The 72,089-nt window shown below is 43.0% G+C and overlaps 1 protein-coding gene and 1 pseudogene across 2 annotated transcripts; both read left to right on the forward strand.

Moving 5' to 3' along the window:
- Positions 1–10,607: 10,607 nt before the first annotated feature.
- On the forward strand, positions 10,608–46,292 carry PMP22 (peripheral myelin protein 22). Of its 2 annotated transcripts, none has more exons than XM_003805543.6 (5): positions 10,608–10,827; positions 15,245–15,356; positions 16,812–16,911; positions 36,405–36,545; positions 44,991–46,292. In XM_003805543.6, exons 2-5 carry the CDS (start codon positions 15,279–15,281, stop codon positions 45,152–45,154), a joined length of 483 nt encoding a protein of 160 aa, XP_003805591.1. In that variant the 5' UTR covers positions 10,608–10,827; positions 15,245–15,278; the 3' UTR covers positions 45,155–46,292. The 2 variants fall into 2 exon arrangements, with proteins under 2 accessions (XP_003805591.1, XP_003805590.1); XM_003805542.5 differs by lacking the exon at positions 10,608–10,827 and adding an exon at positions 12,352–13,574.
- Positions 38,128–38,224, forward strand: LOC112437686 (small nucleolar RNA U13; annotated as a pseudogene).
- Positions 46,293–72,089: the final 25,797 nt, after the last annotated feature.

Consider the following 72,089-nt stretch of genomic DNA (forward strand, 5'->3'; position numbering starts at 1 on the left):
TGGAACCAACCCAAATGTCCATTAATGATAGACTGGATTAAGAAAATGTGGCACACATACACCATGGAATACTATGCAGCCATAAAAAAGGATGAGTTCATGTCCTTTGTAGGGACATGGGTGAAGCTGGAAACCATCATTCTGAGCAAACTATCGCAAAGACAGAAAACCAAACACCACATGTTCTCACTCATAGGTGGGAATTGAACAATGAGAACACTTGGACACAGGGTGGGGAACATCACACACCGGGGCCTGTCGTGGGATAGGGGGAGGGGGTAAGGATAGCATTAGGAACTATACCTAATGTAAATGATGAGTTAATGGGTGCAGCACACCAACATGGCACATGTATACATATGTAACAAACTGGCGCATTGTGCGCATGTACCCTAGAACTTAAAGTATCATAATAATAATAATAAAAAGAAACTTGAACTAGATGTACACATAGCAACATGGTTAGATTTCAGAAGCAGTGTTGAATAAAAATGAAAAATGACGAGGTCTTAGAGCACAATATCATTTGTATGGATTACAAATATATCCACACTCAAAAGAATAGTATATATTAAAAATATTATTAAAAAAAAGACTGTGGCTCATGGATGGCTACGGAATAATGCTTCCTACCCCAACTACTTTTTCTAGCCAATGAGGTGCTAAATGATGGAGTTATTATTATTACTCAGTGCCCTTCTGAAGTAAATGTTCTGTTCTTTATAAATGTTTTCCTGTTGATATGGTTTGGCTCTGTGTCCCCACCCAAATCTCATTTTGTAGCTCCCATAATTCCCAAGTGTTATGGAAGGGACCCAGTGGGAGATGACTGAATCATGGGGGTGGGTCTTTCCCATGCCGTTCTCATGATAGTGAATGGATCTTCACAAGATCTGATGGTTTTAAAGACGGGAGTTTCCCTGCACAAGCTCTCTCTCTTTGCCTGCTGCCATCCATGAAAGATGTGACTTGCTCCTCCTTGCCTTCTGCCATGATTGTGAGGCCTCTCCAGACATGTGGAACTGTAAGTCCAATAAACTTCTCATTTTTGTAAATTTTCTAGTCTCAGTATGTCTTTAACAGCAGCATAAAAACAGACAAATACACCTGTTATCTGATTTTCCATAGGTCTTGCATTGGGCACTGAAGAAATGGCATATTGGTTCAGTGTTCAAAGAAAAATGTTAATGGTCAAGCTCATTTCACTTTTGGGAGTTCATGGTTCTAGGCCTGGGGCTGTATACTTAGAGGCCCCTCCTCAGCTCTTTCTACAGCAAAGCTACTCAAAGTGTTGTTCCCACATGGGACCAGTGCCAATTCACAAACTTTTAAAGGGCTGTGGTGAAATGAGTACAGACAGTGAGAATAAAACTTTAGAACATTTGATAGAAATTTGATGTTGTCGTGGCATCCAAGTGCATGATAGTGGGCATGTTCCATCTCCCATGGCCCGCCTGTAGGTCATGTCACTGACTGTGATGAATTAGAAATAAAGAACAAACAAACACGGTGCTTCACCCCAGTTGGTTTGAGAAGTCCTCCTCGACACTATACCTTGGAGCACTCCACAAATCTATGGGACTCTCTACAGATCCATAGCGTCCTCCAGAGAACCACAAGACTCTCAGAAAATGCCTGAGAGTCTCTATAGAGTCAAGCGACTCCCAAAGAACTCCAGGAATCTTCTCAATCTCTCTGGCCTTAACCACTCTCCTCCTTTAGAGATGAAACTGAGCCAACTATTACAGTCCATTTTCAGGTCCCAGACAACCAGTGGAACAAGTGGAAGTCAATTTGCTACTGCGAGGGATAATCACCTCTGCCCCTGCTGGCATAGAGACCTATTTGCAAATCTAATGCATTTGGTGTCTAACCCGAAGTCCAGGATTGTTAATATATCAGTTAGTGTTTGCTGGGTAACAAACCACCCCAAAACTTAGTGTGTCTTAACACAACAAATTACTCCTTTTCACAATATTGAGGGGTAGCTGGGCTTTATTTGGCATCCATTCTGGTCTAGATCAGGCACAGCTATTCTCTGCTGTGGTGGCCTATGTGTCTAGGACCTCAGCTGGGATGGCACAGGCAGTTCAGATCTCTCTCAGTGTTGCCTGTCAATATCCAGTGGCTTGTCCAGCCTTGCTCAGATGATGGTGGAAGGGTCCCCAGGAGCAACAGAGCAAATCCCAACGAGAATGTTCTTTTAACGCCTCTGCTTGTGTCACACTGTTAATGTCCCATTCGCTAAAGGAGGTCACATGGCCAGGTCCAGACTCAAAGAGTGGAGGAATCAGACTTCACCTCTTGATGAAGGGAGCAGAAATGCCACATCGCAAGGGGGCATCCTTACAGGGATGGGGAGCATTTGGGGCTAGTTTTGCATGCTAATAAAGACTGAAGAGGCTGTGTGATGTTTGCTTTTAGCCTGTAGCTGTTGCTCAATAAATATCTATTGAATGAATATTATTTTAAGAGGACTTCAGTTTTCCTTTCCTTCACATAGTTGAGGTCACGATATCCAAAATACACTTCTCCCAGACTCTGGTTCTGGCTGTGGGTGACTTTGGATGTCAAAAACACTTAGTCATCTTCTGTTTACTCTCTCATCGTGGAAGAGGCTGCAAAGGTCAGTGACCTTCGTAAAAGGAATTATATGACTTTTGTTTCCTTTATACAAGAAACCGCTGGCCTAGATGACGAACAGACATTTCAATGTGCAATTATTAAGAAGAGACCTGCCAGATTGGGTTCTATTGAGGTATTTGCACATAACATTGTGTGGAAAAGGTAAGGATTGATAATCAGACACTGAAATTGTTGGGTGAAAAGGGGTCTCTCAGTCCCCTGAGTGGGAGCATACCATGTGGACTGCCACTGGGCTTATGCATGCGCTGAGGCACCAGGTTATTTGATATAGCTCCAAGGCTGGGAAGTCCATGCATTCAGCCTCCTAACGAGTCTTCGCTCTCAGCTTGCGGGCTGAAGGTTTTTTCACAAGGCCTTCCAGTTGGGGGTGTATCCCTAGCAATCCACATGAACCACTTTCCCCTGGGTTCTTTGGAAGAAACTCTTCCCTGGGTGATGTGAGGAAGCTGGGAAGGCCTGTGTAATGAGGCCACCAGGATGCTTCCATTTCTCTGGAGGATTTCCTGCCCCTCCCTCATGCACAGATGGTGGCGGCATTGCTGGGCTTCTGTGCCCAGCTCCAGGGTCCTCTGCATCCCACCCCTCCCGGTCCATATGTGGGGATTTGTTCCAGGAAGGGATCTGATCAGAAAAGAAGACAACAAGAGGCAATAAATTACAACAAACTTTACTGGTGGGCCTTGGACAGGGTTTCAGGATGGGGAAAATCCTTCACAGCTGGGGATCTTCCAGGGGCCACTATCGAGAAAGCTAAAGAGAAAAGGGAACTCCTGGGGCAGGGGGACGTGGAGACAGGGCTTATTAGTTTAGGTGATACCAACGTCACTCAGCAGTGTGGTGAGGAGTCTCCAGGTCAGAAAGCTCTGAAGGGCCATAGCAGCTTGGATTCTTAGAGCCACAAGGCTCTATGGTATCCAGGGCAGCCGATGCGAGTAAGATTTCATGGGGCATGCAAAGCAGGCAGGTTCCAAGCGGCTAAAAAGGCTGCTTGTTTGAGCTACTTTAAGAATAACTGGATGTGTAAAAATTTGAATTTGAGGCCAGTGGGCTTTTGAGCTGATGGTTCCCAGCCTGCTGTGAAGAAATAAACCACCAAGTGGTCAATACCCAGAGGCCATCGTGGGCTCATTTATAGAACGCCTTACCTGGGTTCTGGGCAGTTCTTCCAAAGACTGTGACAAGGTCACTCCCTGAATTGAATCACTGTGTTCTTCCCCAAATGGGAAATAAACATATAATGAGGGAGAGCCTGAGCCCCACTGGGAATGATGTCTCTCCTGTGGAAAACCGCATGACCTCAGACCACATCCACCCAGCTCCTTACTCAGAATCACAGCAACACATTTCTTTGGCATTTCTCTTCAATGTTGGCTTCTATGGATGTTTTCTGTTCCCTCTTCGCTGGCCTGGAGTCCTTAAGCCTCTACCTCCTGCCTTCAAATCTGCCTTTTCATTTTCTGAAGTGACTGTCGTCAGCTCGCCTCCATGGTTAGAGACTAGAATTGTGGAACCCATTGTTTCCAACAGTGGGGTCCGTGGAACCTAAGTCTTGGAGGTAACCTGGGAATAAAAATTCCATGGTCCCATACATTTAGAAAATGCTTTGTAATCGTGTTTCCTCCTAGCGATTCCCAAGACACAGTTGCAGGTTAAATGATTCAAGATTAGACAGGAGTAAAGCAGGAGAGCATGGGGACTGTCCCCTGGGGAGGATGGGCAGAAACATTTTGCTGGGATGAGGAATTCGAAAATGACCTGGGGTCTCCCAATAATCAAGGAGCTCACAAAATCATAGAATTCAGATAGTCAAGTGATTATGGTTTCATTATGGTTTCACATTGTGAGGCTGGAACATGAGACAGAGAGAGAGAGGGGAAAAAAATGGAAGGGGATAGAGAGAGGTAAAGGGAGGGAGGGTAGGGAAAGCAAGAGGGAGAGGGATTCTGAGAAAGAAGGCAATGCAGTAGGTGATAGACCATTGGCAACCATGAGAGTTTTCTCCCTCGGTCAAATTGACCATAAATGTCAGTGCAGTTTTACTCATCTGAACCACATGTCTGACCATGCTTTTATTGTGGGTTGGAGGGATTCTCATATTTAAAGTCACATACCTAAACCAATGAACTGTTGGCTCATTCAGGCTCCCTCAAGATCAAGAAACTTCAAAACCACTTCTCTTTTTTCCTTTTATTTTTCTTAATCTCCCAATGTATTTAAATAAGTATAAGGTACAGTTATTAAACTCATGGTCTATATAAATGCCTGCATTTTACCATCAACATTGTAAGATGCACAGCTCATTCCAATACTGCCATACCACCTCTGTGCCTGGAGTGACTCCACTTGGGGTCAGTGCAAAAGATGAAGCAAGACCTGGCTCGTGGCCCTCCCAGTGCCTCCCTGGGGTTGACGCAGTGTGCGTTTCCTACACCGAAGTTACAGAGTCACAGACTCCTTATGACGGAGGCACGAGGCTGAGATGTGCGATCGCTCGTCACAATGAATCCTGTTATGTGTTCAGCTCCATGAGGTTATTTCTCCCATTTAATGTTAGAACTTGGAGACACAGTGTTGAACAAATTCTGTCATATTGCATTCTTCAGTCTTCGCATTCTTTCAGTTTTACTTTCATTTTTGTCACAGTGGTACTCAAAGACTGTACGTTTGGTGGAATTTAGTGGTCAAGAACCTGGGGTCTTGGCTTCAAGTAGTCAAAGTTTATATATTGGCTCCATCATTTTCTCACTGTGTGGGTGTCTTGGGGGTCACGGCAGTTCTCCCCTCGTGGGATTGTTGGAGGTATTTAATGAGAGGGTTAGCACAGTGCCTGGCACATAGCCAGTGCTCAACAAATTATAGGTGTGCTATTTTGTATCCAACACGAATGGCTCTTCATTTCATTAAACATTCTTCTTGGACATTATTTTTAATACTTACATAATATTTCACCTTATGACTGTACCAAAAGTTACTCAATCATTCCTCTAGTCTTTGAGATTTAGGATGTTCACACTTTTCTTTGTTATAAAACATATCACCTTTATTTGGCTATGAATACCATTATAGCCAAATTTTTGCATATCCATGACTTTCTAAAGATACATTTCTAGAATTTTAATTTCTGAGCCCAAAATTTAAAGTAAAACAATTATATGAGGCCCAGGCTTACCACTGAAATCCTCTAGATTAGATATTTCCTAGTCTAACAATGAAGAGTAAACATTCTTGAAGTTTTGCCCAGCTTTCCCTTGAACGTCTCGAAAGGATCTGACCTTTGTCTGTGAACTTCCCTGGTTTAGCTGAGGTTTCACACTTGATAAGTGGTTCAGGAACTCGGAGATGAAGAAAACATCTGGTCTCCAGTTCATTTTAAGTACAACTGGTGCTCCCTAGGCTCAGAAGTGCACACAGAATGGTGCATTGTGGGGACTATGATGCGTCGTGGGGCTTGTCCTCCCAGGGTCCCAGCCAGGACCGTTTGCGTTCACCTCGTTCTTGCTGGAGATTAATGCCCCATTTCTTGGTGTGGCTTCGACTGCCTGAAGCAGGCATTTCCTTGGGTTACATGGGCCTTCCTGTGCACCTCTCTCAATAAGGACAATCTCTCACATCAAGCCAAGGCTGCTTTTCTCGACATTGCTATGCCTGGTCTGCAGTGGCCTAGAAAATCCCTGCATTCCTCCCCATTCCGTCCATTCTCGTGTGGCAAGATTGCTCTGCTTCCCCATTTTATTTGAACCTATGCCCTACTGGAGCAGAAGCATTTTCACTTAGGAGTAAACAGTCTTAGAAAATTTTAGAGTTTGCAATCCCAAGTACACATCCATTTCTGACTCTTGCTTAAATTGCTCCCCAATCCTCTAGCTGCTAGCTCATGAGATGTCAGAGAAAAGACTGCTTTCCCCCCTCCACTTGCATCTGTGGAATCTGGCTTTCCTAAGCAACAATGCATTTGTGAACAGAGAATCCTTTGTACTTGGTCTGGTCCCACTGCCACAACATAATAATTCTGTGACTTCTCTCTCCCACAGGTGAAGGAGTTAATATACAATTTACTCCAAGATACCTTTCTATATTTTAAAGATGTCATTTAGGGAACAGTCCTGTGCCAATGTGAGTTTTTTTGTGTGTGTGTCTTTATGTTGCTTTCTGACTGCATCTGTGTTGTTCATAAAGAATATCTTCTAGGGATTGGGACCTGTCATAATTTCAAACTTGCTTATTTGTAGAAGATTCTGTCACAGAAGTCAAACTGGCTCCTTCTGTTCCTTTTCTTCTCCCTTCTCCTTCTCTTCCCTCCCCTCTTCCTATCTATATCTCCCTCCCTCCCTCTCTCCTTCCATCTTTCCTTCCTTCCTTCCTTCCTCCCTCCCTCCCTCTTTCCTTCCTTCCTCCTTTCCTTCCTTCCTTCCTCCCTCCCTCTTTCCTTCCTTCCTTCCTCCTTTCCTTCCTTCCTTCCTTCTTTCCTTCCTTCCTTCCCCTCTGCCTTCTTTCCCTGCCTTGCTTGTTCTTTCAACAAGCTGCTCTCACTCAACATCAAAACAGTCTAGCTGAGTCTAGATGAGGCAGGACTGACTTTTGAGGACCCTTCCAGGCCAGCTGTGTCCAGGGCTGGCCAAGAACTCCCACACAGGCTGCTGGCTATGAGGACACAGGAAAGACTTCATTCTTAGTGTAAACACTTTTCAGATATTGACTGAGCACCTGGTGGGATAGATGCTGCAACAACAACTTCATCACCTGGACAAACACCAAATTCAGACTTGCCTCTGGTTTTCTCTCTGGGGAGCCTGCACAGTGAAAAAATTACAGGTTTGGGAGTCAGAGGAACGGACTTTTTTAAGCCCCAGCCCTGGCATTCACTAGCTAGTCCCTGGAGGAAACACTGTAAATTTTCCAAGCCTCAGTTTCTTCACATAGAAAATGATTATAATGATTCCTCTTAAATAAGATACTGCTATATGTTAACAGCATTTTATTAGCTATAAAGTGCAGAAGGGCTTCCTCCCTCTTCAAGAGTCTGCTGGGATTCCACTGTCATGGACAACATTTCATTCTTATGAAATTAAAATTTCACCTACAGGCAGGATTCTGCCAGTGCTTATGCTATACAGACATATGGAATGCAAATGTCCTCGGAGGAGCACACAGCCTTGTTGGCAGGATGAGACAGGATTCTTGAAAGCTGTACTAATGTGACTGGTGCTGAAAAAAAAATGGATGTCTTAGGATATGTTCTTGCTTTTTAATGGAAAAAGAGACGTGAATGCATAAATATGTATAATGTGAGAATATCTTTCATACAAATAGGACATTAAATGATAGTGTCTATGGAAGCATGATGAGAAGATATGCTAGGAACGTGCTGGGCACAATTAGGGGCACGGTAGAATGTGAGATAGCCCAGGCTGTGAGTACGGGATCTGTAGCCAGAATGCCTGGTTGGAATCCAGCCTCTGTCATTTCTTTGCAGTGTGTCTTGAGAAAGTGACTGAACATCTCGCTGTGCCTCAGTTTCTCCCTCTTCTAAAAGAGGATGATGGGGTGCCTATTTCATATGGTTGTGAGGATTAAGTGATTTGATGCATATAAAATATTCAAGATGGTGCCTGGCATATGCTAAACACGAAGTAAATATAACCTATTATCATCATTATCAAGGACTTGCGGATAACTGATGCTACTGAGCCGATGGAGCGTGGTGTAGCAGAAGAGCTCAGGTGCTAGAAATAGCCAGTCTCATTGACTCAACTGTGTTTCCTCAGAGAATCCCGATTCTCATTTTTCCTATCTGTAAATGGAAGGGAGGATAGCAAATAATAATAAATGTTATTTGGTGACTATTCTATGTGTTTATTTTGCAAGAGGCTCAGTGGGATATAGCCTACAGCTTTGCAGAGACATTGCTCAACACAGATGCATGGGATAGGGGTCCCATTTGGCTGAGAACAGGGTTATTGGAAATGGGAGACCAGGAAGGAGTGTTCCTCACCTGACTCTGGGAAGGGAAGAGAGTCTGGCCCAGATGGGTAAAGACAAGTGTGTTGGCATCTGGTAGACAGGGCCAGTGGCACACAACAGTGAACAGCTCTACTGCTGACAGCCAACAGGGACTTCGGGGTTTGGCTGCTGGAGTTGGAGGACCTGGGCAAAAGAGACGTGAGGCCAAGAGAGCAGGTCTCAGAATGTGGAGCTCATGGAAGGAGAGAGGGAGGGCTAATCAGACTGGTCCTATCTGGTCGGAAGCCATGCCCCACACTCACCAGGCCCTACCCCTTTTCCTCTGAATCTTTAGCTCTTAGATCAGAAATAATCTTACGTGTCTTCAGGCTTGATCCCGGCCCGACGGACAGCAGCCTCTGTCATGTAGCCTTTGGAGCTGATCATGGCAGTACCCAGGAAAAGACTGTCTGGAGAGGCTGCAAAAACCATGCTCACTGTTCCCAGTCCCCGTACAGACCATGTCAGAGGAGGACTGAGGGAGGCTCCTCTCTCTCTCTCTCTGTCACACACACGCCCACGCGCACACACACACACAGATACATGCACACACACACACACACACACACACACACACCGTTTTGCCTGGCAGAACAGACTTATAACTTGCATAATACTGCAGCAGCCCACACTGTACCTCATCTCCATTTGGGTTCCACAACAGAAGGGAGCTGGAAGGAAATCAGCGACAATCTAACTCCACATGACAACCTGGCTGGACAATGAAACATCCAGCGGGGAGAAAGACACTGGAAATTACCCATACCTGAGCCCCATCCCAAAACACCTGAGTCAGCTTCTCTGACCATGGCCCAGGCTAGGTCATTTGCAAAGCTCTTGAGTAATTCTAAAGAACCACTGCTGTGAAAAATAAAAATGATTTCAGCAAAGAGAGAAAGGTGAAACTGTTTTATTGGCACTGGCTGTGATGCTGGCTGTGAGCAGATGCTGGCTGTGGGCAGATGCTGGCTGTGGGCAGAACAGGGGAGAGGGCCATTGAGAGGCCCTTGTGACTGGAGAGTCCAACCAAACGTAAAGTGTGTGAGAGGGAGGGACTTCTCCAAATTCTGCAGGTCTCTCCAGACTGGGGATCCCTAACACAAGAGAAAGTCTTATGCCCCAAGTGCCAGAATTCCAGGAAACTCATGCAATGAAACCAGTCCCCTTGTGTCAGAGTTTGCAGCTAGAAGCGGTTCAAGGGACGGAGGACTCTCTGGGAGCTGGAGTGGTACACTGCAAAGAACCTAAATATGCCATAACTTCCTTTACTTCCCTCTCCAAGAATTTCCAATTGCTCTTCCAGCCTATCCTGCCTGACAGGTTAGAAAGTTTTCAATAGTTTTCAATAGAGGTTTGTTTACTTGCATTGAATTATCTCATGAAGGTCAGCTTGATTCGGGCACATTAAAGACAGAGTCGGAAGAACACATTTCCCTAAGTTTTATTCTAATGTACAACACATGTGATCATTTGCGATGGGGTCTAGGCAGACAAGGCAGGTAACAGGGAGTCCTTCCAACCAGGGGTTGGAACAAAGGAGGCTTGATTTGGTGACTCTTGAGACATTTGGCTCACTGCTGTGATGCTGTGAGAGATTAGCTGTGCAATGTTTGGGGTCCTTAAAATGAAGTTTATTTAAAATAAAACTTACCTGCACGTATGTAACACTGTAGACACAGATCCTTCCCACAGTATATTTAATCTCTGCAGAATTCACTGGGAGGGGAGGGGAGCCAGTGGGACCTCTTGGCTATTACACAGGTTGGCACTTCCAGAGAGAACAGTCTTGGCATCACAGGCTTCAGGCATACTCAAAGCTCTTCTCCCTTCTGATTCCAGTTTCTCCATGCCCTGCAGGGCCTCTTGGGATTATTGTATTCTGGAAAGCAAACAAAGTTGGACACTGTCTCTTTAAATAATACAGGCTGAGAACCTCTCAGGCCACCATGACATATCCCAGCATTGGACCAGCCCCTGAATAAACTGGAAAGACGCCTGGTCTGGCTTCAGTTACAGGGAGCACCACCAGGGAACATCTCGGGGAGCCTGGTTGGAAGCTGCAGGCTTAGTTTGTCGGCTGCGGGTCTCTGACTGCCCTGTGGGGAGGGTCTTGCCTTAACATCCCTTGCATTTGACTGCAAAGAAATCTGCTTGGAAGAAGGGGTTACGCTGTTTGGCCGGGTGAGTTTTATTGGCAAACTGTGCCTCTGGGTGATGTGTGCCTATGCTTTACAAGAATTGCCTAATTTCCCACCCCCTGCAAGCCGCAAATGAAAAGGATTGCAGGAGAGATGGTGCATTTGTGTTGGAATTGACTGGAGATTCAGAGGGCTTTTTATATCCTTGGTTAAAAGGTGGATATATACTCTGGCTGGGGAGGTGGGGGGCCATCTGAGAGCATCTAGAAACCCTAATGCATCCAGATTGAAAGGAAGAAAGGAATCCAGATGCTTTTTCCCCCATGGAAAATAGCTGTGCACACACAGCTGGCAGGAGGCCTTGGTAAGCAGGTTAGGGAGAAGCTGCCACCTGTGGCAGAGCCTTGGCCAGCCAGGCTCTGGGTGTGGCAAGCCTGGTCAGCAGGCACTGAGTAGCATTTCCTCTGCCACCATTGAGAACCAGGCAGGAGGTCAGAGGCAGTGAGGGACAGATGGGTTGGGTTTACCTGTCTGGCAGCATATGGCATGGCTGTGACCTGGGTGGTTATTGATTAAACTATTGGGTTCAAAAGAAAGGAAGAAGCGAGCTGTAGCACCCAATATATGCACTTTTCTGTATGTGTATTAGACTTTATTAAAAAGTTTATTTGAAAATCACAAAGGAAGGGAAAGAAAACCCTGAGTTAGATATGCTCATATTTGTAAAGTGCTTACTTAGAACAGTCCTGAGTATGTTGTGATCACACAAGTTTTGGTTAAATAAATAAATGTCCAAATGGCATAAAACAAAGTAATAATTTCTAGAGCAAATCTAACCTATAAAATGACCTGTGGAGGAAAGAAAACACTTACATGTCTTTAGACTTTTTTTTCTACTTGCATATGCACTTTAATTTATAAATCTTTATCTATCTATCTATCTATCTATCTATCTATCTATCTATCTATCTACCTACCTACCTACCTACCTACCTACCTATCAGAGTTACAAGCTACTTTAGTGCAGAGGTGGTCAGGTCTTCCCTGAAGGGTTGATGTGAGAGTTAAATGTGATATAATAATAGTGGTGGCAATTTGGGCACTGGGCCCTTATTATGTTGCAGACACGATGTTAACTGCTTTGTACATATTGTTTCCTTCAATCACCACCATAAACCTTTAAAGCAGGCATTACTAGTTCCTTTTGCACCTGAGAAAACTGAAGCTCAGTGAACTTGAGAAATTCCCCAAATTCACAACAAAAGTAAGCAGGGTGATTAGGTTTGTTGGAGCCCAGAGCCAGAGTGCCTAACCACTGCACCATACTGCCTCTCACACACCATGCATATAAAGTCCAGGCAAAGTGACTGGCATACAACGGGCACTGTAAATGCAGTGTTTACAAGTACACTTCATTTTAATCTGATAACACGATAGTTTTAAAAAGATCATTGTTTGAAGATCTTTTTCAAATTTATTTTTATTTACCGTAAGAATATACAATTAGCTAAAATAGCAGCTCCTTTCAAATCGTAAAATAATATGGAATTATTTGAATCATTGAGAGTGATGAGCTTCTATGACACAGTACACTAGAGGTAGGGAAGTGTGTGTGTGTGTGTGTGTGTGTGTGTGTGCGCGCGTGCGTGAACTGCTGCATTTTCAGGCAAAAACCTTTAACATCCACATTCCTGCTCCCTGTCCCATGCCTCAAGGCTGGCCTGCGCACGGGAGTCTCAGTTGGGCGCGCCTCTGCCAAGCCGACACTGAAGGGGGCTAGCCTCTCTCCCTGTAACGCTGGGCGGGCCACGTTAGGAGGCTATGAATCAGCTGATTTCCTTGGCTGCTCCAACCCCACCTCAAATAGCCACCTCGCACCCGCCCCCCAAACCCCATGGCCAGGACTCCAGCCAAGGCTGACAGCCAAGCCCGACTGCTGCAGGAACACTTTGCCTGGAGCTTATTCGGTGGTAGTCTGGTTTTGCCTAGGCTAGGAGGAGCCCAATCCTAGACCATGCTATCCAGTAGTCGGCCGGACTTTTCTTCCCCTAATTCGCACCCAAGCGGAGCCCGCTAGATCAATCCCCGCCAATCCTAGGAAGCTGGCATGCTTCGTAGGTGCAGACAGTAATAGCGGGGACCGGCGCGGGGCAGGTGTGTCCTGCTAAGACGCCAGGACAGGGCAGGGTCTCCAGGACCCGAGAGGAGAGGGACTTCTTCCAGTGCTCAAGCGCCCGCTGCCCTCTATTAGTGGGAGAGGAATCCAGCCTCAGCCCCGCGCGGGCGCGGTCGGCGTCGGCGGGCCCCGAAGCCCAGCCCTGGGCATCCGCTGAGCTACATTTGGCTGGGTCTTCCCAGAGTGGGCTGAGGAGCCAGTTTCTCGGTCAACACTAGGTCTCCACGGGGCCAGGGGAGAAGGGAGGTGGGAGGTGAGAAAGCTCAGCCGCCTCTGGTTTCGAGTAAAAGTCGCCGCGGTTTTGCAGAGACCGACTTTTTCTTGAGGCGCATTTAAGGCCAAGTAACTGTCTCCTGCCCTCCCTCTCTCCTGCCCCCTCTCCTCCCTGAGTCCCGCCCTCCCGCACACGCTGACCCAGGGACACACCCTACTGCAGCGACGCAAACAGGGCGTTGTTCCCGTTAAAGGGGAACGCCAGGAGCCTCCCACTGCCCCCTTGCTTCGCGCGCGCGCAGCCCCGCAGCGCAGCTTTGGCGGCGCCAGCAGCGGAGCCAACGCACCCGAGTTTGTGCTTGAGGCCACCCTGAGGATCGGGACAGCTGTTCCTTTGGGCTGTAAGTGATTTGGTGGGGAGAGTGAAGGAGATGGAGGAGAAATGTGGGCATCTTCCAGTGAGGGTGCCAGAAAGCGCAGAGCAGGCGCGGGGCTTTGGCCATCTCCCTGGGGCTTCTGTTTAGGGGCACAGGGTCCCCTGTGTGTCCTGTTTCCCTCCAATGGGGCTTGGAGTAATACAACGAGGAGAGCCTTTATGGTCTATAAGACCTTACAGGGCAAGGGTGATGGTGCTGGTGTCTGGATAGAGGATAAGGGCGGCCCAGTTCTCGCCTTGCTGAAGAGGCGTTGACTCTGGGACACACTGGCAAAACAGTCCCTGTGGCGGACATCCCGAGAGTGTTGGACTCCTGTGGTTCCCCAGTTCCCAGCCTCCTGCCATCGGTTTAATTCAAACCCTCTGGGAGTCATCAGAAATCCTTGTTTATTTCTTCCAGTGCATTCCAGAGTTTCTTTGAATGTGATGCTTGTGGAGAGGAACGGAGGGCCCTGGGATTGGGTACTTTCCAAACTGGGTTATTGAAACGTTGTCTCCCTGGCCCAAGACTCTGCCTAAAATGGTCCCCAGAGTGTCAGCCAGATCTTTCACAGCCATGCATGTCCTCTAACAGGTCATCCCAGCCTTCAGTTCCCCCAAAGTTTAAAATGAGGGGCGAGGACCGCATTACTTGGGATAAATGTCCTGCCGGCTCTGACCGGCTGAAATTCTCGGACTCAGCCTTTTACCCTCTGTCTCTCTCTCCCGTCCGCTGGACATCTACTCCCTTCGGTCCAGGCTCCTGGGCTCCTGTCCCACCGCACCCAGACCGGAGCTCAGGCTTGTTGGGGTTCGTGTCCTGGCTTTGAGTGCCTGGGTGCAGACTGGACCCCTAGGCGAGCACGTGGGTCTAGCGCAAGAGCAGAATGCCCCCTGCCCCCAGGGGCTGCCTGGGGAAGCGCGCGGTGGACGGGAAGCGCAGGGTCCGGGCAACCCTCTCGAGCCATTCTTTCCTTTCCACACTACTCTGGCTCTGCACCACCTCTCCGGAGCCGCCAGAGTCTGCGCGAGGCTGAGCTGGGGCCAGGACCGTTCCTCTACGCTGGCAGAGTTGGGTGGAAACTTGGAGACGAACGGAATGCGGAGAGCACTGGGGTCTGGGAAACCAGCCTCCTCGCCGCTGTCTCCCCCACCGCATGCCACGGCTGTCTCCAGGTCTCAGACGGAAATCTGGGCACCTACTCCCCTCACCCCTACCTCCACCCCATAGGGGAATTCACCATCTGAACCGGGGTCTCGGAGAACGTGACCTCTCACCTTCCAGGGAGGTCGCCGGGAGGTGCTTGGGGTGGGTGGAAGCGTGCAGTGGCCTCTGCTCATATTTTCTGGAAACCCCTCTGTTCCCTGGGTGGTTTTAGACGTGCGAACCGATTGTTTTGTTTCCAAAAGCAAAAGATGTTCCGTTGCAGGCGGGCCCGGCTGGGCGCTAGGCACTGGGCGCTGGTCCTGCAGGCGGCTGCTGCCCCCTCTCGGCGGCAGGCGGCGCGAAGGCTCCTGACCCGCGCGGGCGGTCGGGCTGCGGGCGCTGGGCCAGGCCGGGCCTTCCGCTAGTGCGCGGGACCCTCCCTCTGCGCGCGCCTCCGTCGCTCGGCCCAGTCAGTGCGTTCGGCCTCACGCCCAGCGCTCTCCTCGCAGGCAGAAACTCCGCTGAGCAGAACTTGCCGCCAGAATGCTCCTCCTGTTGCTGAGTATCATCGTCCTCCACGTCGCGGTGCTGGTGCTGCTGTTCGTCTCCACGATCGTCAGCGTGAGTGCCTGGCGGGGAGGCTCCCTGCGCGGCCCGCCCTTCCCCATCTGGGTTCCCAGCCCGTGCTCCTTCTGGTTCAGGACTGTGTTATTTGCAGACAGTTGGAAGTCTCAGACGTCCCAGGGAAGTTTCGGCAATCTGCCCCCTTCCAGTTGCTTTGAGAAAACGAGAGCAGATTCAGTGATAGGAACCAAGCGAGCGCTGGGCTGGGTTAGCTGCGCAGGTCTCTATTTAAGCCAAGTAACTTCAGAGCCGATCTAGGGTCCCCGACCTTCATTTGATAAGACTGTTTAACTTTTTTTTTTTCTTGATGCAGCCTCGTTGAAGAAGAGGAGTATTTATGATTTTTTTTTCTCCAAACCATAGTCAGATGGGTGAATTAATTTATAAAACACCCTTTTAGGACTTGAAATTGGAAAGTTAAAATGGGCTTTTCTGGAAAAGAGTTCACAGGTCCCATGTCGGGTTTATGGCATGAACACAACACCTTGTTAGTAAAGCTTCCACTGGTAGGAACAGGCCATCAGAGTAACTTCTGTTACAAAACTGTCCAGCCCATTAGATCTTAAAGTTATTTTCTTGGCGATGAAGATGAGCAGACATTCAGGCAGTTTTCCAATGGTGGCTTTCACTTCTTAATTTAAGGCACATTGTAAGCATGATTTTCTTTTTCGTTTTCTTTTCTTTTTTTTTTTTTTTTTTTTTTTGAGATGGAGTCTCCAGCCTGTCACCCGGGCTGGAGTGCAGTGCCATGATCTTGGCTTACTGCAACCTCTGCCTTCCGGGTTCAAGCCATTCTCCTGCCTCAGCCTGGGATTACAGGTGCCCGCCACCACACCCGGCTAATTTTTTTTTTTTTTTTTGTATTTTTAGTAGAGACGGGGTTTCACTATGTTGGCCAGGCTTGTCTCAAACCCCTGACCTCATGATCCGCCCACCTCTGCCTCCCAAAGTGCTGGGATTACAGGTGTGAGCCACCGTGCCCGGCCTGTAAGCATGATTTTCTAGTCTCTGTGAGAAATAATTATGTTGGGGATTTGTGACTTAGTTTAACATTTACAAGCATCTTCACAGTATCTCCATTGTGCCTGGTGATGATGATATCAGACTGATAGGAGCTATAAACAAGGAAATAGACTGAGAGAGGCGGGCTTGGGTAATGATCCCGAGATGCTGGGAGGAGAGAAGGCTTGAACGCAGGTGTCTCAGGTTGAGTTCATGGCTCCTTCTACTATAGTAAACATCTCTGCACATAATCGTTTCTGTGTGCATGTGGAACTTCTCCATTTACAAGGTGCTTTTAAGGCATAAAACATTGGCTCTTACCATGCAGGGGTGGGTGGTGTGGCTAGGTGGATGCGGGTGCTTTTTGCCATCCCTGGGCCTTTCTCCTTCCCCTTTTCCTTCACTCCTCCCTCCCTCCCTGACTCAGGATATCTATCTGATTCTCTCTAGCAATGGATCGTGGGCAATGGACACGCAACTGATCTCTGGCAGAACTGTAGCACCTCTTCCTCAGGAAATGTCCACCACTGTTTCTCATCATCACCAAACGGTGAGGCTGGTTTTGTGCTCCGTGAGCTTGTCCTCAGATGCCTGTAACACGTTTCTCAGTCCAGAGCTGGAAACGCTTATTGGAAGACACAAGCCAGAATGTCGTTGCTGGGGTGGGGTGGGATGTGACAGGGAGCCATGAGTCCAGGGAAAATGGGAGGGGTGGTGATCTCGCTGGGGAAGCTGAGATCCTGGGCATCATTGTGATTCACTCTACCTAGAGACATGCCCTTAGTGCCCTCCTGATCACTTAGGATAATGCTTTTTGTGATTGAAAAAAATGTTGACCTGGGAGCTGTGAAGGTGGTATGATAGCTAAGCCTTTGGCAGACCCCCTTGGGACATTGGATCAAACGTGTATCTTTGGTTTGGTGGCTGTCTCTATTCAGAAATGTCCTGCCCCTTTCTGCTGCAGTGACAGTAGGGCTAGCTCACTGCACTGTCAGTTACATGGACACAAGACTGGATGCCTTTCCAGGTCTTGGGCCTCAGTGATGCCACCTAGCATCAAAACCTTTGAATGTTTCCTTGTTGCAAGATGGGGACTTGAAGCTATTTGCAAAACCCTCAGCTAAGCCTTGGGGTCCTTAATCCAGAAGATTGTATTTCTCCTCTGTCCTCAGCATCTTTGCTTGTGAGATATGGAAGCCAGGCTTCATGAGGGTCAAATTAAGGGATAGTTGGCAGCAGAAGCACCAACTAGATACCCAAGGCACCCAGAGGGAAAGGAACACCCAGCCAGGAGCCCTGTGTGTTTGGATGCAGACAGGTGGAGGTAAACAGGATGAGCTGTTTTGGTGGCTGGGTAGGCCATAGCGATTGATGTTAAGAGCCCGTGGACCTGGATCCACATGATCTTTTGTTCCAGAAGATGTGTCCTCAGGCTGGAAGGACCTAGAGATACAGCAGAGCTTTCCTAACATCCTGGGTTTAAAAGGCCACGGAAATACAGCTTTAAATGTTGCTGCAGCTACTCATAGATTCAGTATATATGTTCAAGATGCTACACCAGACGAGAGAAACCAGTTTAGATCCAGTTCAATAAAACAGGCAGTGAAGTGGCCTTTGGTCCTGGCTTTGCATAATCCAGTTGCTTTGCTAGACTTTCCCTCTTACAGCTCTGTACCCAGTAATACCCAAGCATGTCCCCAGCTGAAGCATTATAAACCAAATTCCTTGAACCACAGTACAAATAGAAACTGCTAAAATACTCATTTGGTAATTTACATGGAGAAGATAGGCAAGGAGTAGAAAACCCTGCTTTATGTTTTTACCTTCTGGGTTGGGGAGGGAGCAGAGAAAAGGTCCCAGTCCTATTGGAGTGAGAACAGTGCTTAATCTTGTCTCTGAGTGTGTGAAAGGCATTGAATTAAAGCCATCCCAGAAATTACGTGGTGGGTTTGCATGGTGAGTTGGCAACTGAGTAAATGAAATACTCATGAGTGCCTGAGAATGTGACCGTAGCACTGCTTGTCCCCAAAGCCACAGCATCCGGTTTCTCCCCCTTTAGGGTCTGGCTGAAGTTCCCGGAGCACTCCGGGAGGGAGTCTCCGTACTCGCTACTGACACCTGGTGGTTACAAGTAGTGACTCAGCCCGAAAAGGGCAGGCTTTGGTGCTCACAGGCGCCATCCCCAAGTGACATCTGGCCACGCGGCTTGGCACAGAATCCTGGACTCTTGGGCCCGGAAGGGGGCAGTTTTGGCAGGCGTGTTAAAACCCGGCGAAGTTTCAGCAGAAACGAGGCGGCAGAGGAGTTGCTAAGTTGTGCTTAAACCATCTGCAGGAAAGAAAGCAATATTGACCTGTAGCATGTTACAGATTGACATTTGGTGTCTTCTGCCGTTGGAAATAGCTGTCAGTTGGTGCTAGAAGCAGATCTCAAAGAGGCACTAGGGTTATTTTAATCAGGAAACTTCTTATCTCTCAACTTGTTCCTTCTGTACCAAGCTCATGTTCTTGAGTTCATTTACAATGCCTCCTTAGTGTGGGTTTCAAATCTGCCTCGTTGCTTTCTGTGAGGACCCCAGAGTGTCTGTTTTCCACATCTCCCTTCTCAGCTCTCACAATCAGGGCATTTTGAAAACATCTGGACACTGCACCTGAACATGCTGGGTTTGTTTTCACACCACTCAGGCTTAATCTAAATTTGAAATTTCCGTTTACACTTCCCCAGTGGTGGTTATCTCTGCTGCTATCTTCCCCAACGTGGCAGCACTTGCTACGACTTCAGCCTTAAGTGGCGAATCCTCCGGGGCCTCTTTGATTGAGTTTAACAATTGTGGCAGCAGACAATAAGCTGAAAAGAATGTGTACTTTTTAAAACATTATACTGTCTTTACAAATGAACTATGCTCATTGCGAACCATTTAACTTGTCTGTATTTGCTCTTAGAAAGTATATTTGAAAAAAAATACTTGTTAAGTAATCCAAAGTAATTTGTTATTGACATCGATTTGTGAAGAATATGTTGCAAGTGTGAAAAAATAAATAGTGGTGCAATCTCGGCTCACTACAACCTCCACCTCCTGGGTTCAAGCGATTTTCCTGCCTCAGCCTCCCGAGTAGCTGGCATTATAGGCGCCCAACACCACGCCTGGATAATTTTTGTATTTTTAGTAGAGAGGGGTTTCACCATGTTGGGCAGGCTGGTCTCGAACTCCTGACCTCAGGCGATCCACCCACCTCGCCTCCCAAAATGCTGGGATTAGAAGTGTGAGCCACTGCGCCATGTGACTTGGTATTTTTTTCTGAAAGGACTCATTTTTCTGGTGCATGACCATGACACTTCACCTCTCTCTGGGAATTGCCACTCATGTTGTTTTCTACATGAATGGGGCCTCCTGGCATCGTGCCATGAGGCAGTCTAACATCTAGGTTGTGTAGTTTGAAAGAGACACACGAGATCTTGCCCCCAGGCTACATCTTAATATTAGAAATAGTTTTAGATTTTTAACTAACTGACTTTGACTCCGCCTGCCTTCTCGTTTTTCTAAATGTGTTTGTATACTTTCTGGCACCCCCTCCTTATCTGCCTCGTGTGGGCAGAGGTAAGAGAGGCTTAGTGTGGGGATATTCGTTATGATATTGTATCCAGTGCCTCTCCAGCCCAGGGAATACAAGGATCTGGAATGCATGGGCCTTGCCTTGATGGTCCCGAGCCTGGTCGAAGAGTCAGGAGATAGGTATGGAAGGGTGAATCACTCCCTTGGAAGGCAGAGCAGGCCAGGTGCCCAAAGGGAGGCAGGCAGACAGCGTCTGAGTTCAGGGAGGAAGCGGAAGGGAAATCTCTGGTGGGAGGTAGAATCTGATCCATCCTCCAAAGGATGGGCAGGATTTAAGTCAATACAGGCAACGGGGAGGAGAATATTCCCTGTGACCTAAGGTAAGGGTAGAACAAGGCAGGGGATGGGGTAGACTGGTTGGCTAGTGTTCTGGTTAGGATTAGGATTGATTGCGTATAAGAGAACATCTTCAAATGATAGGGGTTTAAGTAAGATCATTTATTTTTCTCTCTTTTCAAAGAAGTCTGGAAGTAGGTAGCCTGAGAGAGGTATGGAGGTTCCATGAAATTGTCAGAGATGCAGACACTTTCTAGCTCATTTCTTTGCCATCTCTTGGGTTTGGCTGTCATCTTCAGGAAACAAAAGGCTGCTAGAGCTCCAGCCATCTCATCCATGATTCAAGCAGTAGGGTGGAGAAAGGAGGTGGGGAAGAATGAATCTCCTTTTCTTTTAATGAAATGTGACATGGTCACACCTACACCTATTTACAAGAGAGGCTGAGAAATATAGTCATTCGGCCTTGGGGGAAGCATGGCTTTTCAAATCATAGAAACTTGGCAGCAAATACCTCTCTGTAAGCCTGGTGTGGAATACTTTCCTTGAGGGTTAGACCATCCCCTCCCATACCCAATCATACTCTTTTGCAATAGCTCAGTTGGGCCCTATGCAGTTCCATAAGTCCCAGTTATTTCAGCATTCTTCAAAGAGTCCATCTCTGCTGCATCCTGGGCTCTGTCAGCCACCCCACCATTCTCACATGGGCTCTTCTCAGAAACTTTAGGATCTGTTGAGGCTTCTCTCTCTCTGTTTCTACCACCTCTCCAGGTATAGGTAAGTCTTATTATTATTATTGAGACAGAGTTTCACTCTTGTTGCCCAGGCTGGAGTTCAGTGGCGCCATCTTAGCTCACTGCAACCTCGGCTTCCCGGGTTCAAGCAATTCTCCTGCCTCAGCCTCCCGAGTAGCTGGGATTACAGGCATGCACCACCACGCTTGGCTAATTTTTTGTATTTTTAGTAGAGACGGGCTTTCTCCATGTTGGTCAGGCTGGTCTCGAACTCCCGACCTCAGGTGATCCACCTGCCTCAGCCTCCCAAAGTGCTGAGATTACAAGTGTGAGCCACCACGCCTGGCCATCTTATTATTATTTAATGAGTCCAGACCTCTCTTCTGAATCCCAGACCTGTTTATCCAGCTATCTCCTGGCCACTTCCCTTGGGATATCTAAGAGAGGCCCCCAAGTCACTAGGCCAGAGACAGTCCTTATCTTCCTCCGCCAATTCAACCCCTTTGTCACTTTCTAGTATTTTAGTGAATGCTGCTTCACCAGCCAGCAAGCCAAACATCTAGAGTCTGCCTTGACGCGTTTCCTTCTTTCTCTTCTCAGCATTGTCACGGGTCCCTCAGGCTACCCCATTGTTCCAATGCCTGTTGCCCACCTGTGGTCACGCTGCTTCCTCGTTTGTCAGAGGCGCCAGGGCAGCCTCCTAAATAGTTTGCCTGAACCTTTTCTTGCTCCTCTGTGACTCATTTTTCATATGGAATCCAGGCTGATATTTAAAAAAGCACAAACCTAATTATATCACTCCTCATTTTGAAACCTTTCAGAGGCCGTTCATTGGTCTTAATCTTCAGATGAAAATCTTTAACAAGGCCCATCGGAATCTACCTGAATGATCCACTCCTGCTTCTGTTAAGCCTCACCTCCCATCTCTCTTCCCCTCATCTTGGAATTTCAGCGTTTTCTCACTTCCTGAAATGTGAACTTCCCACTTCGGGAGTCTCTCCATTTCTCTTCTGATCTTTCATGCAGGACTATTTCTTGAACAACTCTCGTGTACCAGAGACTATTGCAGGTGCTAAGGTTACAAGAGTGAACAAGAGCTTATGTTTTACTGGACAAACCAGTCAGTAAACATGGAGAATTTGGGGGCAGTGGTAAGAACTATATAAGACAGGGTAATGGGATAAAGAGGGATTGCAGTGGTGAAGGAAGGTCTCCTTGAGGAGTGGCCAGGAGCCAGCCATATGAACATCTCGGGGAGGTTCCATACAGAAGGACCGTCAAGTGCAAGATTGCTGGGGAGGGAAGGAGCTTGGCGTAGTTGAGGGACAGAGGGCAGGGCAGACTAGTGGGAACAGAGAGTGAGGGGTAAGTAGAATCACAGACCATCTCAAAGTTCCCCCCACCCACACTAGGAAGGAGTTCAGTGCACATGGATGCATTTCTAATCTTGGTGATTTCCTTAGACCTGCTCTCTTCCACGGGTTTCTCAGCAGTCTGTTTGATTCCAAGTTGGAGTGACAGTCCAGAAGCCTCTATAAGGCAGAATATATCAGAAATTGTACAAGGTAGAAATGCATCAGTATATTTTCAGTGATTATTTTGGGTGACGGGATTCTTATCACTTTGGCTGTTTTCTTTCTTTTGCTGCCTTACCTGTTTTCCTCATTGAGATCTTTTATTTTCACAATCAGAAAATAACTATGAACATTTTATGTCAGAAAATTGGTTTTGAGTAATAAGTAGGTTCCCTCTGCCTTGATTAAGAGAGTGGAGCCCTGGGGCATGGCACGCAGGGTCCATGGCGTAGCTTTGAATGAGGCCAGTTCCTGGAGCTTTAGTTTGCAAACTCATACAATCTGGAAGGCTCTGGTGAAGGGGAGGGGTGTGCCAAGCCTCCTCCCCAAGACCCTATGGGTGAGTTTAAAATCTACTGACCCAAAGGATTCAGGCAAAACATTTGCCCTGCTATTGAATGAACCAGTGCTTTTTGTTTTGAAGTCTCCAAGATCCAAATATCAAGTCCAAGTTCTCACAAGCGTTCCCCTGCTCTTTGTTTAATTTGTGTGGACCTGATGTGTAGCAGAATGGGTCAGAATACTGGAATTAAGCCACAGGTGGCTTGGGAGCCCAAGAGCTGGAAGGGCACAGTCCTGGCTTGCCCTGGCCCCTGGCTGGTCTTCATCAGCTTCAGTGATGAGGCAGGACCCAGGCAGAGTTTGTCTTCAGTAAAATCTGTCTTTCAGGGCCTGTCCCTACTCACAAAGTCCTCTCTTGTCTCAGAAGAAAAGGTAGTTGATAAACTTTTTCCTGCTGAGGTGTTAGGCACAAAAAATGTGCCCCTTTTTGAATCACTTTTGTTTTTAAAAAGGAGGCCAGTGCTCAACACCAAAGTATGAAGGGAATTGTTGAGCTTTCCTGTAATCTGTCCCCAAACATCCTTGGCCACCTCCATTGTCTAAGGGCAGTACCTGCAGCCCCTCATTTCCCAGTGACAACAGGTGGATCTGCTCTGCCACAGTGTGTGGGCTGGACCAGCACCAGACGCTGAGAAGATGACCACTTACTACTCTTCTTTTCCATTTAAACAGCAGCAGCAGCAGCAACAGCAAACTCATGACTATCAACAGGTTGTGTGAGGCATTAGATCAATGCTTTGGGTTGAAAATTAGAGAAACTAAATCTTGCCAGTCTCAGCAGCCCCCAACCTGAGCCCTTGGTGGTCTCCTATCATCGCTGTCTTCAAAATGATCCCAGACTTGTTTATCAATTTGGTGACACTGTCATTTTGGCAAGGACACCAGACAATTTCCTTGTCTATGGCTCAGCTTTTGGCCAGATTTTAGAAAACACGGGAGACCTTCTGCATTTATGGGTTCATGTTTTACATTTTAAAATATTTGTGGCTCCCTGAGCCAACCCATAATCTCTACCCAAGTAATGGCTCTGGATTTTACAGGCTCTTATGAGATGCTGAGACCCTGGTAGTATAAGGGAGGTACAGAGGATGGAATGTGTTGTCAGCATGCCAGGATTTCAACCCTTAGAGTTTCTCTGATGCCAATACCCAGGAATTAGTATGAAATGTTTGTTTGAACCTGTGTCTGAACTGTATGACCTGGAATCTATAGTCTTTGCTTTAAAAAAACTTCAATTGTATCCCCAAGATTTCACCAGCACCAAGAAAACATCCCTTGCATTTCAGGAGCAGGGATTGGCCATGGTGCAGCCTGAGGTTGTGGATGTTGATCTTTGGTGCCCGAGAGAAGGCTGTCTGGGATGAAGCCTTCTGACTGTGGTCAGGTCCCTGCCAGTGCTGGGGGCCACATGAGTGTGCAGTCATCCACACACATGTGGCCCCCAACACTGGCAGGGACCCGGAGTCATCTGGCCCATCCCTTCTTCCTATCCCATTGAGCCGCAGACCCCTCTGCAATGTGCCTACCACATGTTCATCCTACCACTGATGGGGAACTTATTACCTTCAAGAGAGCCTCTTTTATTTTTGAAGAGCTAATAGTGAGATCCATTCATGTGTTCTTCAACTCTGTTGAGCCTGTCCTATGTACTGGGCACTGTTCTAGAAACGGGGTGCACAGAGATGAACAAGAAAGAGCAGGTCCCTGCCATTGTGCAGCTCACAAGGAGTTGGAGGAAACAGGCAATACACAATACATGCATCACTACGGGTAGTGGAACATGCTCTGCAGGAAACAAATAGGCTGATCCAATGGAAAGTCATCACTGGAGGAATGAGCTGCCCAGGGAAGGCCTCTTCCTTCCATAGTGATGTGGTCTGAGATTTAGAAGACAGGGAAGGACCAGTTATAGGAAGAACCATGGGAAGAAAATTCCAGGAGGTAAAGGGAAGAACCAAGGCCCTGAGTTAGCTGAAGAAAGGAGGGTGGGGAATGCGGGAGAGAGGGATGGGAGCAGGATCGCTGGTGCCTCACAGGCTGTGGTACTGAGAAGGACAGTTGGGACATCATTGAAGGGTTTTAAGCTGAACAGTGTCATGATTTGATTTGTGTTTTATAAGCTCATTCTGGCTGTTGAGAATGAATTCTGGGGAGAGGCAAGAGTGGAAACTGGGGACCAGTGAGGAGTTTGTGGTCATAGTGCAGACTGGACATGATGATGACACTGAGATGACAATGATGACAATGACAATGATGTTAAGAATACAAACAGCTCACGTAAGTGCCAGGCATTCTTTGAAAAGCAATGCATTTAATCCTCACAAGAACTCTAGGAGGTAGCTGGTGGCTTAGCTAGGGAGGGGAAGTAGAGAAGAAAACAGGTCTCATGACAGGGTTTGCTGATGGGTTAGATGTAGGGAGTTAGGGAAGAATGATTCTAGATGACTCTACGTTTTGGGCTTGAGCAACTGGTGTGTAACTGAATCTTGGACTGAGATGGGGAGACTGGAGGAGGAACAGAAGATTTGCGGGAAGGTGTAGAAATCAGGATTTATATTTTGACCATCAGAGAGGTCAGCAAATCACTTCAATTTAGAAGTCTTTAGCTTAGGGGAGAGGTCTGGGCTGGAAATTCAAAGTCAAGAGTCATTCCTCTATACCGAAGGGTATTCAATGTTGTGGTGCTGAATACAGTTACTTGGGGAGGAGTTGAGAGCAGAAGGCAGAAAAGGGGAACAGGGTTCAGAGCTAAGTCTTGGGCATGCCAGGGGTTAACGAGAGTACAGGAAGGAGAGGAGACTGGGGATGAGCAGCCAGTGATGAGGGAGGAATGCCAGGAGATATTGTCACTTAAGAAATTACCTTGGCTGGGCGCGGTGGCTCACGCCTATAATCCCAGCACTTTGGGAGGCTGAGGCGGGCGGATTACAAGGTCAGGAGATTGAGACCATCCTGGCTAACACGGTGAAACCCTGTCTCTACTAAAAATACAAAAAAAAAATTAGCCGGGCGTGGTGGCCGGTGCCTGTAGTCCCAGCTACTCGGGAGGCTGAGGCAGGAGAATGGCATGAACCCGGGAGGCGGAGCTTGCAGTGAGCCGAGATCGCACCACTGCACTCCAGCCTGGGTGACAGAGTGAGACTCCGTCTCAAAAAAAGAAATTACCTTGTTAAACCCAACACTGCCCCTCTTTTGTCCATTCACTTCTAGTTGCCTTCATTCATGCCTGATGTGCTGGACTTGGGTTTTATCAAGTTGCTTGGCACGTCCTTAAAGAGTTTAAATCTCCACAGTGCCTCCTGGACAATGACCGCAGGGTGACCCCTGTCTCTCCTCTACACGATGACTCTTCAAACAGTTGACGATTGCAGTTTTTCTTTCCTTCCTTCTTTCAGTGGCTTCTCTGGTGCTGGGGATTCCACTGGAATCCCAGCTGCATAAGCAGGGCCTCTTCTTGCCCTTCTGAAGTTTGGTCAGCGGTTTGGCTTGGCAGGCTGATGAGCAGAGAATAAGGGAAGCCGCTCTCTCTTTGCCACACCATTCTCCTTCCACCCTCTCTAGTTTTTGTGGATTCTAAGTCTGAAGAATGGTGGTAGAATAATGTAATTCATTAGATTTCAAGCATATCATTGACTTCTCTGCACCCCCAGTGTGTTGTAGTGGAAAAACTAGTAGTCTGGGCATCAGGGAATCCTTGTTTTTCTGCACCGGGTCTGCCTCTAACAAATTAGGTAACCTGGGGCAGGTACCCTGGTTTCCTAAAAGCAGAGCAGGCATTGAGGTAGGACCTGAAGTTGAGGTAGGACCTGCACATTGCATGGGTCCCGGAGCCTCTGTTCATGTTCAGGATGTAATTGTGGCATCGAGGGATCCTAAAAGGAGGTGGCCTCTGAGCTGGGCCTTGGCAATGGGGTAGAATTGCGGTAGGCAGAGGGAGCAGAGATGGGTTTTGTGCTTGTAAACGGGCATTGGTTTACTGTCACTGGTGGGGGTAGCAGCTCTGTTGTTCTAGCTCTTCATTTCCATAATGCGTGTTCTTTTTTCATACTTTGGGGGAAAGAAGGAGGAGAACTCTATTATTTCTATGGGGAGAATTCCTCCTAAACCTGAAGACTAAGCGAATTATTCCCTGTTCATTCTCCACTGATGCAGTTCATGACTGCAATTGCAACTGCCTTTCCCGTCATTTTCTATGGCCAAACTCAGTGTTTTTAAGTGAGCTCTTCTTTTAAAAAACAAAAACAAAAACAAGTCTCCTGATAAATCCGTTTGAAAGACACTAAGTTTTGAAAGTTAAGCAGGCTTTGATCATTCATGGTACACTGTGAATTACCAAGGAGGGAGATTGATATCCTTCATCGTACAATGCACTCCCCTCCTTTTTCTTTTGTATCTGGTGGAGCAAGTCTTCCAAGAGCAATTCTTAGAGAAACAAAGCCTACTCTGTTTCCCTGTTTCTAGAGTTTTCCAACAAGGGTATAAAAAAGCCTCAGACAGCTTACTATTATCCAGTAACCTCAGGTACCTCAGTGGCTGCGTGTTATTCCCTTTAGATCCAGAAACTCACTAGCAGAGCAAGAATATGGATGTCAAAGTGCAGAACTCGACCCTGACAAACTAGCTCTGTGCCTGCCACAAAGCATCTTAATTAGGAATGCAGTTCATTGAATAACTGTATCAAAGTTAGCTGGAATACCTTGACAATGAAGATTTCTTCCACTTACTGAGCAGTTTGTGCCCACTAGTGGCCAGACACAGGCTTTGCTCTAGCTAAAATGCCCCCAGGATTACCTGTTGAAAGAGCCGCCCACGTCGCCTTCATCGCCTTTGTGAGCTCCATGCTGGCACGTAGTTGTCTCCATCTGTTTTGCTTTCCGCATGAATCATAGGCAAAGTTAGCCTGACCAGCAAGCCCCATTTCAAAGCCACCAGCTGGGGGAGAAGTTGAAGCCCAGGCGGCAAGACCCACGCTGGGCTTTGGGCATGCTTGAGCTGGTGGGCGAAGCATATGGGCAAAGGCCACATTGTTTAGGATGGGGGCCTTTCAGAGACTCAGCTATTTCTGGAATGACATTCATACTGAGAAATAAGGAAAATGGCGATCTGTGTGATGGTTGTGGGTTGGGAGGTTTGGGCGTGGGAGTCCTGGTCTTGGGGTCATGTGTTCTGAAAACAGTCTAGCACTATGCAAATGGGAGGTATTAATAACTCTTTGCCTCTGTGATTTACCCTCTCATGGCTTTTTCTCTCTTGGCCTCTCCAAGGTCTCTTCTGACTCTTGCAACTGTCCTTCCTTTCACTTTCAACAAAACCTGTTCTCTTGAGTCAGAACAGTTTTATGAATTGCCCAGAGTGGGACTTGATATGGGGCAGGGTTGGTTCCATGCTGGTAATGAAAGATGCACATAAACTGTTACATTGAAAAATGCTTCATACTTTCTGAGCCCTTAACTCACTAGGTTGTAGGCCCTGGGCTAAGAATATCGCTGAGGGGGCTGATGTATTTCCTTCATCGCTCAGCTGCTCCTACAGCAGGAATCTGACCTTGAAATGAGCTTTGATCTTTGTGCAACTGGAGCTTCCCACTATCTGCTGGGGGAGCTGGGTCTGGGTGCTGCCGCGGCCCATGTCAGAAAGCTGTCAGCAGCTCTTATACCGGACACTCTCAGAACAGGAGGCCTGCAAAGAGCTTTAGCTTTAGTTTTGCTGTTGTTGTTGTTGTTGTTGTTGTTGTTTTTGAGACAGTCTCGCTCTGTCCCCCACGCTGGAGTGCAGTGGCGCCATCTCGGCGCACTGCAAGCTCCACCTCCCGGGTTCACACCATTCTCCTGCCTCAGCCTCCCGAGTAGCTGGGACTACAGGTGCCCGCCACCACGCCCAGCTAATTTTTTGTATTTTTAGTAGAGACGAGGTTTCACCGTGTTAGCCAGGATGGTCTCAATCTCCTGACCTCGTGATCCACCCGCCTTGGCCTCCCAAAGTGCTGGGATTACAGGTGTGAGCCACGGCGCCCGGCCTTTTTTTTTTTTTTTGAGACGGGTCTTGCTCTGTTTCCAGGCTGGAGTGCAGTGGTGTGATCTCGGCTCACTGCAGTCTCTGCCTTCCGGGTTCAAGTGATTCTCCTGCTCCAGCCTCCCAAATAGCTGGGATTACAGGCGCATGCCACCACACCCAGCTAATTTTTGTATTTTTAGTAGAGACGGGGTTTCAGTATGATCTCGATCTCCTGACCTTGTGATCCACCCGCTTTGGCCTCCCAAAGTGCTGGGATTACAGGCATGAGCCACCACGCCCGGCCAGAGCTTTAGTTTTTAATTCCAGTGCTCAGCATCAAGGTTGGATATTGGCTTAAAACTTCCACTGGAAACTCCACAAATGTTTACCAGGCCTCCACTTTGCACCAGGAACTGAGTGTGGCCTGGAGGACAGCAGGTACTCAACATAAGTTCTACTATTTATTGCATACTTGCAAATTGGGTGGGGCGTGGGGAAGAGTATCGCCACACTGGGGCTTGTGTTAATCTATAGTTTAGCCACTTGGGATGTTGGTGTCACACTAGGTTTGATCTAAATAGAACAGGTTTGTAATTGACAGCATTTTCCCTTGCATTATATTTCTCTGAACTCGAATAATTATTTTCTGTACAGCTGACTTGTTTTGCTGTAGCAGAGTTTGGCAGATAATAGCTTGCATGTCGAATCCAACCTGCTTTTGTATATAAGATTTTATTGGATAAATGGCTATTGAAGGAATGGGCCACACCCACTCATTTACATCTTGTCCATGGCTATGGCTGATTTTGTGCTACAAAAGCAGAATTGAGTAGTTGTTAAGAAGACCGTATGACCTGCAAAGCCTAAAGTATTTGCTCTCTGATTCTTTATAGATAGTTTGCTATCTGTGCAGATATTTGCACTCTGACTCTGTAGCACCCTTATGCTGGAGAGGAGATATGAATTGATACCAAAGTTGTATCAAAACACTTTTTGGAGTTCTGGCCAATGTGCTAATAACCTGGCTTGTGTGAACATTGTGGCTCTCATTCTTTTTTTTTTTTTTTTTTTTTTTTTTTGAGACGAGTCTTGCTCTGTCTCCCAGGCTGGAGTGCAGTGGCGCAGTGGCGCGATCTCGGCTCACTGCAAGCTCCGCCTCCAGGGTTCACGCCATTCTCCTGCCTCAGCCTCCGGAGTAGCTGGGACTACAGGCGCCCGCCACCGCGCCCGGCTAATTTTTTTTTTTTTTTTTTGTATTTTTAGTAGAGACGGGGTTTCACTGTGTTAGCCAGCATGGTCTCGATCTCCTGACCTCGTGATCTGCCCTCCTGGGCCTCCCAAAGTGCTGGGATTACAGGCGTGACCCACTGCGCCCGGCCTGTGGCTCCCATTTTCATACTGCTTGTTGTGACCCAGATGGAAATGCTCCAGAACCTGGCCCCTCAATAACAGCCTGTAAATGCTTGTTTACCCTGTTTTCTCACATCAGCCTTTTAGGTGGGGTTATTTGCACTATCCTTTAACAGAGCTTCAATAGCATCTCTTGTTTGATCATTATGACAACCCAATACAATATATTAGTGCCTCAAGTATGTAAAGCAGAATTCAAGGCCAAAAAAATGTATGTGGCAAGTTAGGTGGGCGGTCAGAAGAACTTGGCAACAGAGCCCAGCCCTGCCTGGGCTGTCCTAACCAGAGCACATAAATGCTGGAGAGAGTCAGGCTTTGCACGTGCTCACACGGGACCCTTACCTTGGACAGGATCAAAGCCCTGTCATTTCGGGAGTGTGTGATATCTGCTGTCTCTTACTGCGCTGGTTGTTACCTGTCTATTCCAGTTCTGATGAATGGCTCTGATTGGGGAGCAGCATCATCTGAGCTTAGAAATGTCCTCAGGGCCCTGTGGGGTTCCCTTTGAGCAACAACGAGAGCTCTTGAATCTTGCACCAGCCTTTTGGAGCTGGAATGGAGTTTGCTTTCTCCTGGGCTGGGCTCTGTTCTTTTCCTCTCGCTGTCATTGTGTAGCTTTTGATCAATGGCACTGGAGGAAAGGAAAATCCCTTGTTGTTTTCCTGGGCATGTGGAAGCCCAGTCCTGCCCAGAATTCCAGTAGCCCTTTGAGTTTTGGAATCCTGACTCTTAATAAGTCAATAGAGTGCTGCATCTGTTTTTACCTTTGTAATCTTTTAAATTGGTTTTAATTATTTAAGTAGTACAAGTATTATAATACATGAAAATATTCTCAACTGAAAGGCTTTTTGACCAAACTCTTCTTCTTTGCAATAGTAGTTCCTGGGGGAACCCACTGACATCAATTTGACACAACTTTGGCTCTTTCTCTACGAATATTTGCATGCCTGTGGATGTCTATACGCAATTACATAGTTTTTTGGTGTTTGTTTTCATAATGATGACATGTTGTGTGTGCACCTTACTCTTTTCATTGTCTTGGAGATCTTTCAAAGACTCCTCATTTTCTAACTCATGATTTTTTTAACTGCTGCAAAATATTTCATTGTGAGGATATACCATAATTTATTTCCCCTCATAGAAATGCTACAATGAATGTCCTTATTTATTTTCCTCTGAGTATATGTTCACTGTTTTTCCAGTATATAGTAGATAAGCACTTGAACACATATAGTGTCACTACGCTAGAGGTGTTACAATTTTTAAACTACTTTTAATGGCAAAAATTACAATTACTTTTGTATCAACCTAATATATTCTGCCACAAAATGGCTGGTCACAAAAGGATTATAATAATAATATTATTATTATTCCTGTGAATGGTGTCTGCAGGTAGCTATCACTTATTTGTTCTGCTGATATTATCCATTTTTTTTGAATTTTGCCTATTGGCTGGATGAAAATTGGTGTCACCCTCCTCATGGGTTTTTCTTGCATTTCCTTGGTTGCTAGTGAGATTGAGCACCTTTTACGATGTTTATTGGCTGTTCATATTTCTCCTTTGCTAATCACATGGCTTTTAAATTTTATACTTAGCTGTTTTCTCTTTGTTCTGTCTGTAATTTAATTTTGTTAGTGATGCGAACTAGAGATTTAATTTTATGTTTTACCAAATGAATAGCCAACACTATGTATTGTCTGTTGTATTTTTCCCCACTGGTTTATATGATGTTGTGTATTATCTACCAAATTTACATGTATGCTTCCAAAGTCTTAATTCCGTCCCATTCTTTTATTTTTCTTTCATGATGAACACCATATTTTTGAATTGCTAAAACTTTATAATATAAATATAAGTTTTGTATGTCTATAAATAAAATACATTTTATTAATTATAATTGTATGTTATATAATTATAATATAAGCACTTGAACATATATACTTCTATAATTATATATTCTATAATTATATATCATACTTCTATGATATGTTCTATAATTATATATTGTATATATCATAGTTCTATTATATGTTCTATAATTATATATTATAAAGTTACAATTAATTGTATATTTAATTTATACCATATACTGTAATAAGCAAAATATAGAAATATGTTTTAAATCTGGTAGGTGGTATCTTGACTCATTGGTTTTATATGTTTTTCTGATTTTCTTTTTGTTCATTTGTTCCTTTTGGTTTTTAGTTGCTGTTGTGTTTACTTCAAATTTTTTCTTATCTGTCATTGCTCATTGTTTTTTAGATGAATTTTTAATTGATTTTTTTCCAGTTCCAGTTGCAATATGGATTAGGACAGCATTGAATTTGTAGATTATTTTGGATGAAATTGGCATCTTTATAACTTTGAGTGTTTCTATCCAGGAACTTAGTATGTTTCTTTAGTACTTCTTTTATGTACTTGAATAAAATTTGTCTAACTTGTTGATGTATCCCTAAAGAACCAGACATTTTTATTAAATGTATTTTAATATTTTTTTCTGTCTCATTAGTCTGTGCTTTTATCCATATTAAGTCAATTAATTTTTGGACTTATTTCGTTGTTTTTTTTCTGGCTTCTTGAGTTGAAAGTTTAGTTCACTCTTTTTAAGGATTTTTCTAGCAAATGCTTAGAAGTGTATACATTGTCCTCTGAGAACTGCTTTGGTTACAACCCACAGGTGTGCCATGTGGCTCTCTATATAATTCCTTGCTGAAGAAGTTTTTACTTTTCATCTTGTTTTTTTTAATCCGAGGAATTATCTGGAACACTGTTTTTAAATTTCCAAATTTATTTTGGCGAGTTTGTTTTTAATGTCTAATTTCTGTTTGCCTTTAGGTATATGTTGAGCCTATATCATTTCTGCTTCTATATTTATTGAGATATTCTTTGTTGCCCTTATAGTCAGTTTGAAAAGCTGTCCCATGTGTGTTTGAAAATAACTTATGGTTTTGCTGTATAGAAAATTTGTGTCTTTTGCTATATAGACACAAGTTTTCTATACATCTATTAGGACAAATTTGTTAATCCTCTTAGGTAATCTATATTCTTTCTTCTTTTTGGTCTACCTGACATCTATTTTGAGGAAGGAAGCTAAAGTCTTCTACTGTTATTGTGGTTTTAACAATTTCATCTCATATTTTGATTACTTTTTGATTTTAACTTTTTCAGGCCATGTTATTATATGCATAATGATTTATTTTCTTCAGTCATAGATCATGTAAACCAGAAGTAAAGATCAAATAAACCAAATCTTTCCTCTATGAACCAACCAAACAACTCTCTGGCCACTTTTATCCTTTCAACATAAGTTCTATTTTTTATTATTAATTTATCTTCTTTCTTTTTTGTTAATATTTACCTGAAGCTTCTTTCAGAATCTTTTTTGTTTTTGACTGTTGCTTGTTTTAGGTGTATCTATCATATTAGAATACAGCTACAATGTCTCTCTTTTTTTTTTTTTTTTTTTTTTTGAGACAGAGTCTCTCTCTGTGCCCAGGCTGGAGTGCAGTGGTGTGATCTTGGCTCACTACAACCTCCACCTCCTGAGTTCAAGCGATTCTCTGCCTCAACCTCCCAAGTAGCTGGTACTATAGGTGTCCACCACCACATCTGGCCAATTTTTTTGTATTTTTCGTAGAGATGGGGTTTTTGGCATGTTGGCCAGGCTGGTCTTGAACTCCTGGCCTCAAGTGATCTACCCGCCTCAGCCTCCCAGAATGTCTTAATCAAAGATAAAATTCCATATCTTATGAGTGCCTTGAACCCATTCACGTATAATGTGGTTGATGATATACTTAGACTTACTATCTTAATGCATGTGTTTTATTTATTGTGCTTATGGTTGAAAACCATCTTCTTCATCTCTGGATCATCAGAGTCAACCAGAGGGCTTGGCTCAAAGCAGTAGGTATTCAACAAATGCTCATTGAATAAAAATGTCCTTGATCCTCTAATTCTGATTTGATTCGAGAAATAACTTATGGCAAACAGCTCGATTGTAATGGGGTTGGGACTAAAATTCAAGTTATTGTTGAAAGATGTTTCAAGAAGTATTTAGGTTATATTATTAAATATTAGACACTTTCTGTTTATATAGATTTAACATATAAAGATTTTAAGTTTTCTGTATATGTGAGGTCTCGTAGTAGTTTCTGCTGAAAATGACAGGGGCACGGGGATAAGGGTGAAGACAGTATCTCAGGATTGGAGAAGGAAATCTAAGATATTGTCTCCACCAGCCATACTCCTCATGAGCGTGCACATGGAAGGACATTTCCCAGCCAAAGTGAATCCCTTTATTTGTTTTAGTTTCAGATTTGAGTCTCAGATTTCTTTGTAATTCCAGCTGCATCTACCAAAGTGCTAGATAATTTTTTTATTTTAAGCAAATAATATTATGGGAACATTATCTTTATTGCAAAGTGCTCCTCCAGAAGAACCTCTATGCTGGATAAAGACAAACATTTAATTAAGGTAATGTAAGAGTGAAATCAGGATGGCTCACAACCCATTAGCCATCATTTTCTTACTTTAATTGACAAAGAAATCGAAAAAATGAAAGAAGCATATGTTGTGCTTGAAGGTGAAGAGTACTAGACTAGAATCAAAGGCCTCTTAGATTTGGCTGTGTCATTTGGGCTCATGAAAACACCTCTGGAAATCTCTTTCAATGCAAAGGAGCTGGACTAGTTGATCTCTCAGGTTTCTTCCAACTCTAAAATATCTCCAGTCTGTGCCTTGGAAACATCTTAGGTGAAAATCTAGGAACAGTTAACCTAATTGGCACCCTTAAATTCTGCCATGAGCTGCTTACAACTCAAAACAAGTTTATCTTACTCAGTTATTAATTATAAACCATCCAGATTTCAGAGCTGTGAGTACTGGGTGAAGCATTGAAGGTATGCTTTTGAAGCCATTACATGTGGCAGTTACTGAGCTGAAAGGATTAAATGCTGCAGCTTCCCCAGTTGCTCTTCCTCCACGAGAGCAGTGCCTGCCCCCAGCATTCTGTGGCACTTGGAAGACAAGACAGAGGCCAAATGCAGATTTTTACCCTGGGCTTCCCTCTACAGTGTGGAACTCAGGTTGTTTCTTCTTTCCTCCCTGAAATGACATGAATTTGCAGCGGATGGTGAACTGAAGAAACCATAGGAGTCTCTGTCTTCTTGCCTGAATTTCAGTTGGAAGCTTGGAGATTTGGGGTTCAACAGAGATAAGGAAGTGTAAGCCTTCATCCCGTCTGGTGGTTTGCGATCACACACCGCTCTGTGCTGAGGCTAATGGCCTTGATCAGAGTTGATCAAAAAAAAAAAAAAAATACAGGTTGCCAAAGCAAATGGATTTCCATACCTACAGAGAGCATACCTTTCTTCATCAGTATTTTCTTCCATTCTTCTAAAAAATTACTTTGGGCTCTAACAGCCATTCCCGTGATCTTTACCTCTCCTTGGGGAATGCAGATAATTTGAACAGTGGTTTTAAGCTATTTTTCTTGGAATACAGAAGTTCTGATAAGCCCTTCAAAGACCCCTGAGGGCAATAAGAGGGAAGGTAGTAGGCAGGGCTCAGGCCCTCTTTAACACCGACACATGTACATAAGTAACACATTTGCACCAACACTGGAAGGAAATTCAATATATTTTAAAATGACTTTAACTCCTAGTGATGGAACTATAGATAATTTTTTACAGCCCTTCCCTAAATGTTCACATGTGTTTTTTATATATATGTGTGTGTCATGTATTTGTATATGTGTATATACACATATATATAGAAACATACATATGTGTATGCATATTTGTACATATAGGTATATATGTATGTAATGTGTACATATTGGCACATGTGTGTGTTTGTATATGTATATATCGGTACATATAGATGTATGTATATATTTTTTCCTCCAAAATAAACAAATAAAGAATGTCTTCTTAGATTGCAAAAGTGAATTGTCTGAGTTCTGCTAAGGAAAAAGGACTTCTGCTTCTGCTGCCTGTGAGGACTGTGCTGTCAGCAGTCATGGCCCTTCAGGCCCTGCACCTCGAGGCAGAGCCCTCCCCCGGCCATGGCCAGCTCTCCTAACCAAGTGTCTCTTTCCCCCAGAATGGCTGCAGTCTGTCCAGGCCACCATGATCCTGTCGATCATCTTCAGCATTCTGTCTCTGTTCCTGTTCTTCTGCCAACTCTTCACCCTCACCAAGGGGGGCAGGTTTTACATCACTGGAATCTTCCAAATTCTTGCTGGTAAGTTGTGGATGGTAAAGTCCATGTGGAAGCAGGGTGCACCCAAGTCTGCGGAATGATTAGTTTAGTAGAAGGATGTGGCCTCAGAATGACTGATGTTTATGAGTCTCCCCACTGGATGCTTTCCATAAAGTGAGGGTGGGTGGCTTGTATGTGTGGGTGTGTACCTGTATGTGTCTTAGAACTTGGGACTTAGAACTCTCCCCCTCTCCTTGGAATGAGATGCATATGAAAGAGAACTTAGAGGATCTGGAAGGAAGGTCCCCACCCAAGCCAGGCGTATCAACAGGAATGAAACTGCGATCTGGACACATAATCAGAGGTGAATACTGAGGCTATCTGTAGAGCAAAGGTCAGGCTTGAGAGCTGTTTCTGTAGATTACATTATGCCTCCAGAAAATGGCCCTGATGTGCTAAGAACTGGCAAAGTAGTTATCAGGTATGTGTCTTCCACCAGTAGGTAGTGATGAAGTCACACTGACAAATTCTCACCTTCCTTGCTTCCAGTTCCTAGATTCCACTGGGCTTTGATTGACTGTTGTCATCCTCTGGTATCTTCATTTTGGCACTCTTGTGTCACATATTGTCATTTCCAAACATGGGGCCATGACAACACATGAAAACACATGAGAGGTCTCCTTAATCTCCTGCCTAAACTGTCTTCAAGTTCCCTCTTTAAATATGTTATTAATATGCATAGTGTGCAGAGTCCTAGAAACTTCTGTTACACAGAGTGACATCTTCCAACTTTGTCTCTGGATTCTGCCTAGCATCTTACATGCTTACATCTTACATCTTACATCTTGCATTCTGCCTAGCATCTTACATTAGCTCTTACATGTCTGTCTGTTGACTTACTGTTGACTGAACCAGCAGGGCATTGGAGAGAAGTAAGAGCCAGATGTAGTGGTGGATTCTGTGGTCCAAATTCATAGATCACAAACTTCATATGTACCAGAGTATGTCTAGGTACTGTGAGATGTTCTCAATTCTGACCCTCTGAGAGGGCAAAGGATGTAGCATCTCTTCTCTGAGTTGGTTGTCAGAATGCCCATGGTACCATTTCACCACTCTGTGCCCAGGAGCAGTCATTGGAAGGTTGACTTAAATAGGGTTGTATGGGAAGACACAGCCCAAGGTTAGATGTTGGTGACCTTGTCTAGAAGACAGAGAGTTCCCCTTTCCTGAAAAAAGGAAGTAAATGATTAACCACTTCTCATTAAACACTCAAATACAACATTTCAATACTCACGGTTTTGAGATTTCAAAACCAGACAGTGCTTTGCTACTTACACATGTCTTATGACACCAAGCCAAGCTCCTGGATGGTTGCTGGCTCTGTTAAATGACTAATTATGCAAGGAGATATCATTTCTAGGTACATTAAAGTGAAGAGTTACCCTTACTCAATTTTCAGTTGGAATAAAGACAACTGTAACATATTCTGGGGTTTCTTTTTTTTTTCTTACTTGTTTTAGTTTGATATCAAATCAAATAATGATCATATCCATTGCATCAGTGGATATGCCCTCAAGATAATATGGATTGAGAACCAGAACTTTCATAATGTATTTCTATTGAAATGTTAGTTTCATAAGCGATGATTGGGTTTTCATGCCCATGTGTGAGATGTGCCTCGCTCAAACCTTGTTATGATTTGGCATGTTACCCATCTGCTGTGAAAAAAATTACATTTTATTTGTACAGGCTCGTTATTTTACTGATGAATAATTTGAGCCCACCAGAGGATAAATGAATGACCAAGGTCACCCAGCTCATGACAGGGACGGTTGAGTGTTACACTGAATATAGTGAGGTACTTCTTATATTTTAAAGACAGAATGCACCAAAAAATTTAAAGAACACAAAATCCAAGGCAGAAGCTCTGCCTTTTATATTATCTTTTATTGGAACTGATTTACAATGGAAGGTAAATGCAAATTTGCACCATGTATTATTCTGAAGTTCCAAACATCTGTGATGAATACAAGCCTGTACCATAAGACCCAGTCACATTGAAAATATGGAGCTGAGAAGAGGTAAGCTGCTGTTGAATGGGCTCCTTGGGATAGCCAGTACCTTCATCTTCATTCATCCTGCTGAGCTGTTTCGGCTTTAAGTTCTTTGACAATATCTTTTTAGCAACATCATTACATCATTTTAGGCCAAAACTCAAAGTCCAGAGATAAGAACCCTTAAGTCACTCATGTAACTGCACCGTGTGTTAAAAGTATTTCAGTTCAGCCAAACACTCTTCTCCTAGGTATTGCGATTTAAGTATATTTACTAATCCACTCTTGCTTCACTATTTTCATTCTCCTCCAAAGTCAATACAAGATGTTTAGAACTGTGCTGCAAGTGCAGAATTCCGAATGTAAAAGCGCATGACTTTGTCCTCTTTATCCCCTTTACATTTAGCTGCTTACCTCTCATGAGACTGAATTTTCAGTTATCTGTTGGTCCACATTTGAATAAGAAATTACCCTGAATTTGAAATGCTGAGCTGTAATAGCAGTTGTAATTTGTAAGTCCTGAGAGTGTCCTGTCCTCCGTTGTTAATCCCAGTCAAGATCATCTGAGAGTTGGTCTCCAGGGAACCTCAGATCTCTAGGATGTTGCACTGGAAATGGCTGCAGGATCTTTCCACTAATTCTGAGAACTGAAAGAGTTAGGAACTCTATTTGGAGATTTCCTGGTTCCCTTATTGTGTGACAGTTCTAAGTCAATTTTGTCATGTGGTTTTCCGACTCACAGACTAGTAAGAAGTTAGTAATTAGAGAGCTAAGTAGATTAGGGTTGTTGGAGATGAGAAACTTACGTTTTGGGAAAACCTGGCAAGTGACAACTTGACATCAAGGAAGTAGTCAGAAAAGCTAAAACTGACAAACAGAAGGGAAGAAAAGAAAGAAGGGAAAGAAAGGAAGAAAGAGAGGGAGGACAGAAGGAAGAAGAAAGTAGCTCCACACTCATGGGATGTGAAATCTACAAGCGTGCATGCCCGGCAAATGCCTCTCCAATGCACTGGAGCGTTTTAAGTGGAAACCACTAGAATCTCTGTGTAGTCTCCGGAAGTGGCTGTGAGGGCTGCATTATCTCTGCACAGCTTCCTCTTGGTGGGCCCAGCTGTGATCTTTATGGATGGCACACATGAGCTTTCAGGAAAAGCACATGAAAGGTGCTAGGGCTCTTGGAGCTGACTGTAGGTTTGGGAGTTATCTGTCTCCTTGCTCTAGATTACAGCTCTGTGTGTTGTGTGGGGTCTCCATGGTTTGCCAAATTATCTCTTCCTCACTTAGCCACAAGGCTGACAGTTAGGAACTATCTCTTCTTGATTGCATTAGGTTGGCTGCTTCCTGAATGCATATCAAAAGGCTCCTTCCTTTAGTTCAGTGCTTTCAACCTGAGCTGTGCATCAGAATCACCTGAGGTCCTTTAAAAAAAAAAAAATGACAGTGGGCTGGGCGCAGTGGCTCACGCCTGTAATCCCAGCACTTTGGGAGGCTGAGGTGGGCAGATCACTTGAGGTCAGGAGTTCAAGACCAGCCCGGCCAACACGGTGAAACCCTGTCTCTACTAAAAATAAAAATAAAAAAATAGCCAGGCTTGGTGGTGCGTGCCTGTAGTCCCAGCTACTTGGGAAACTGAGGCAGAGGAGAATCACTTGAACCTAGGAGGTGGAGGTTGCAGTGAGCCAAGATCATGCCACTGCACTCCAGCCTGGGGGTGACAGAGTAAGACTGTCTCAAAAAAAAAAGAAAAAAGAAAAGAAAAAAGACAGTATTCAGGTCTCATCCCTGGAGACTCTCATTTAATAGTTGTGGGATGGATCCACTGTCTAGGTGACTCTGATGTGCATTTAGGGTTGGGAACCACTGACATAGCCATTAAACTGTCCCTAATCCCACTGTAAGGTTTTCTAGGATATTTCCCCAGAAATAACTAAACCACCTTCTTAGAGAAGGAACATCCTGATCCTGCATCTGGACTTTGGAGTCATTCTTATTTTCAGAACCTATAGCCATCTGTTCCTTGACAGTAGTTATCCATGCCTTAGATCTGTTGGGTTGGGTTGCACTAGACTGGAAAACATCAAGAAATTAATCTAGACACAGACCTAAAAGGAAGATTTGCACGTTTTGATTTATTTTACTGCTTACACCCAGCATCAAGCTCCATGTGGGGCACATAGAGGAGCCTGAATAAAACTATTATTGGTTGGATGATTAGATAATTGCGTTTCCTCGGCAGAATCAAACTCATGTCAAATGTGTGGTTACCGGGATTAAGAACAGAAAGAATAGAGGGGACTCCTGAGTGAGTTTCACTTTCTCTCTCTTTTTGTTATTGTTGTTCATTTGTTTTGTTAATAGAAAGATCAATATAGCTATAGAGCATTTAATATAAAAGGATTTGGGCCAGGTGTGGTGGCGAATACCTGTAATCCCACCAATTTGAAATACTGAGGTGAGAGGATTGCTTAAAGCCAGGAGTTCAAGACCAGCCTGGGCAACAAAGTGAGATGCCATCTCTACAAAAAATGATTTAAAAATTAGCCGGGTGCCTTGGAACACGCCTGTGGTCCCAGCTATTCAGGAGGCTGAGGCAGGAGGATTGCTTGAGGCTGAGAGGTCAAGACTACAGTGAACTATGATCAGGCCCCTGCACTTGCTCCAGCCTGGGTGACAGAGTGAGACCCTGCCTCTCTAGGAAAAAAAAAAAAAGAATTTGGTGGGGGGGATTAATAAAAGTTCAGTGCCATCCTGTTCAGAGTGATTCAAAGGTGGCTTAAGTCAAATACCACATTTAGAAATTTTTGTTAGGGATGGATGAGTATGGATGTCTCACTGGCCATGCCCAGATCAGAGTCAATGCTATGAGTGGCTTTCTAGGCAGCAATGGTCATTTGGATGCTGAAAATGTAAAAGGAGTGTGCTTCAATCACAGAAACACAGAGAAGTTTCTTGCTTTCAGAGGAACAGGCCTCACAGCCCCTTCCTGCCCTCCCTTGTTGCCCTGAGGATGAAGGGGGAGGGAGAAAAAGGCACCCACTCATTAACCCAACATCATAGCTGCACCTTCCAGTGACCACCCTAGTGGTCTCACTGACATCCCTTTCCAGCCAACTTCTCTCTGACTTCTGCCGCAGGCTCTCAAATGAAAGTGCTTTTGCTGAGGTTACCAAAGTACACTTTGAAGTCTTTAATTTGTTGGATCACTCTGCTCCTTTCAATACTGTTAGCTACTCACTCTTTGAAGCTCTATTCCCCTGGCTTCTGAGACATCGCCGTGTTCCCACTTGCCTGAGTGAACACACCAGGCGGTCATGCTGGCCTCTCCTCTCTCCCTCACCCCACAGCCAGCCTTCTACTGAGTACTGCATTTGGGTAGCATCCTCCGTAGGCATTACGCCCATTTCTTTGTCTTGACTCACTAACCCCAGTGCAGCTATGCAAAGGCCTCCTCATGCACCTTCCAGCTACCTGCCTTGTCCCTGCCCCTGAATCCATTTTCTGCACCGTGGCCAGAGTGATCATTCTAAAATGTGCGTCTGATCATGTTTCTCCTCTGCTGAAGTTTCCTCAGAGGCTTCTCATCACAGCTTCCTTAACATGTCATGTAGGGCCCTCTCTTTCCTGACCCTTAGTGAGCTAATCAGCCTATTATATGAGAGTCCATGTGGCTTCTCCAGTTCTCCAGTTTGGACTCAGCGCCCGTCTATGCTCTTGGGGCATCTGGTGCATTTCCTTCCCTCTCTCGAAATTCCATCGAACTATATTGAAATTATATGCAAATGTCTGTCTTCTAGACACACAGTCCTTAAGGTAGGAGCCATGTCTCACTTATCTTGGTACATCTAGAACAGCAGCTAGAACAGTGCCCGCATGCAGTAGGCACTCATTAAGTGTTCACTGAACCAAAGGGAATGGAGATGAGAAGGATGTACTGGGAATTCCCTCAACTACTTCCTTTGACCTTGGCCCCTTGGGTGCTTCCTTCCAGAGGCTCTGGGCTCTAATCACTCTCATGGGGTTGCAGTCACTGTTAAAGGAGCTTAAGACTTTCTCTTCAAAAAGGCTTTAGGCAGAACTTGCAGGAAGTTGTTGCAGACCTACCCATCCTGAGACAGGGAGAAACTGTTGTAAGTTGAATGCTCAGCACATTTGTATTGTCTGGACAGGGTCAGTGTCCTTCTGCTTAAAGATGACCTATGCTCCCAGACTCAGGCCCCTCCCAGGGAGTCCCGGTCATTGCCAAAGAGCAGAACATCTGCCTGTGCCTCAGGGCCTCACTTACCCTTGCCACAGGGACCTGGTGATACATCTCCACCTACTGGTTGCTGAGAAAGTGAGTCACAGTCCACTTACTAGGGGTATTTGGCTTTTGGAGATGACTACTGGATGACATTAACTGTCTTGGGTTGCAGACAGAGGGAACCCAGCCAAAGAATCATCTTTTTCTCTATTTCAGGGTACATCTATTGCTTTACATGCAGACAATCTTGTAATAATATATTCCCTAAAACATCAATCTCATGACAACAATCATATAAAGTGTGTATCCTCTCTTTGGCTTTGTAGGTATCTAAGTTTACTGCTTATCACGGTTAAGCTTAGAGTCATTCACTTCTGAGATTCTACTAAGATGAAAGTCATACACATTAAGCTGTGTAGTTAGTCACTGCACTTCTCTGTACTGCCTCTTTCTGTCCCTCTTGTTCAAGGATGGAATCTGGTATCTCCTCTTAGCCAGTGAAATCGGGGAGTAGCTGGTCCACTCAGCTCCTGAGGCATTTCTCATGCCAGATCTGGTTAGACAGCCCATTTGGGAGCCCTGCCTGCATGATGATAAGTGTTGTCCTGCCCTGCTAGCACTCTGTTAACACCTTTCTCTCTGCCAAGGTCATGTTTCCTTTTTTATAGCCCTGCCTTCATTAGATAAGTCAGACAGAGCCCAAGAGACAACTTCAGTATTTCTTAAAGACAGGAGTTAGCACTTTGGAGAGGCAAGCCGTGGAAGAGAGGGGCAAGATAATTAAGGATCCTGGACCTCAAGGCAAATAAAGTGTGTCCCCAGCAGATCAAAACTGCTGTTTTCTGCAATCAACAATTAACCCGCAATGATTTCGCTCCTGACATGGCCATCTTTGCTGTCTTCTGAACTTCCTGTAGGTGGCAGGTCCTGGATGCTGTCCCATTTTGGTTCCAAGACTATTGTGTGGCTCTCTTGACAGGGGCCAGTCAAGTGGCAGTTTTCTCCTCTGAGTTGCAGGAGGACAGGCTTAACAGGGTGGTTCATGTGGCATATTCCCACTTCTGCACTGTCTTCAAACAAAGTTGCAGTGTCCAGTAAAACAGCAGCCCAAATAGCAGTGAGGTTAGATGTAGGTGGCCGGGCGGGGCGGGGCGCGGGTGCATTGGGAACTCTGGAACCGCATGAATCCCACACGGCATACTGGATTTATAATAGAGTCACTCAGAGCTTCTCAAAGACCCTGTTTTCAGGGAGGAAACAGACCAGGCTTTGTGCAGCTCCAGGCTGGGGTGCTGACATCACTGGACCCCTCCTTGTGGGGGGACGCTGACTGTCACGTGAGCTGGGGCCATCAGTTTGAGTGTGGCTGCTCCACAGGGCCCAAGATGGAGGCTTTTCTTCTCTTTCCAACACTGAAGGGCTGCATTGGTGGGCCAGGGAGGGTGGCCTGACCCACCTGCATATCCAATGCCCTTTAGCCTTCTTTGGGCTTCAAATGCAACCTTGGGGCACCCAGGGAAATGGAGCTTGCCTTTGATCATCTTCCCCCTCTGCAGCGTGGCTTCCCAGTCATACTGTCTGCTGCATCCTTATTTCTTCCTCACTTTCTTTTTCCCTCTCCACACATTTCTTTGTCTGTTTGGCAGTGCCCATAGGCATTGCTTGCTTCACCTGGTATGTGGCAACTCTGTTAGGGGGACCATAGGCCCCTGTGGTCTGCATGGAGCTTAATCCTTTTACCATGGCGTGACTCCGATAATGGTAAAATGTCACTTCACTTCCATTGGCTTTAGGTAATGCCACCACTCACTTGTAGAGTGGCATATAGATTTCCAGGGGTTTCCATACCCAACCACCCTTGGAAAGAGACAGGTAGGTTTTTCTTGCAGCCTGAATGCCTGCTGGCCATGTAGTGTGGCCTGGGAATTGGTGACAGTGAAAGAAAGAGAAATAGGGCAGAAAATGTAAAGAAAACCCTCAGGTATTAAGGCCTAGGTGGCCAAGATTGGAAGTAGAGAGCAAGTCGTTTTCCTTGTTCCCATATTTTTATGCTACTTCCTTTCAATTCTGGACCTGGAAGCAGATTTCCTTCCAGAGGTAGAAACCCAGCAATTGTCAGCATCCGGGGTGGCGGAGAGGGGGCCGCTCTGCCATGGACTCTCTGTCACCAAGCTTGTCCCTCTCCTTCCCCAGGTCTGTGCGTGATGAGTGCTGCGGCCATCTACACGGTGAGGCACCCGGAGTGGCATCTCAACTCGGATTACTCCTACGGTTTCGCCTACATCCTGGCCTGGGTGGCCTTCCCCCTGGCCCTTCTCAGCGGTGTCATCTATGTGATCTTGCGGAAACGCGAATGAGGCGCCCAGACGGTCTGTCTGAGGCTCTGAGCGTACATAGGGAAGGGAGGAAGGGAAACCAGAAAGCAGAAAAAGAAAAAAGAGCTAGCCCAAAATCCCAAACTCAAACCAAACCAAACAGAAAGCAGTGGAGGTGGGGGTTGCTGTTGATTGAAGATGTATATAATATCTCCGGTTTATAAAACCTATTTATAACACTTTTTACATATATGTACATAGTATTGTTTGCTTTTTATGTTGACCATCAGCCTCGTGTTGAGCCTTAAAGAAGTAGCTAAGGAACTTTACATCCTAACAGTATAATCCAGCTCAGTATTTTTGTTTTGTTTTTTGTTTGTTTGTTTTGTTTTACCCAGAAATAAGATAACTCCATCTTGCCCCTTCCCTTTCATCTGAAAGAAGATACCTCCCTCCCAGTCCACCTCATTTAGAAAACCAAAGTGTGGGTAGAAACCCCAAATGTCCAAAAGCCCTTTTCTGGTGGGTGACCCAGTGCATCCAACAGAAACAGCCGCTGCCCGAACCTCTGTGTGAAGCTTTACGCGCACACGGACAAAATGCCCAAACTGGAGCCCTCGCAAAAACACGGCTTGTGGCATTGGCATACTTGCCCTTACAGGTGGAGTATCTTCGTCACACATCTAAATGAGAAATCAGTGACAACAAATCTTTGAAATGGTGCTATGGATTTACCATTCCTTATTATCACTAATCATCTAAACGACTCACTGGAAATCCAATTAACAATTTTACAACATAAGATAGAATGGAGACCTGAATAATTCTGTGTAATATAAATGGTTTATAACTGCTTTTGTACCTAGCTAGGCTGCTATTATTACTATAATGAGTAAATCATAAAGCCTTCATCACTCCCACATTTTTCTTACGGTCGGAGCATGAGAACAAGTGTCTAGACTCCTTGGGACCGTGAGTTCCTAGAGCTTGGCTGGGTCTAGGCTGTTCTGTGCCTCCAAGGACTGTCTGGCGATGACTTGTATTGGCCACCAACTGTAGATGTATATATGGTGCCCTTCTGATGCTAAGACTCCAGACCTTTTGTTTTTGCTTTGCATTTTCTGATTTTATACCAACTGTGTGGACTAAGATGCATTAAAATAAACATCAGAGTAACTCACTGGTCTCTCTTGAGTTTTTGTGGGAACTTGGGTGTGGGTACAAGGTGCCTGTTGGAGCAGGATGAAGAGCTTCAGTGGGAAGCAAAGTTGAGCTGGAGATTTGGGTTACAGGATGGTGCTAAGGCACCAAAATCATAGCTGTTTTACAAGCTACAGGGAGCACATGATGCCTTCATGATGTCTGTGCAAACGTTTGCTAATTGGAGACAGTTGGGAATTGCAGCTGAAATGGAAGCTGTAAATGGACTGGAAGGCACTTGAGTATTCATTTAGTTCAACCCTCTCTGGTGCTCTGTTGTTTGATGACCCACATGGAAAACATGGAGGCATGTCATGAGCTGCCCTGATATACTGGGAATGTTGGCAGAAGCATCTCAGATCCCTCACCTTGAGGTATGATATGGTGAAAGGTCTGAATGATGGTGATTTGAGGCCACACTTGCAGATAAAACATTGGTTGGTACCAACTAAGCTCCTAATGCCATCCTGAAGGAGAGAAAAGGCTACCATTGTCACCCAGCTCAGGGTTTCTGAGTTGTGTCTCATGCGTCCATATTTTTACCCGTAGACCTTTTGTTGTGTGTCTGCAAAATAACAAGCAAATGATGTGGTTGATAGTCCTTAATATTTATTGTGCAACTATTTTGAATTGGGTACCAAAGATAAAGAAGGAATGACATATATCTTAACATCGAAAGGTCACATTTTAGTGAGAGGTACAAGTAAACAAGTGACTATATTATAATAGGGTTAAGAGCATAGAAATAAGAGCCTGGGTTTGAGCCTGTCCTTTGCTGCTTACCAGCCATAGGAGCCTGAAAAGGTTACGTAAACACTAAGATTCAGTTTTCTCATCTATAAAACGGGGATGCCAATACCAAGGGTATAGGGCTGAGGGGATTTAAAGGAAGTTATATGGATAAAGTGTTCAGCATAGTGACTAGTACCTAGAAAGACTCTATAGATTAGAGTGGTTATCACATATGTTACAACAGAGGTATATTTGAAAGAGCATGTAGGAGAGACATTGACTGTTATGCAGGATTCTCAGTATCAGTCTGCACACTGGAATCTCCCATGCAGGAATTCCCATTAGAGATTTGGATTCCCTGTTTCCATGATGGGACCCACCCATCATGGTTTAAAGAACACTTCTGGTGATTACAGCATGCAACTGGGGATGACACCTCTGCAGGAGGTCTCATACTTCAACATGCTAGTGAATCACCTGGGAATCCGATAGCATGCAGATTCTGAAACTTTAGGCCCAGGTGGGGATTGAGATTCTGCATTTCCAATTAGTGCCTGGGTGAGGTGGATGCTGCTTGTCCACTGACCACACTTTGAGTAGCAAGGGCCTAGCATAAAGCCACCTTCAGGTACCTTGTGCTCTTCTGTCTTTGGGTGTCTGTGACGGAAGGACTTCTCTTTTCTGAGGTTTTCAGTAGTGACTGCTACTCTGCTTTTGACTCAGATAGTTTTAAGGTGGCACAGGTGGCCATGAGATGCATGTGAGATTAAGAAAACTAGGAATTTTATTTCACGAGCTGGTACTTTGAAAACATACACTTTTATTTCATAAACTTTTCTAACATTTCATTAAAAATTAATAGGGATAAGAATAAAGAAGAAAAGCAAAAATGGCCCCTAAATCTCCCTACCCAGGTAACACTCTTGGCATTAAAAAAAAAAAAATGTATCTAGGATTATAACATCCTATCTTGTATCTAGAGGGAAAAATACCATCTGAAAGCCTCTTTTCCACCTACCCATAGTCTTTTGCCAAAGGTAACCGTAAGACATAGTTTCTTATGATTTCTTCCAGGAAAGAAAATTGCCCACATATGTACATCCATCTATGTATTTTTAAAATGTACACAAAAGTGATCGTACTACTCACACTGTTCTGCACCTTTTCATTTAATGATAAAAATTTGAGATCATTCTATACCATTCTATACCAGCATATACCTCATGCTTTTTAGTGAACACTATTTTATTCTTTCAAAATTCTGCATAGTATTTTATTGTATTGTTGTGCAAACCTTTATTTACCAGCCCTCCATTGATAGATATTTTGGTTGTGTCTACTTTTTATTATTAATCAAAATATTTCTGTGGGCATCCTTGTACATGAATATTGGTGACTTTTAAAAAGTATATCCAAATCTTAAATTTCTGGTAAGGATGTTGCCAAAACAGAGGGTGTGTATATTTTGAAGAATCTAATAGGTATTTTCAGCTTAGTCTCCAGGAAAATTACACCAACCCAGTTGACAGTGGAGCCTTACATTCTACATGTAACTCATGGAGTCCCCCCAAACAGAGAAGGGTTAGAATAAAACACTTGAGTAAAAACAGCTTATCTGCTATCAGTTCCTTGGTTCATGATTGTTATTGATCTCTCATCTATGGGGACAGCTTCACTTCCTTGGGAACCTGTCTGCCTTGAGGATCTGCAATGATAGAAGGGACATTATACTGACCCTACACAAACAACAACAAAAAATTACAAAGAAATGCTATGAACAATTGTATACAACAAATTAGACACCTTAGATGAAATGGACAAATTCCCCAGACACAATTACTGAAACTGACTCAATATGAAATAGATAATAAGAATAGGCCTATAATGAGTGAAGACATTGATCTATTAATACTACTACTAATAAATTATTCACAAACAAAAAAGCCCAGGCCCAAACGGCTTCACTACTGAGTCCTACCAAATATTTAAAGAAGAATTAATACCAATTCTTAACAAACTCCTCTAAAAAATAGAAAAGTAAGGTAGGTAACACTGGCCTCTTCTTAAGAAGCCGGTGTTCCCTTGATACCAAAACCAAAGATATCACAGGAAATAAAAACTACAGACCAATATTTCTTATGAATATGAATTCAAAAATTCTTCACCAAATAATAGCAAACTATTTCAGCTATATGTAAAAGCATTATACACCACAGACAAGTGGGATTTATCCTAGGAAGGCAAAATTGGCTCAATATCTGAAAACGAATGAATGTAAAACATAAACAGAATAAAAAGCAAAAATCACATGATCATTTCATTAGAATCAAAAAACACATTTGACAAAATCCAATATCCTTTCATGATAAAAACACTCAGCAGACTAGTAATGAAGGGGAACTCCCTCAACCTGATAAAAGACAACTATGAAAAATCCATACCTAGCATCATATTTACTAGTGAAATATTAGATGCTTCCTCTCTAAGATCAGGAACAAGACAAGGACGTCTGCTCTCAACAACTCTATTTAACATTATACAGGGTGTTCCATCCAGTACAATTAGGCAAGAAAAAGAAATAGAAGGCATCCAGATTTGAAAAGAACATAAAAACTATATCTATTCATAGATGATATCACCTTGTATATAGAAAATCCTAAGGAATCCACTAAAAGCCTATTAGAACTAGTAAAGAAATTCAGCAAGAATTAATATACAAAAATCAATTATATTTGGTGAGCTGATTCTAAAATTCAAATGCAATTAAAAATTTAAAAATTAAATTAAGAAAACAATTCTACTTATAATAGCATCAAAAAGGATAAAATAAATAGAAAAAAATTTAAAGAACTGCAAAACTTATACTGTGAAAATTATAAAATATTATTGAAAGACATTTAAAAAGGTCTAAATACGAGGAAAGCCATTCCAGGTTCATGGGTTGGAAAGCTTCACATTGTTAAGATGGTAATGCTCCCACCCTGTTTTCAGATTCAATGCAATCCCCAATAGAATCTCAGCAGACTTCTTTATAGAAATTGTTAAGCCAATTATAAAATTCAAATGGAATTGCAAGAGAACGAGAATAACCAAAACAATTTTGAAAAAGAAGAACAATGGAACAATGTAGCAGGATTCAACTGTCTTGATTTCAAAACTTACTATCCAACAATGGTAATCAAGACAGTGTGGTATTGGCACAAAAATATATGCATAAATCAGTGGAATAGGATTGAGAGTCTAGACATAAACCCACATATCTAAAGTCAGCTGATTTTTGACAAGGGTGTCAAGACCATTCAAAGAGAAAAGAATAGGCTTTTCAACAAATGGTGCTGGGACAAGTGAAAATCCATAAGCAGAAGAATGATGTTGGACCCTTATCTAACACCATATACGAAAATTAACTCAAAATGGAACAAAGACCTAAATGTAAGAGCTAAAACTGTAAAACTCTTAGAAGAAAACTTACGGGTAAACCTTCATGACCTTGTATTTGGCAAAGGATTTTTAGATATAGCACCAAAAGCATAGGCAACAAAAAGTTGGTAAGTTGGATTTCAACAAAATTCAAAATTGTTGTGCTTCAAAGAACACCATCAATAAAGTGAAAAGACAATGCACCACATAGAAGAAAATATTTGCAAAGCATATGGCTGATAAGAGCCTTGTGTCCAGAATAAGTAATAAACCCTTACATCTCAATGAAAAGATAATTATTCCAATAAAAAGTGGGCAAAGGCCTTGAAAAGGCATTTGTCCAAGGAAGATATAAAAATGGCCAATAAGCACAGGAATAGATACTATGTCTCATTAGTCACCAGAGAAATGCAAATCAAAACCATGAGATATCGCTTTACACCCACGTTGGCCAGAATAAAAAAGACTGATAATAACACACATTGGATATGGAGAAATTGGAACCCTCCTATACTGCTGTTGGGAATGTGAATGGTGCTACTGCTTTGGAAAACATTCTGACAGTTCCTCAAAAGATTAAACATAGAGTTACCATGTGACCCAGCAATTCCTCTCCTAGGTAAGTACCAAAGAGAAATGAACGCATATGTCCACACAGAAATTCATACACAGATAATCAGCATTATTATATTAATAAAAGGTGAATTATCTAATATTATATATTATTACAGAAATTCATGGATATGCAGCATTATAACAGCATTTATTTACAATGCAACCCAAATGTCCATTAACTGTTGAATGGATAAACAAAATTTGGTATATCTATATACTAGAACATTATTTGATGCTAGGAATGATGCTAGAATATTATTTGTCTATAAAAAGGAATGAGTTACTGATACGTGCTACAACATGGATACACCTTGAAAACTTTAAGCTAAATGAGAGAACCAATTGCAAAAGACCACATATTATGTAATTTCATTTATACAAAATGCCCAGAACAGAGATATCCATAGAAAAAAAAAAGTAGATTAGTGGTTGTTTAGGCCTAGGGAGTTGGAAAGGGAATGTCGGGTTGTACTAGCTAAATGGTACGATATTTCCTTTTAAGAAGATGAATATGTTTTCAAATTGACCATGGTGATGATTGCACATCCTTTAAGAAATGTGAATATACAGCAGCTGGCAAGATGGCCAAATAGGAGGTTCTCTGGTCTGCAGCTCCCAGGGAGATCAATGCAGAAGGCAGGTGATTTCTGCATTTCCAACTGAGGTACCTGTCTCATCTCACTGGGACTAGTTAGACAGTGGGTGCAGCCCACGGAGGGCAAGCAGAAGCAGGGTGGGGCATCACCTCACCTAGGAAGAGCAAGGGGCTGGGGACCTCCCTTCCCTAGCCACGGGAAGCCGTGAGGGACTGTGCCATGAGGAACAGTTCATGCTGGCCCAGATACTACGCTTTTCCCATGGTCTTCGCAACTCACAGACCAGGAGTCTTCCTCCAGTGCCTATGCCACCAGGGCCGTGGGTTTCAAGCACAAAACTGGGTGGCTGTTTGGGCAGACACTGAGCTAGCTGCAGGAGTTTCTTTTCATACCCCAGTGGTGCCTGGAACGCCAGCGAGACAGAACCCTTCACTCCCCCAGAAAAGGGGCTGAAGCCAGGAAGCCAAGTGGTCTAGCTCAGTGGATCCCACCCCCAAGCAGCCCAGCAAGCTAAGATCCACAGGCTTGAAATTCTCACTGCCAGCACAGCAGTCTGAAGTTGACCTGGGATGCTTGAGCTTGGTTAGGGGAGGGGCATCAGCCATTACTGAGGCTTGAGTAGGCAGTCTTCCTCTTACAGTCTAAACAAAGCTGCTGGGAAGTTCGAACTGGGCAGAGCCCACTGCAGCTCAGCAAAGCCGCTATAGTCAGACTGTCTCTCTAGATTCCTCCTCTCTGGGCTGGGCATCTCTGAAAGAAAGGCAACAGCCCCAGTCAGGGCTCCTGTCTCCCTGGAACAGAGCAGCTGGGGGAAAGGGTGGCTGTGGACACAGCTTCAGCAGATTCAGATTTAAACATTCCTGCCTGCCACCTCTGAAGAGAGCAGTAGATCTTTCAGCCCAGCACTCGAGCTTTGCTAATGGACAGACTGCCTCCTCAAGTGGGTTCCTGATTCCCGTGCCTCCCGTCTGGGAGACACCTCCCAGCAGGGGTCAACAGACACCTCATACAGGAGAGCTCTGGCTGGCATCTTGAGTGCCCCTCTGGGACGAAGCTTCCAGAGGAAGGAATAGGCATCAATCTTTGCTGTTACACAGCCTCCGCTGGTGAGACCCAGGCAAACAGGGTCTGGAGTGGACTTCCAGTGAACTCCAGCAGACCTGCAGCAGAGAAGCCTGATGGATAGGAGGAATCAATATTGTGAAAATGGCCATACTGCCCAAAGTAATTTGTAGATTCAGTGCTATCCCCATCAAGCTACCATTGACTTGCTTCACAGAATTAGAAAAAACTATTTTAAATTTCATATGGAACCAAAAAAAAGCCCACATAGCCAAGACAATCCTAAGCAAAAAGAACAAAGCTGGAGGCATCACGCTACCTAACTTCAAACTATACTACAAGGCTACAATAACAAACAGCATGGTAGTGGTACCAAAACAGATATATAGACCAATGGAACAGAACAGAGGCCTCAGAAATAATGCCATACATCTACAACCATCAGATCTTTGACAAACCTGACAAAAACAAGCAATGGGGAAAGGATTCCCTATTTAATAAATGGTGTTGGGAAAATTGGCTAGCCATATGCAAAAAACTGAAACTGGACCCCTTCCTTACACCTTATATAAAAATTAACTCAAGATGGATTAAAGACTTAAACATAAGACCTAAAACCATAAAAACCCTAGAGGAAAACCTAGGCAATACCATTCAGGACATAGGCATGGGCAAAGGCTTCGTGACTAAAACACCAAAAGCAATGGCAACAAAAGCCAAAATTGACAAACGGGGTCTAATTAAAATAAGGAGCTTCTGCACAGTGAAAGAAACTATCATCAGAGTGAACAGGCAACCTAGAGAATGGGAGAAAATTTTTGCAGTCTATCCATCTGACAAAGGGCTAATATCCAGAATCTACAAAGAACTTAAACAAATTTACAAGAAAAAAACAAACAACCCCATCAAAAAGTGGGCAAAGGATATGAACAGACACTTCTCAAAAGAAGACATTCATGCAGCCAACAAACATGAAAAAAAGCTCATCATCACTGGTCATTAGAGAAATCCAAATCAAAACCACAATGAGATACCATCTCACACCAGTTAGAATGGTGATCATTAAAAAGTCAGGAAACAACAGATGCTGGAGAGGATGTGGAGAAATAGGAATGCTTTTACACTGTTGGTGGGAGTGTAAATTAGTTCAACCATTGTGGAAGACAGTGTGGCGATTCCTCAAGGGTCTAGAACCAGAAATACCATTTGGCCCAGCAATCCCATTACTGGGTATATACCCAAAGGATTATAAATCATTCTACTATAAAGATATGTTTATTGTGGCACTGTTCACAATAGCAAAGACTTGGAACCAACCCAAATGCCTATCAATGATAGACTGCATAAAGAAAATGTGGCACATATATACCATGGAATACTATGCAGCCATAAAAAAGGACAAGTTCATGTCCTTTGCAGGGACGTGGATGAAGCTGGAAACCATCATTCTCAGCAAACTAACACAAGAACATGTGGTGTTTAGTTCTCATGTTCTCACCACATGTTCTCACTAATAAGTGGGACTTGAACAATGAGAACACATGGACACAGGGAGGGGAACATCACATACCAGGGCCCTTTGTGGGGTAGGAGGCTAGGGGAGGGATCACATTCGGAGAAATACCTAATGTAGATGACAGGTTGATGGGTGCAGCACACCACCATGGCACGTATATACCTATGTAACAAACCTGCACGTTCTGCATATGTATCCCAGAACTTAAAGTATAATTTAAAAACAGAAATGTGAATATACTAAAAGCCAATGAATTGTACACTGTAACTGGGTCTATTTTATGGTATGAGAACTGTATCTCAATAAAGATGTTAAAAAAGAAAAGAAACAGCTGTTTGCTCCAGCTGTTGCTAATTCTCTAATTAAGTCTGTTCTTTCAGTTTAAAAAGTAATACACCTTGGCCGGGCACGGTGGCTCACACTTGTAATCCCAGCACTTTGGGAGGCCAAGGTGGGCAGATCACGAGGTCAGGAGATCGAGACCATCCTGGCTGACATGGTGAAACCCTGTCTCTACTAAAAATACAAAAAAATTAGCCGGGCTTGGTGGTGGGCACCTGCAGTCCCAGCTACTCAGGAGGCTGAGGCAAGAGAATGGCGTGAAACCAGGAGGCGGAGCTTACAGTGAGCCGAGATCGCACCACTGCACTCCAGCCTGGGCGACAGAGTGAGACTCCGTCTCAAAAAAAAAAAAAGTAATACACCTTTTATTCTTGTGGTTTTGGTTATTTTTTATTTTTATTTTTGAAGGGATGAGATTCTTATTCCTTCTGAGCAAGATGAAGCAAAACAGGATATTGGAGATGAACAGTTAACATATTTCTTCACTAACACAATCTTGGGTTTTCCCAGGGGATTGTTTTGATGACATTTATTTTCCATCCTTGGGCACTTCTGAGAAATATTACAGTCTTAGGAATTTACAGAAATGGAGTTTTGATTAGAAACTGCCCTCTTAGCAGCTGCTTTCTGCTCTGCTTTCAGACTTCAGGGAGTGTGTTGTTCACCGAATGGCAAATGCATGGAGGGAAATAGCTGTCCAGGGTGGCAGGCTTGCTCCTTTGCCTTTCTTCTCTTTCCAGAATCATGTACCCTTCATGCACTTCATGCCTTAGCAGACCACAACTCCAATTTTGTCTCCCTAACGCTTTTGGGTGCTGAAAACTCTGCTTAGTTTTTCTGCCCTTAGCATTTTCTTTCAGGACTTTTCAACCTCTTGGTCTGTTTATTAATTGGCAAATTCCTTAAGGGGAAGTTCAGGAAAGAGTGTTGGGCTAACTTCAGTGGGTTTCCTTTTCTCTAACCTGCTAGTCCCTCAGGTCCTGATGGCTTTGGTATCTCTCAATGCTTTTAAGTAGATTTTGTTTTGTTTTTGGTATTTTACCCAGATTTTCCAGTAGTTCTCAGCCAGAATTTATCTGCTGTAAGCTATTATACAAGAAGGCCCTTCCATTTTAAAAATAAACATTCAGTTTTTATTTTGAAAGAGTTAGGTTAAACTTATAAATTAATTGGGGGAAAATTAATATCTTCCCAAGCAGGTATATAGTATGAATAACTCTATTTAGTTCTTTGTTTATACTTTACTAAAGTTTTTGTTTTCATTATAAAGATGAATATATATTAGTGAGTTTCATTAATAAATATGTTAATATATATTAACTTTGTTTCTAGGCATTCACATACCTTGTGGCTTTCGTGAATTGATTTTATTCCGCTATATCTTATTGTCAGTTCTTGTGGGCATGTTGGAAACCAACTGAGTTTTTTTTTCTTTTTTTTGAGATGGAGTCTCACTCTGTCACTCAGGCTGGAGTGCAGGGGCCTGATCTCCACTCGCTGCAACCTCTGCCTCCTGGGTTCAAGCAATTCTTCTGCCTCAGCCTCCTGAGTTAGCTGGGATTGCAGGTGCCCACCACCACGCCCAGCTAATTTTTGTATTTTTAGTAGAGATGGTTGATCTCAAACTCTTGACCTCAGGTGATCCACCACCTTCAGCCTCCCAGAGTGCTGGGATTACAGGCATGAGTCACCGTGCCTGGTCACCAGTTGAATTTTCTAAACCAGTTTTATACTTGGTTCGCTTATTGAACTGTGTTTTTGAGTTTCCCTAATATTTTTCCAATTAATTATTTTAGCTTTTCACATGTTAGTAAATAATCACAGCATGAGCAAAAGCAGAAAAAAAAGAGATAATATGCCTCTTCTGCCTTTCCTAAAAGTTCTTAATTTTCTTTATTGCCTTCCAAAACATGCCAAATAATAGATGTGATAATGAACATCGTTTTCTTTCTTTTTCTGAATTTAATGGCAATGCTAGTGCTAATATTTCTTGATTCTCAACAGGGATTTTAACCAATAATTTATATTAAATGTTACCATCTTTTCAGATTTTATCAGGAAGACTGTTTTATTTTTCTGCCTTTAAGCAATTACTGTGGTAAATCCTATTAATAGTTTTTTAAACATTGAATGGTTTGTTAATGAAATAAAGGCCCCTTCTTATTGGTGCATCGTTCTTTTAATACGTTGACCTTTTTTTGGCTAGCATTTTATTATGGCTTTTTTGGTGTTCATAAATGAGATTGATTTTTTTTTTTTTTTTTTGAGACTGAGTCTGGCTCTGTTGCCCAGGCTGGAGTGCAGCGGCGCTATCTCGGCTCACTGCAAGCTCCGCCTCCCGGGTTCATGCCATTCTCCTGCCTCAGCCTCCCAAGTGGCTGAGACTACAGGCGCCCGCCACCACGCTCGGCTAATTTTTTTGTATTTTTAGTAGAGACAGGGTTTCATCGTGTTAGCCAGGATGGTCTCGATCTCCTGACCTGGTGATCCGCCCACCTTGGCCTCCCAAAGTGCTGGGATTACAGGAGTGACCCACTGCGCCCAGCCAATGAGATTGATTTTTAAATTTTTATGTGTTCTATCTTTAATGAGTTTTAATTTTAGGGTTACGTTAAGGGTGTCACATGACACAAGTGCACATTTGTATGTGTGATTAAGGGGCTTAGGTAACATCGGTCTTATTGGTTTTCTTGATGATTTCATAGAACTTAGCAGTGGAAACTTCTTGGCTCTCGGATAACTATCCTATCAACTAAAGGATGTCAATTTGATACCTTTCTCAAACTTTTGTCCCACGATTTGTGTCCTATTTAAGCATTTGAACTCCTAATTTATTTTGATAATTTAGATATTTTTTAGGAAATGGTACATTTTATTCAGATTTTCTATTTTGTTTTCATAAAGTTATATATGCTTTTCTGACCGTTCTTCTAAATCCCCTGTACCAATGTTCTTGTTTGTAATTTTGCACGTTTGTGTTTTCTCTTTTTCTTGATTAGTCGTGGTAGTGGTTTTCTCTCTTAATTTATTAAAAAGTATTATATTTATCAATTTCATGTATGTCTTTGTAATTCATTAGCACTTTTATTTTTCTTGCTTTTCCCTTCCTGCTTTGAATATTCAGTTTATTATTCTTTGCCAAATCTTCCTTTGAATTCTAATAATTCCTTGCTTCATTAGTATTGATACTATGATAGTTATGCATAAAGAATTTTTATGGTTATAGCCCTGTCTGAATTATCCTGGTCTGAATTAAGAATGTAACATGGCCCTATTTGTCCTAATCAATGTTTATTGCACTGGATTTTACTTTGTGTGAACATTACATTGCCATTCCATTTCTTTTTGTTTACATTTCTGCAATATCCCTTTGTGCATGCCTTGACTTCTTTTTTTTTTTTTTTTGAGATGGAGTCTTGCTTTGTCGCCCCACTGGAGTGCAGTGGCAAGATCTCGGCTCACTGCAACCTCCCTCTCCCGGGTTCAAGCAATTCTCCTGCCTCAGCCTCCCGAGTAACTGGGACTAGAAGTGTGCACCACCACGCCCAGCTAATTTTTTGTATTTTAGTAGAGATGGGGTTTCACCATGTTGGCCAGGATGGTCTCTGTCTCCTGACCTCTTAATCCGCCTGCCTCGGCCTCCTAAAGCGCTGCGATTACAGGCGTGAGCCACTGCACCCCGTTGCATGCCTTTACTTTTAACATCCCCTCTTTGGGCATGAATTATGTATCCTTTACTGTGATCTCTTTTTCAGTGTTTTGGAGGACATATATCTTGGTTTTTTTATGTTATTGCATTTTTAAATGCTGTTGAACCCATATTTATTTAATTTTTAGACTTCTATGAAATAGAAAAGTGTCATAAACTTTTCCTGTCTTCTCACCTCTTTTCCCTTTATTCACCATTTCTCAGGTTTTATTAAGACGAATTGGGTTTTTGGCTGAGCGTGGTGGCTCAAGCCTGTAATCCCGGTGGTTTGGGAAACTGAGGCATGAGGATCACTTGAAGTTAGGAGTTCAAGACCAGCCTGGGCGACATTGCAAGCTGCCATTTCTACAAAAAAAAAAAAAAAAAAAAAAGTTAGCCAGGCGTGGTGGTGTATGCCTGTAAACCCAGCAATTTGGGAGGATGAAATGGAAGGATCCCTTGAACCTAGGAGTTTGAGGTTGTAGGGAGCTAGGGTTGTGCTACTGCACTCCAGCCTGGGTGACAGAACAAGATCCTGTCTCAAAAAAGAAAAAAAGAAAAAAAGAAAAAGAAAAAAAAGGTGAACTAGATTCTTAAAATTCATATTATTGCATTTGGGAAGAAAAGGTAATATATTTTCCTCATTCATCACGAGGTTTGTGGCTGACACTCCTATAACAAAGACAGACTAACAAGAGAAAAGCATAACAAATTTATTTTACCAAAGTTTTACATGACACAGGAGCCTTCAGAAATGAAGACCCAAAGACCCAGGAAAAACTGTGTTTTTATGCTTAGGTTTTGTGAAGAATGGATGGATAGTGTATGATTGAACAAGAAGCGGATGTGACCTAGTAGTAATAAGCTTGGCGGAACTTAGCAAGCCTGTTTGTTCAGATGCTTCTTGGCCTCTCTGTGTAACATTCCTTCCCTGCAGACATAGGGCAGGACATTTTTCACTTAAGGGTCTTCAGGAGAGAAGGTCAGAGAGACTTTGCCGCTTCTGTGGTTTTCTCAATTTTCTTCAGCTTAAAATATTCAGTATGACAAGATGCCATATTTAGGGATAGCATTTCCTGTATCCTATCACATACGCATAACTTGGAAATAGGTTGTATCATTAACAATCACTTTTGTAGTTTTGTATCTGTCTCAGCAAATATTTTACTATCACTGGCTTCTGGAGCTGGTCCAGTATTTTATGCCATGTCATCTTCATTCTTTAATCCTTAAGTGGGCTTCGTTTTTTAGTTTATTGGAGGACATCTCCAGCCAATTAGTCAAGAAAATATGGATGTAATATTTTTGAAATCTGTGAATAACTGAAAATGTCCTTCTGTTAACTGAATACCTGAATTGGTTGGAAATAAAATGCTTAGTTCACACATTTTCTCCACAAAATGTTAGAAGACATATTACTTCTTGGTGTTCAGTGTGGCAGCTCAGGAGCTTAAGGCAACTATTTTGTTCTTTTCGGTTACCTTATTTTTGACTCGTGTTGCCTATGGAATTTGATATATATCTTTAATAAATATTCGTGTCATGAATAAATGAATGAGAAAATGTTTCTGGCTGGGTGTGGTGGCTCACGCCTGTAATCCCAACACTTTGGGAGGCCGAGGTGGGAGGATAGTTTGAGGCCAGGCATTTGAGATCAGCCTCGGCAACACAGCAAGACTCAGTCTCTATTCTTGAGAGTAAAAAATGTTTTTTAACACATATATCAATGTGTTACAATACTGAATATAAAAACTTGTTGCCAATCAGTAAGAAATAATGCAAATACTGGTAGAAAAATGGATGAACGTAACCAGTCAACTTGCAAATGAAGAATTAGAAAAGGTGCCAAACATGAATCGAAAATTACAAATTAAAATAAGATTCTTTGTCTACTAAATGGGAAAAGAAACATTAGTATATGATCATAAATTGATACATCCTCTCTGGGGAAATATTTGTGAATATGTATCAAAATTAGTGGCTCATGCCTGTAATCCCAGCACTTTGGGAGGCTGAGTCGGGCAGGTCACTTGAGGTCAGGAGTTCAAGACCAGCCTGGCCAACATGGTGAAACCCCATCTCTACTAAAAATACAAAAATTAGCCGGGTGTGGTGGGCGCCTGTAATCCCAGTTACTCGGGAGTCTGAGGCAGGAGAATCTCTGGAACCCGGGAGGCAGAGGTTGCAGTGAGCCAAGATTGTGCCACTGCACACCAACCTGGGCCACAGAGTGAGACTCCGTCTTAAAAAAAAAAAAAAAAATTAGCACATATGAAAATATCCTTTGACCTAACAATTTTTCCTGTTGGATTTTACTCTAAGGGAATAGTCAAGGCCATGTGCAAAGATTTAGCGTCTTCAAAGACGTTCATTTCAGATTTGTTTATAACAGGAAAACTTGGAAACAATAATAAAATAGTATTTAAGTAAATGATGATGCATCCTTAAAATGAAATGCCAGCAGCTATTAGAAATGTTGTTGTATCAGAATATTTATCAAAATGGAAATATAATCACAATACATTGCATTACATATCACATTATAAAATGATAAAAGCTAGCTATAAAACAGTATTTTGATATAATTCTCATTTCAACTTAACTCAGAACATTGTTGTTGATTATCTACAATACCACAGTAGTTTTAGTGGATCCAACTTTGAACAGGCTATATTCTCTGTGAGGAAGATCACTTCTATAAATTGAATTATATCAGAATCAAGGTGTTAATAGAGTCATGGATCTCCAGTTCAGTGTAAAAATGAATACTCTTCTTAACTCACACTCAAAAGTTTATTTGTAGACATATCATATGCTCTTCTCTCTTATAATCTTTTAGATTGTTACAAATCTCCCACGGAGTCCACAGAAGGCACTCAGCAAATGATGTTGAATTGAATCTTGATTTCTCACTTTGATGTTCAAAGTGAGAAATGCAGTCTCAGCTGGTTAGACAGCATGAGTGTTGTCAGGGTGTGTGTGTGTGTGTGTGTGTGTGTGTGTTGAAGAGAGAGGAAATGTGCTATGAACTCAATCTCTATTAGTACAGAGAAAATGTCAGTTTGTCTTGTTGGCCACTCTATAGGAAGAGTCATTTCTATACATTTGGCAGTGTTCACATCGTTGCACTCTTTTGCGAGGGGCTGTTGTGAATTGCAAGAGAATTCATGATTGATTTATTGATTTGACATAGTTGATAATGCCTTTTAGACAGTATCACTCACAGTCTAGTCTGTGCATTCCAAAATTTAAATCTACAGGTTTAGAATTTCAAATGATACTGTTTGGAATTTACACTGGTTCTCTCTCTCTCTCTCTCTCTCTCCTTCTCTCTTTAAAAAAATTTCAAATGGAGCCAAGGTAACATAAGATTTTTAAATGCCTAAGCTGTATTACTGCATCACAGATATAGGATATACAATCTTCAACATGTTGATTCCTCTTGTTTGGGCCAGTAGGTTTAAGAGTTGGGGAGTTACGACGATCATCTTGAGATGCTTACATGGTTAGGACCTAAGTCTCTGAGAAATACAAGGTGAGTCTATATCTCAGATAGACTGCAGCTGAAAAACTTTTCCTAATTGTCTATCATGATGTTGAGTACAAAATCATCCCTTTTACCCTCTTACTCTTTTGGGTTCCATTAGATATTTTCCAGGATAATTCTATTGCTCTGCCAAATTAAGAATAACAACAGCAACAACAAGAAAATCATTTTCTGGTGCATTTTCCTAAAATTTATAACACCATTCTGTATTCATTCTATTCATCCTAAAGCAGGTGAATCTTGTTTTATTTATTTGAACTCTAGAAGTATAGGAAACACTTTCATTACTTATGTAGATAGATGATATCAGCCTTAAATATTTAAATTACTGGTGCTTTTCTTGTTCCACTGCCATATAGGTAATTCAAGAAGGCATCATTAACAATTTATGGATTTCAAAATAGATTTCCAGCAGGGGGAGCCCCTGCTTGGGTAATAGAATGATTGGCTCTCTTGTTCCTCTTACCTAACTTCAAACCCACAAACTAAAAATTTTGAATAGAATTCATTTTCATAATTTTTTTCACTCCTAGCTGTACTTGTGCACTAAGCAAAAGATACTTTTTAAATGGCCAATGAAATGAACCAAATGACTATTTCTACGTGTAGACCCCAGGGCAGGAGGCTCCCAGGGGTGAGCCACTGGCTTTGGTGGATGGCTAGCTGACTATGAACCACCTGAGGCTGTTTGGAATTTCTTCCATCTGTCTCCAGGGCTTGTTGATCCCACAGTATTTGTCTTGCAGTGAAGAGACATGCTTTTAACACACTGGGAAGCTTTAAATGGGTGTCTGGTTTGTTACTTTGAGTCATTTTCACCGGAAGCCTTCTTAACCATCATGCTGCTTCAGATGAAGCCGCCGATGAGAAAAGTGAAGCATGAGATCGATCCTTTGCAAGGCTCAGCACTAAAGTCCCACTATGGACTTTATCTCGTGCCCTCAGGGGCAGAGCGTTTTAGGTGGTCCCTCTTTAGGGAAAGAAATGAAAGTGGCCTTGTAGTGATTTCTCTGGATTAGGGGAAGAAGAACGCCTAGAATTCATAAATTCAATCCCATCATTGTCTCCACAATGCCAAACAATGGTGTTTATTTGTTGTTGTTTTTTCATTCTTGAATTGACTAGGAAGTTAGCTTGCTCTAACTTGTCATTAAAAAAGCCATGTAGCCCCGGGCGTGGTGGCTCACACCTGTAATCCCAGCACTTCAGGAGGCCGAGGGTGGATCACGAGGTCAGGAGTTCGAGACCAGCCTGGCCAATATGGTGAAACCTCGTCTCTACTAAAAATACAAAAATTAGCCAGGCGTGGTAGCATGAACCTGTAGTCCCAGCTACTCAGGAGGCTGAGGCAGAAGAATCACTTGAACCCGGGAGGCAGAGGTTGCCGTGAGCCAAGATCACGCCACTGGACTCCAGCCTGGGTGACAGAGCGAGACTGTTAAAAAAAAAAAAAAAAAAAAGCCGTATAAGCCTCAAGAGGCGGCCAGCCCTGTGTGAGGTGGAGGTTAAGAGCATGGTGTTCAGGCATCTTGCATTCAAATCCAGCTTTTTCACTGACTGTGGGATGTTGTTTGAACTTTCCAAGATAATAACAGTATCTATATCACAGAAGTGAGTGCTAAGTGACATAATGCTGGCAAATAGTAAGCACCTAATATGTGTTAGGTATTATTGTTACTGTTGTGTTTATTAGGCCCTGTTTGTCTTTGGGGACTTAGAGTTTTTCATTTGAAGTCCTTCAATTCTGTTCCTCATTCCTACCATCTCCCCTTCACCCCTGCAGCTTGCTGAAAACTGTAGGACACACAGTTAGGCAACTGTTAATACTTCAGACACTATAGAAATATCATAATATCGTTTCATACGGGCTATACAATGTGGCATCATTAAAACATAATTGACTAGGGTTGGGCAGAGGGAACAGTGAAATTAATTATAAACTAATGTTTATATTCACTGTGCAAATAAAGACCCTAAGAAAGACAACAGGCCGGGCGCGGTGGCTCACGCCTGTAATCTCAGCACTTTGGGAGGCCGAGGCAGGTGGATCACCTGAGGTCCAGAGTTCGAGACCAGCCTGACCAACATGGAGAAACCCCGTCTCTACTAAAAATACAAAATTAGCCGGGCGTGGTGGCGCATGCCTGTAATCCCAGCTACTCCGGAGGCTGAGGCAGGAGAATGGCTTGAACCCGGGAGGCGGAGTTTGCTGTGAGCCGAGATCGCGTCATTGCACTCTAGCCTGGGCAACAAGACCAAAACTCCATCTCAAAAAAAAAAAAGAAAGACAACAAAAATGACAGGGACAGATCTTCCTTTAGGAAGTTTACAACCTTGTTGGAGAAGGTAATTTAGACTCTTGGGAATGTATCAGGGTAATTAAGGGGTCATATGAATATAGGCTTTGATTAAGTAATGAGCAATGTTTGAATTTTGCCCACAGTCTGTTTATCTAACAAAATAAGATTTCCAAGAAATATTTATTGTTATAGTAAAAGATCATCTGTACAGAATGTCTTGGACAAGACCTATACAGATTTCATAATGCTCCTGGAGTTTAACTATATTATTTCCAAAAATGCATTTTCTTTTGTTGCCCTTTGATGAAGTGCCAACATCTTCTGGATGTATTTTCTTTGTTTTCTGATCCATTAATGGATCAGCAGCTAGGATATCAAAGGAGCAAGGTATAATGCGTATTTTGAATTACAGGCCCTTAGAGATCAGTAGATGCTGGAAGAGACTTTTCCCCTATCTGCATAAAGACTGGGCAGATCCACCAAGGAGAACATTGTTTTTCCTCCCTCCCTTGCTGTCAATCCTCAACCTCTCCTGAAGCACAGGATGAAGCTGTTCTCTGAAGTATCTGCCTAAAGTCCAGACCTACCAGAGTACAAAACAAGTACCACTTGTCTTTCCTGAGTTTTCGTGAACTGAACCCATATCATAAGAAAGAAGACTAAAGTCTGTTAACAAACCTAGAGACTTTTTTCACAAACCACTTTCTTCCCTGTGGGCCTAACAGACTTTGTCTAAGACCGTTGTATGTTCTTCAAACCCATTGAGTTCCCCTAAAAATCATTTACAATCTCCCAAAAATCATCCACATTTCCCATCTCCCTTTCCCCTAAGAAGTAGGGTATATCACCATCCATATCCCACTGGGATACTGGGCAACCACTGTGATTCTTCCCCTGTGCATGGTAGTAATACATTTGTATGCTTTTTCTCTTCTTAATCTGCTTTTTTATGAGTTCATTTTTCAGTGAACCTTCCAAGAACAAAGGGGAAGCTTTCCCTTCACCACTGCAATATAAAATATATATTTGAATAATTATAACTCAGTGCTTTACAACATTACCCACCTAAATATATAAAGGACTGAGAATTTTGTGTTATCACTGAGGCCACTATGGCATTCCCATCATCTTCCTACACAGCCCACATCACCATGTAGAATGGCTCATCACCACATCACCAGCTAGATTTCACCCCATGCCCCACATTGGAACAGATTCATACATGTACTCTAGAGCCCAGAAGAGTGCTCCGCATATGTGCTGTGTGTATGTAACTAGCTCGTTTACATTTTGCATACCAGCAGTTTCATATGATTTCTGAGCGAAATTTCTACTAGCACACAAGCTAATAATTGCTCATCTACATTGGATTGGGCAAAGCTCCTTTCCAAAGCTACAGGTCTGGCTCATGGAAAGCCGATGTGACATTCCACATACAGTCACCTCTCTGTGATCAGAGCAACCAGCCAGCCACAGCATCCTGCATTTTGCTTGTCCAGATGTGAATTAGAAGCCTGCTTTTTTTGTCCCTCAAATTACAGGGGACACATATCAAATTATCTCAGTGGTTGTTAGGAAGCAGAAGGTTAATTATGTTGACTCCAATCCCCTGCAGTAAGAATCAGAGACGCCTGCAGGAAAGGGCAGTGTTCAAAACTTTCAATTGAGAAGAGAGTAAGCATTGACTCTGCCCAGAACATGGTAGTCATCCGGATCCTGTAAATGTAATCCTGGAATCGTGACTGGAAAGGAATAGGGAGCCCCAGAGGAGCATGTGGGTTTGGTTGTTTGGAAATTTGCTTGAGTTAAATAGGTAATACAGGTCCTAGTTTTCAATTATTCCCTCATCCGTCCCTTTTTCTTTTGCCCATTTTATGTCATGCAGCATATTTCTATCATCCAGGATCAGTTGGAACTGAGGAGTGCCCATACTGTTCCCCTCTTCCCAAAACCCTCGTGGGTGGAGTGGAAAGCGACAAGGTATGGAGAAGGATGACAGGGTGGACACAAAATCTCATTTTAGTTGTCGAAAAAAAGTCCTAGAAAACAGAGTCTACAGAGATGGCCCCCATGACAAAGGCTCCAATGGCACTGATTTTTCTCCATTTCAAGGCACCAGAAATTTTTTTTTTTAATTTGAGAAAAGGGAGAGGGAAAGATCTTCTAGAAGTGTGTGTACAACAATAATAATGCTATAACTACTTGTCAAATGCTTACTAAAGAAATTAGTATAATTCTCAATACCAAGTTTCAGATTTTGATCCATGTGTTCTGGGCTAAATTGAGGACCTTAAACTGGCCTCTCTTTATTGGACTTCTCCAGAGAGTCACTCTTACTCCTGACTCCATGAAAGAAAAGTTTACTGTTATAAAATTTCGTATTTTTTTTCAACGACCTTGCTCTTTTCTCCCATACTCCTCTATGTAATCTGCCATTTGGGTGGGAGGAAGCTCTAGAGGTCTGTAATGGAGACAGTAAAGCAGGGTTTGCAGGAGGAAGAGCTGTTGAGGAATTTTTGCTGGAACAGGAGTTGTGGTGGCCACTCTAGGACTGCAAGGTACCCCACAGGAAGCACGGGAGACACACTTCAGACTGAGCTGGGGGAACTTGACATTACAAAAGTAAATGACTCTTCTCAGGGAGCTTTAGAGATTTCCAATGGTAAGGAAGGATGAGTACAAAGAACTAGGACCAGTTGAACATACCCAGCTGTTCCCAAAATGCCACTTGCACTCTCTTTCTAAAAATGAAGTGTTAAGTCACAGAGAGGAGAAAAGAGATGACTGCCTCCCTTTTTCTGCTGTATATGGAACCTTCAGTCATTTGTTGTAGGTGAGTTGCAAGCATTTAAAGGAATTAGTTGACCTTCATGTTTTGCATAAATACTGATCACAGAGAAACTTTAGAGTATTGTCAAATGGTCTAGATCTGCATTGTCTCACACAGTAGCTCTTAGCACCATGTGGCTATTGTAAAATGTGGCTGGTGTGACTGAAGACCTGAATATTTAACTTTATTTTCTTATAATTAATTTATATGCAACTCAAATACAGAATATTTGAAATTAATTTCATCTCTTTCCTTGTACATTTTTGAAAATATTTGAAAATAAATTTATTGAGTGTATCAATAGTTCATTCTGAGTAGTTGCTCAGGGTATATGAGTTCACTGTATGAGTAACACAAATTCATCTGTTAATGGACATTAAGATCGTTTTCAGTTTGGGGCTATTCCAAATAAAACTGCTAGGAACATTTTTGTACAAGTCTTTGTAGGGGCATATATTTCCTTTCCTCTTAGGTAAATACCTAGAAATAAAATGCCTGGGTCCTTTGGCAGCTATAAGTTTTGACTTTTTTCCATCATTTGATATCCTTACCAGCAGTGTATAGGAGTTCCTGTTCCTCCACAAACTTGCCATCATTTGGTCAGTCTTCAATTTTAGCCCTTCTAAAAGGTATACAGTAGTATCTCACTGTGGTTTTAATGTGCATCCCTGGATGACTAATGACACAGAACATTTTTTGATGTTCTCATCTGCAACCAGTATATCTTTGGTGAACCATGTTCAAATATCTTGCTCATTATTTAATTGGGTTGATTTTTTTTCTTATTATTGCGTTTTGAGATTTATTTCTATAGCCTGGATTCAGGCCCTTTGTTAGATATAAGATTTACAAATATTTTTTTCCCAGTCTGTGGCTTATCTTTCCATTTTCCTAATAGTGTTTTTAAAGAGCAGAAGTTTTTAATTATTTGCTGAAGCCCAGTTTATCAATGTTGTATAAAAAATTTACGTATTTTGGTGTTTGCATCTAAGAAATCTTTGCCAAGCCCAAGTCACAAGATTTTTTCCTATGTTTTCTGCTAGAGTTTTATAATTATTTTATATCTAGGTCTATAATCCATTTTGAGTTAAGTTTTGTATATGGTGTGAGGTATGGATTGATGTGTTTTGTGTGTTTGTTCTACATGTAGGTAATCATTGTGCCAGCATCATTTGTTGAAAAGAGTATATTCTCCACTGAATTTCCTTTGTGTCTTTGTCAAAAATCTGTTGTCCATATGATGACTTTTTAATAATCACCATTCTGACTGGTGTGAGATGGTATCTCATTGTGGTTTTGATTTGCATTTCTCTAATGACCAGTGACGAGCTTTTTTTCTTTCTGGTCTATTTCTGGTCTCTTGATTCTGTTCTTTTGATCTGTTTGTCTATTTAGATGCCAAAACACACAGCTTTTGTTACACGGTTTTATAATAAGTCTTGAAATCAGGTAGTGATCCCCCTCCAAATTTGTTCTTCTGTTTCAAAGCTCTTTGGGCTATTCTATGCCCTTTGCATTTTCATATGACCTTTAGAGACAGCTGGGCAATTGCTACAAATCATGCTGGAGTTTTCATTAGAATTAAGTTTAATTTAAAGACCAATCTGAGGCCAGGCGCAGTGGCTCACGCCTGTAATCCCAGCACTTTGGGAGGCCGAGGTGGGTGGATCATGAGGTCAGGAGATGGAGACCATCCTGGCTAACACAGTGAAACCCTGTCTCTACTAAAAATACAAAAAATTAGCCTGGTGTGGTGGCAGGTGCCTGTAGTCCCAGCTACTCAGGAGGCTGAGGCAGGAGAATGGCGTGAACCCGGGAGGCAGAGCTTGCAGAGAGCCGAGATTGCGCCACTGCACTCCAGCCTGGGCAACAGAGTGAGACTCTGCCTCAAAACAAACAAAAAAAAGACCAATCTGAGGATGATTGACATTCTAATGAAATCGAGTCTCTTGATCCATGAACAAGATATATCTCTTCATTTATTTAGATTTTTCTTTTTTCTCCCAGTGATGTTTTAAATTTTCATTGCACATGTCTTATATATCCTGAATCAGATTTGTTCCTAAGCATTTCATATTTTTGATGTAATTGTAAATGGCATTAGTTTTTAATTTTTATTTCCAAGTAATTGTTGTTAGTATATAAAAATGCAACTACTTTTGTATGGTGACTTTGTATGCGACAACCTTGCTAAACCCACTAACTAACTGTAGTAGCTTTTTTAAAATTTAAATTTAAATTTTAAGTTCTGGGGTACATGTGGAGGATGTGCAGGTTTCTTACATAGGTAAATGTGTGCCATGGTGGTTTGCTGCACCTATTAACCCGTCACCTAGGTATTAAGTCCAGCATGCATTAGCTACTTTTCCTAATGTTCTCCTTCCTCCCACCCCACCCCCTGACAGGCCCCATTGTGTGTTGTTCTCCTCCCTGTGTCCATGTGTTCTCATTGTTCAGCTCTCACTTATAAGTAACAACATGCAGTGTTTGGTTTTCTGCTTCTGCATTAGTTTGCAGAGGATAACGGCTTCCATCTCCATCCATGTCCCCACAAAGGACATGATCTCGTTTCTTTTTATGGCTGCATGGTATTCCATAGTGTATATGTACCACATTTTCTATCATGGATGGGCATTTGGGTTGACTCCATGTCTTTGCTATTGTGAATAGTGCTTCAGTGAACGTACATGTGCATGTATCTTTGTAATGGAATAATTTATATTCCTTCGGGTATATACCCAATAATGGAATTGCTGGGTCAAATGGTTTTTCTGGTTCTAGATCTTTGAGGAATCACCACATCATCTTTCACAATGGTTGAACTAGTTTACATTCCCACCAACAGTGTAAAAGCATTCCTATTTCTCTGCAACCTTCCCAGCATCTGCTGTTTCTTGACTTTTTCATAATCACCATTCTGACTGGTGTGAGACAGTATCTCACTGTGGTTTTGATTTGCATTTCTCTAATGACCAGTGACGTTGAGCTTTTTTTCATATGTTTCTTGGCCACATAAATATCTTCTTTTGAGAAGTGTCTGTTCATGTCTTTTGCCCACTTTTTAATGTTTTTCTTTTTCTTGTAAATTTGTTTAAGTTCATTGTAGATTCTGGATATCAGACCTTTGTCAAATGGATAGATTGCAAAAATTTTCTCCCACTCTGTACGTTGCCTGTTCACTCTGATGATAGTTTCTTTTGCGGTGCAGAAGCTCTTTAGTTTAATTAGATCCCATTTGTGAATTTTTGCTTTTGTTGCAATTGCTTTTGGTGATTTCATCACGAAATCTTTGCCCATGCCTGTGTCCTCATTGGTGTTGCCTAGATTTTTTGCTAGGATATTTATAGTTTTGGGTTTTACATTTAAGTCTTTAGTCCATCTTGAGTTAATATTTGTATCAGGTGTAAGGAAAGGGTCCAGTCTCAATTTTCTGCATATGGCTAGCCAGTTCTCCCAGCACCATTTATTAAATAGGGGATCCTTTCACCATTGCTTGTTTTTGTCAGGTTTGTCGAAGATCAGATGGTTGTAGATGTGTCGTCTTATTTCTAAGTTCTCTATTCTGTTCCATTGGAGCGTGATGCCTCCAGCTTTGTTCTTTTTGCTTAGGATTGTCTTGGGTATGTGAGCTCTTTTTTGGTTCCATATGAATATTAAAATCGTTTCTTCTAATTCCATGAAGAATGTCAATGGTAGTTTAATGAGTATAGCATTTAATCTATAAATTACTTTGGGCATTATGGCCACTTTCATGCTATTGATTCTTCCTATCCATAAACATGGAATGTTTTTCCATTTGTTTGTGTTCTTTCTAATTTCCCTGAGCAATAGTTTGTAGTTCTCCTTGAAGAGGTCCTTCACTTCCCTTGTTAGCTGTATTCCTAGGTATTTTACTCTCTTTGTGACAATTGTGAATGGGAGTTCATTCATGATTTGGGTCTCTGCTTGTCTGTTGTTGGTGCATAGGAATGCTTGTGTCTATTGCACGCTAATTTTGTATCCTGAGACTTTGCTCAAGTTGCTTATCAGCTTAAGATGCTTTTGGGCTGAGGCGATGGGGTTTTCTAGATATAGGATCATGTTATCTGCAAACAAAGACAACTTGACTTCCTCTCTCCCTATTTGAATACCCTTTATTTCTTTCTCTTGCCTGATTACCCTGGCCAGAAATTCCAATACTATGTTGAATAGGAGTGGTGAGGGAGGGCATCCTTGTGTTGGTTTTCAAGGGGAATGCTTCCAGCTTTTGTGCATTTAGTATTATATTGGCTGTGGGTTTGTCATAAACATCTCTCATTATTTTGAGTTATGTTCCATCAATACTTAGTTTACTGAGAGTTTTAAACATGAAGGGATGTTGAATTTTATTGAAGGCCTTTTCTGCATCTATTGAGATAATCATGTGGTTTTGTCATTGGTTCTGTTTATGCGATAAATTATGTTTATTGATTTGCGTATGTTGAACCAGTGTTGTACCCCAGGTATGAAGCTGACTTGATCATGGTGAATAAGATTTTTGATGTGCTCCTCTATTTGGTTTGCCAGTGTTTTATTGAGAATTTTTGCGTCGATGTTCGTCACAGATATTGGCTTGAAGTTTTCTATTTTTGTTGTATATCTGCCAGGCTTTGGTATCAGGATGATGCTGGCCTCATAAAATGAATTAGGGAGGAGTCCCTCCCCTTCAATTGTTTTGAATAGTTTCATAAGCAAGGATGTTATCTCCTTTTCATACCTCTGATAGAATTCAGCTGTAAATCCATCTGGTCCTGAGCTTTTCTTGGTTGGTAGGCTATTTATTACTGCCTCAATTTCAGAACTTGTTATTGGAGTATTCAGGGAATTGACTTCTTCCTGGTTCAGTCTTGGGAGGGTGTATGTGACCAGGACTTTATTCTTTGTTCTAGATTTTTTAGTTCATTTGCATAGAGGTGTTTATAGTATTCTCTGATGGTTGTTTGTTTTTCTGTGGGGTAAGTGGTGATATCCCTACAATCATTTTTTTATTGTGTCTATTTAATTCTTCTCTCTTTTCTTCTTTATTATTCTAGCTAGGAGTCTATTTCATTAATTTTTTTCAAAAAGCCAGCTCCTGGATTCACTGATTTTTTGAAAGTTTTTTTTGTGTC

This window comes from Pan paniscus, chromosome 19 (assembly GCF_029289425.2).
Source record: "Pan paniscus chromosome 19, NHGRI_mPanPan1-v2.0_pri, whole genome shotgun sequence".
NCBI classification, from domain to species: Eukaryota; Metazoa; Chordata; class Mammalia; order Primates; family Hominidae; genus Pan; species Pan paniscus.

Excerpts from the sequence above, each read along its gene's own strand:
- PMP22 (XM_003805543.6), top strand. The coding sequence starts at position 15,279 with ATGCTCCTCCTGTTGCTGAGTATCATCGTCCTCCACGTCGCGGTGCTG. Across the intron at positions 15,357-16,811 it reads TCGTCTCCACGATCGTCAGC|CAATGGATCGTGGGCAATGG; the intron begins GTGAGTGCCTGG and ends GATTCTCTCTAG. Across the intron at positions 36,546-44,990 it reads AATCTTCCAAATTCTTGCTG|GTCTGTGCGTGATGAGTGCT; the intron begins GTAAGTTGTGGA and ends CTCCTTCCCCAG.